This window comes from Dermacentor andersoni, chromosome 3, assembly GCF_023375885.2.
Source record: "Dermacentor andersoni chromosome 3, qqDerAnde1_hic_scaffold, whole genome shotgun sequence".
NCBI classification, from domain to species: domain Eukaryota; kingdom Metazoa; phylum Arthropoda; class Arachnida; order Ixodida; family Ixodidae; genus Dermacentor; species Dermacentor andersoni.
The window spans coordinates 81023498-81095586 of NC_092816.1; the positions used below are offsets into that span (position 1 = coordinate 81023498).

The following is a 72089-nucleotide window of genomic DNA, read 5'->3' on the forward strand; positions in this document are numbered from 1 at the left end:
GGATTTGAAATTCTTCTAGGTTATTCTCACTCACAATATCATCGTGGGTACTACTGGTACTGCATAAAACTCTATAGAACTCCTCAGCCACTTGAACTATCTCATCCATATTAGTAATGATATTGCCGGCTTTGGTTTCTTAACGCAAACATCTGATTCTTGCCTATTCCTAGTTTCTTCTTCACTGCTTTTAGGCTTCCTCCGTTCCTGAGAGCATGTTCAATTCTATGCATATTATAGTTCCGTATGTCAGCTGTCTTACGCTTGTTGATTAAGTTAGAAAGTTCTGCCAGTTGTATTCTAACTGTAGGGTTAGATCCTTTCATACATTGGCCTTTCTTGATCAGATCTTTCGTCTCCTGCGATAGCGTACTGGTTTCATGTCTAACGGAGTTGCCACCGACTTCTATTGCACACTCCTTAATGATGCCCATAAGATTGTCGTTCATTGCTTCAACACTATGGTCCTCTTCCTGGGTTAAAGCCGAATACCTGTTCTGTAGCTTGATCCGGAGTTCCTCTAGTTTCCCCTTTACCGATAACTCATTGATTGGCTTCTTATGTACCAGTTTCTTCCGTTCCCTCCTCAAGTCTAGGCTAATTCGAGTTCTTTCCATCCTATGGTAACTGCAGCGCAACTTGCCGAGCACGTCCACAGCTCGTATGATGCCAGGGTTAGCGCATGGTATGAACTCAATTTCATTTCTAGTCTCGCCATTCGGGCTCCTCCACGTCCACTTTCGGCTATCCCGCTTGCGGAAGAAGGTATTCATTATCCGCATATTATTCAGTTCTGCAAACTCTACTAATAGCTCTCCCCTGCTATTCCTAGAACCTATGCCATATTCCTCCACTGACTTGTCTCCAGCCTGCTTCTTGCCTACCCTGGCATTGAAGTCGCCCATCAGTATAATGTATTTTGTTTTGACTTTACCCATCGCCGATTCCACGTCTTCATAGAAGCTTTTGACTTCCTGGTTATCTTGAGTGGATATAGGGGCGCTGATCTGTACGACCTTCAATTTGTACCTCATATTAAGTTTCACAACAAGACCTGCCACCCTCTTGTTAATGCTATAGAATTCCTGTATATTACCAGCTATATCCTTATTAATCAGGAATCCGACTCCTAGTTCTCGTCTCTGCGCTAAGCCCCGGCAACACAGGACGTGCCTGATTTTTAGCACTGTATATGCTTCTTTTGTCCTCCTAACCTCACTGAGCCCTATTATATCCCATTTACTACCCTCTAATTCCTCCAATAACACTGCTAGACTCGCCTCACTAGATAACGTTCTAACGTTAAACGTTGCCAGGTTCAGATTCCAATGGCGGCCTCTCCGGAGCCAGGGATTCTTAGTACCCTCTGCTGCGTCACAGGTCTGACCGCCGCCGTGGTCAGTTGCTTCGCGACTGCTGGGGATTGAGGGCCGGGGTTTGATTGTTGTATTCAGATAGGAGGTTGTGGCCAAGCACTGCACCAGGGTGGCCGATCCTGCTCTGGCGAGGGAGTGCGTTACCGGTTCTGGGCTCCGGGATCAGGCCGCACTCCTGGCCTGTTTATGCAATTTTATCCACCCGCCTATATTTTTCTTTTTTTTATGCGATAGAAAATTGAGTGGCACAGGGATTCGAACTACGGTCCTCTTGTACGCGAGGCGGAAACTCTACCTCTTCGCCACCGCAGGAGCTGTACGTCTCATTTAACCTACAGTGGTGCCTTCTTCTATCAGTCAGGGTCGACCAGTCTGATCTCTGTGTAGCCGCACAGATGGCACTCAACTGGAGAGACCTGGTAGTTTACGATCTGCACATGAGTGGCCATCAATAATAATTTTTAGTGATAGACTAGAACAAAAGAGATAAAAAAGGAAATAAGGAAAAGAAGGAAGAGAACAGCGGATTTGAACTCGTGACCCTTGGATGTTGCCCAGAGAAATAGCTCAGCCGGTTGGTCCGTCAGGCCCCAGGTTACATTGAAGCGGCATAGCTCCTGTCCAGAGCCTCGTACTTACGTAGTAAGAGACAGATGTTGTCCGCGATGGAAGGCATACTTTCTTGGAAAAAAATGTCTGCCCGTCGATGAGAGGGAACTCGAGTGGCTCTAGAGATTAAGAAAAGCTTAAGCAGGTGCGAGCCGAGCGTGGCACGCTTAGCGTGGGAAGCTAGCCCGAGTAACTATACCAAGGACTGCTGCTCACGAGAGCGAAATGCCTTTGTCTCATACTAATAACCCTAATATGACTACTTTCAATGAGAGAGCGGCCCAGAGGACTGTACTACGAGTGCTATGACTGATAATTTTCTATATATATATATATATATATATGTATATATATATATATATATATATTTAATTTATGGGATCGAGTGCGAGCGCTGTTCATTTGTTTCTGCGTGTAGTAGTTAAGAGAGCGAGTATAAGTGAGGGGAAAAAAGAAAGGAAAAGGAAAATACTGAAGCGTAATTGCAGCGCCGTGGTTCTAAAGCACACCCGCGTTACAGGAACGGAAGGAGATATAAACGTGCGTGGCCATGGTACGCATACGAAAAACGGCCGTAATAAATTTTGACTGGAGAAAACGTTACGTTATCAACAGATAACATGGCAATCAGCACTCGAATACAGCCAGAGAAATTACTGAGACATGAAAAATTCCCTTGAACTAAGTGTGGTTTCCGAGAGAAATGCTTCTGAATATTGAACATTTTAAAAGATGAGGGAATATAGGATAATCTCCGCGCTTACCGAGAGGATGGCGTCCGCACGAGACTACACCAGGCACCTTACTGAGACATGGAGCTCCGTGGCCGGTTCGAAGCTCCCCTCTCAGCCTGCCGGGCACAGATCACGTGCGTTCCGATCGCCCAAAGTTGCGCGGATATCGTTTAGTTCAAATCGAGCGGATGCTAGCGGCTCTAGAGATTAGAAAAAGCTTAAACAGGTGCGAGCCGAGCGCAGCACGCTTAGCGTGGGAAGCTAGCCCGAGTAACTATCCCAAGGACTGCTGCTCACAAGAGCGAAATGCCTTTGTCTAATTATAATAACCCTAATATCACTACTTTCGGAGAGAGAACGGTCCAGAGGGCTGTACTACGAGTGCTATGACTGGTAATATCATATATATATATATATATATATATATATATATATATCATTTATGCTATGCTATGACAGATAAATATAATAAAAGTGATCGTATAGTGGTTGGTACCTTGCGTTGTGACAAATATTGCTACTGCCTAAAGTGTCCAGCAATATCGTGCTTGCAAAAGGGCTAACATGTATGAAAGCTTTGAACTTTATATTCAGGCAAGACTAGCAGACCCCCTTGTGTACAGACTGTTGCTGCGATACCAGCGTAATAAATTGTTCAATAAGACTTTTTTTTTTCATTTGCGTTGGCATTGCTTGAAAAATTGTCTTGACATTATTAACATGAGCAGTCCTTTAGGCACACCTGTCTAGTTAAAGAGTACAGTGGATCAGTCATGCTTCGTTGATTCAATTCTGCTTTTGCAAGATGGATTCATGGCGAGGTTTTTGCATTGTCCAGAAGAGACAAGAAGAATATTACTGCTGTAGTTTCAAAACATATTCGCACCGGTCCATTTATAACAAAGCTAGAACAGTATATAGCCGGGACATTGTTGTGTATGTCATTCAAAGCGTTCAATAAAAAAGACTCATAAATGTACTGAAGCTGCGGATATATATATAAGCTTCGGCATTTACTTGTGCTCTATCCCACCTTTGCCATAAGAGCCACTGGTCACACTGCAATGAAAACAACAAAGGCTGTGATTTTTCTTTTCCTTGCAATTTCGTTCACCTTGCTGTAAGTACTCTTTGAAATCAATAAGCCTCTACGCATTCTAGTTGTTTGTGAAAGCGGAACTAAGCTCTATGTGAACTAGCACGTACGACTTTGTAAAGATTCATTTGCAAAGTTGCTCTATGGCGGAGCTTTTACTGAGGTTGGAAGTGCTCCGACGCATTCGGTGAGCTGGTAATGCCAGCGATCGTTATTGGTATCACAGGCTAAAGCTGTCCCGTCACTTTTTAAAATCAGTATATTAGGCTAAGTTTTCATTTAGAGGACACGTGATATAAATGTTGTAAGTAGGCACAAGGTGCCTCCGCAAGGCTGGCCAAAATTTCGATAGGAGGACCTATCTTTGTCAAACGAGGCTTCGTCATCCACGGCATGCAGTTATGACAGGTTGATGAAGTGATGTCATGTGTGGCTGTTGCCGGGAGAGACTGAAACCAACATCAGCGGTTTAGTTTGAAGGCTTTAGATGTGGTTTCTGAAACGATGGGACCAGAGCGAGAATGCGGGAAGGCGGCAGAGAAACATTAGAGAAAGAGAAGGACATCAGACGATGGGTTGTTGAGGGAGAGAGAGGTTAGGGAGCTTTCAGAGTTGTCCAGTAAAAGAGAATAGCGCTAACTAGGACGACCGAAAAACGTGTGAGGGACACACACGCTGTGTGTGTCCCTGTCACTTGTTGTGGTCGCCCTGGTTTGTGCTATTCTCTTTTACTGGACATGTAAGAACTCTCTCCTAAAGAAGTTTTACGGAAATTCAGAGGTGTCGTGGGTGGCGTGTGTTTGTAGATTTAGAAGAGCCGGTCGGCCGGTCAGTGTGCGAGTAACAAAAGGACATGAGTTGAAAGAATGACTTGAGTAGCGTAGCAGAATTCCAGTGATGTTTAAGGTGTTAAGACGGAGACACGGACGGGATCGGACAGCTGCCCCTGGCACCTCCCGCTTTTCTGTTGTCACCCTCCTCTTTGTTCTTCCATTATTTTCCTCCTGGTATTTAGTTTTTTTACTTGCTTTTTCTTTCATTGACCCACACAGGCGCATTCCAATGTCCCAGTTGCCAGGATACCTTTTTCGGCACCTCATCCCCACAGGGTCACGCCACTTCTTTATGTCGCCACGATGACTCCTACGCCACACTGCTGCGGCTAACGTCCCTTGAAAGACCAAGCCACTGCATTCCAACTACCATATCTATAGGCCCCATACTCCGTGTCCCCGTCTTAACATGTTTAAAATTACCCAACGCATTGCAACTACGCTACTCAAGTCAGTCTTTCAACTCATGTATTTTTGTCTTCGCACACTGACCGACTGACCGGCTCTTCTAAAACAACAAACGCACGCCGCCTACTACATCTCTCAATGTTCTCTAACCTCTGGTTTCCCCAACACCCCACCGTGCTATGTCCTTCTCTTTCTCATTCTTTTCCTGCCGCCTCCCCACTCTCCCTCTCTTGTCCCGTCGTTTCAGAAACCAGGCCTAGAGCCATCAAACGACATCGCTCATTTCTTTTTTCAGTCTCTCCCTTTACAGCCAGCCACCACGGACAACGACCGCACGTGAAGTCCCTCCACTAACCCGTTAAAGCTAACCTGCCGTTGATGGCGAGTACGCATTTGACCTATATAGGTCCTGCTATTGATACGTTGGCAAGTCTTATTAGGCACCTTGTCCCTGTTTATAACATTTGTACCACGTGTGCTGCTACATCTGTCAGCCCCCGCCCCCCTTCTTTACTTTGGAGCCTTAGTATTTCTTAACTTTTTGCGCCGTCCGCACCTTCTACATTTACGGGTCAATCCAAGAGATGATGCAGTCTACTGCTTTCATTAGCATACGCCACTTGGTACGTGCGTCCAGAGATGTCGTCATGCTGCTCTAAATGTGTCATCGTCTTAACGCCGTCATTTACACTCCACCATCATCCCGTCATTGCCGTTGAACAGCCGTCGTCATTCCACCTCAGGCTATCGTCGTCAAACAGTCCTTGTCCACCCATTCTCATCATGTAGTTGTCATTGACAGTCGTCGTCATACACTCGTCGTCATCTTATTGTCTTCATAGCACATAAATCATTCCATCGACATCTTTTCTTCTGCGTCGTTTTATTTTAATTATGCTGTCATCAATCAATAGTGAATATGACGCAGCCATGATGTTAAGCCTCCTAGGAGACATTGTCGCTCAAATGATATCGAGAAAAAGTGTCATTCATAGGCGCTTGAGGCTTTTTGATGAGAGACACATTTATTTACAGAAAGGTAGCGATGTCAGCCTGAGCTATACCTTTTCTGGCCTGCTACCCTACAGTGGGGGAAAGGGACGGGAGGAAAAGGGATGATGAATGAAGATGATGTGAGAGGTGGTGTGTATATACAAGTTCACAACGTTGTGGCATCGCTCAGTGGCTTGTAGAAAGGCTATAACGGCCCTTGCAATCTAGGCTGCTGAGTTTGCGGTATGCCAAGGACCCAAAACGAACTCGTCGGATAGTGGCCTCTGTTCGACCTTTGCAAGGAATCAGAACAGTTGCTGTCATTCTTGCGTGCACGCGGGACAAACGGAAACTGTGTGATCAAGTGTTTCTGGCACCTAATGGTATTCACAATTTGGACTACTATCAGTGAAACCTACGAGGTGTCTATGACGCTTGGTGAGTGCGACACTAATGCTAATCCTGTGCACCACCCTTGTTTGGCTTCTTTTGAGCTTCTGAGGTATTTGTAATTGCCTTTCTGGGTCTGGCTTTCTTTTTGCCTTGGACGAAGCTAATGTGGTCAATAACGCTGTAGATGAACGAGCTACTTCACTAAATAGTATTATAGCGTTAGGATAGATGTTCAATCGCTCTTGGTATCTTACAGGCTTCAAAGCTGGCGTTTTAGTTGGGGCATCAGGTGCATGATTCAAATGCTCGCTCACACTTGTGAAACTGTAGCATGTGTGAGAGAAGGCGTTTATTTCTTCTAATTTTTTATCGTTTGAAATGTACAAGTAATAATTACCGACGAACGCGTGACTTTTAATAAGCACCAAAGAGTCGGCTATCCGAAGAGTTGAATATCTACAGAAAAGTAAATGTTTCACATAATTTTAAATGTATCTTCAGTAGAAAAGATTCTGAGGTAATATTTAATTTCCGTAAAGGCATTTAGCAAGTTTACATATTTTAGCTATATAATGTGTTACTTTCACTTAGAAATAACTCTATCGTTTTTTACTTCCAAATTATGGCCTATATGTCAATAAAAGTTGTAGTGTTTGCGAGAAGCGTCACCGGTGCCAACGACGTTGTAATCTAATTCTCAGAGCCCTCAAAATGCAGCAGGTGTACATAAATTTTATTTCGGTTGTCATACCAGATGTCACATCGTAAACATGCTTGTGTCTCATAATACCCATATCAACCAGTTTTACAGCCCGGGTACCTCATAACCGTTCTGTCCAGTCTTGTACTGCAGATAAGTCAGTACGAAAAATAGCGGAAAAATGGGAAACTTGGCACGGCATGAGCTAACTGGCAACATGTGCGTCCGGCTGCTAAGGAAAATATTTTCCGTCATAGAATTTCAAAATTTTTTGCGTTCAAATTTAGCTTTATATAGGTCAAACCTGAGCTATTTGGCAGGTTGACCATTACTGCAGAAAAGACTCACTAGCGTGCAAGCTGCGCTGCGTGATACAGGTAAATATGTAAAGCCTATACTATCTTATTTGCGGCGCGTGGCTAGTTTAGTTTGTTGTTAACGTGCTTTAACTTGTAGCTCCTTAGAGAGCGAATAATAAACGAATTCATTACCATGCCCTTTGTGGAAATATTGAAAACCATAATGCAGGCATTGGATAATACTAGACATTTTGCAACAATTGTGCCTTCTAAATCAAGCAGGTTGCCTTAACATATTGGTTCATTTGGATTGTTTGACGAAATGGCACTAACAATAAAGTTTATGGCATTTGTCTTTAAGTAAACCACTGGCCATACTGCTCTATAAATTTAAATGCGCTTTCTGACATCACTGCTTGATATTTATGCGCTTGATTCGAAGGCCCGGTTACCACCAGTGAGTACGGAATGAATAACTTCTTTCGTACACAGTGAATGAGTTCGTATATTCTCTGTATTTTACAGAAGTCAATGCTCATCTCAAGCTCAATGTGGACAACTTGTAAGTTATCCTCAAGTTTCGTAGGAGCGATTTGCCTGTACCACGCCATCCGTGATTTAAGTCAGCGACCGTCCTTTGGATATTATAAAATGTGCTTGAACTTTTATCATTATTGTTATATGAGCGTAGATAATTTGGAACAATCAATAACTAAAATATTTTTGCTGTAGCGATATAGCAGCGCGGCGGCTTTAGCAGCCCTGCAGTACATAATCTTAGATGCGCAAGAACTCAAAAATGAGAGATAGCAGCGAGAGGAACGAGAGGAAAGGAAAGACGAGCGCTACTCGCCGAAGAAGTTATTCTGGCGCTGCGAGAGTGTCATAACGAGGTTCCACTTTGCCCAGTATTACTCTCCTTCTTATTGGTTATGCGAAAAGTGTTTTACTTTGAATTCAAATCATCTTTTACAGCCATAGCAATTATAAATGGAAACTAAAGGCAGATTTCCGCTGTCATCGTAATCTTCAGCTTGGGCTTCCGTATCACGTCAATGTGCGATAAGATAATAGACAGCTTTAGTTAAACGTACGTAGAGGCTTCACGTACGCAAACGTGAAAGGCCTATGTACCTTACGTGCACGCCATCTGAAACGCTTTTAGCTACACGTACGCGACTCACGCCAAGAGGGACCCCGTAGCTCCATCTATCGGGAAATTTGAACACGGCGGTAGCCAATTCAATCCTGTCGCCGTGTTTCGATGCGAGCCGTCTGCGCGCGCGCGGCCCGCTATCGCTTGTTCGTGATCTTGCGGAACTCCCGCGCAAAGCTGTCTACGTGCGCAAGAAACGCACGCAAAGAATTGAATCTTACGTACGTCCGTGAGACGCGCGCGCGCCCGCTAAGTTCTACGCATGCGCACTGCTCACACGTAAAAGCTCTACGTACGCAAAGCCTCTACGTACGTGTAACTAAAACTGCCTAATGCCTTGCGCGCCGTATTTATTTAATTATTTAAATACTTTCAGGGCCCAAAAACACTACATGAAGGATTGTGGTAGAATGACAAGACGTGCATCTAACAACATGCTAAGGGGGAGAGCAAAGTATGCATAGGCGAACCAAGAATTATGACGGTGTGATGCGCACCGTCTTCTATAGCGGTCATTGTTAGTGGTCATATGATGAAGAGCGCGATAGAGAAGGAGAGTGCAGGCCCCCTTTTATACCCCGGAAGTAGCTGGGCATGGTTGTCCACGTGGCTGAACGCATGCGCGGTCCTTGCGCCATATTTTAGAGGTAATCTGCGGTAGTTGTCAACGTTACGGGCGAGACGAGATGACTGGCACCTTTATGTGTTGCGTCTTCCATGCACCCTCTCTCGGACGTGACATAATAACAAATTTAGAAGGCGCGGTGAAGCTATAGCGGCACAAACTTTTTTCTTCCCGCTGCTGTCGCTCTTAAGACCAGCGTTATGACAGCCACTGATTGCGGTCAACCATGGATATCTCATCATTTTATGTTGAATGATTGACCCCTCCCCTCTATAATGCTTGTATGCCTCGAGGGTACAATAAATAAATAAATAAATAAATAAATAAATAAATAAATAAATAAATAAATAAATAAATAAATAAATTTTGCCTGTGGGCTCCTGACACTATATATGCTTTGTGATTTAACCAGTAAGCGCATAATTATCGCAATTTATACGGCTGATGATCCTACGATCATAATGTGTTCGAACATTACTGCGTAAAATGAAAGCCGTAATATTAAGAGACAGGAAGAGAGTGGTATGAATCAGACAGCAAACGGGGATAGCCGAAATTATAGTTGATAATAAAGTAAAATAATATGGAGCTGAGCTGACAATATTTAATATGAATATGTTTTCGAAACTATATTGTCAGCTTGAGGAAAAATGAGTGAGTCGTGAAATTTAACAAGGTTTAAAAAAAAAATATGTCCCACTAATTTTCATGGGATGCTGATGAGTGAAATGAGCACATAATTAGATAAGAAGTGTTTTCTAACTGCTTCTTCAGGTAGAGTCACCTTCCTCATCTTCCAATCTTCATTGAGAGCACCATCTTCCACTAGCTGCTGAAAGATTTTTGTCACTATAATGGAAGTATAAAAACTGGTGTTTTTTAAGCATTTGGGAATAACTCAATCGCCACCAGCGGGTAAAGGACCTATTAACGTACTGAATAGATTTTACATGCCAGTAAGATGAATAATAATGGGATACATTAGAAGGAAGTCACGTTACTGCCCAGCTCGCTCTGGCGTAATCAAATTTGGCAAGTAATTGGCTATGAAAGCTCCATTAAGAACTTTTGCGCACAGGTTCAAAGAGACCACAATTGCCATACTCTCAACAAGGCTTATGAAATAACTAACTTTTTTTTTAAAAACTTATCATGTTCCTAATAAAAGGCTGAGTTAATTATTCTCATGTTTAATAGTACTGTGTTGTTGTATGTGAATTATGCTCAATAGTTGTGCTTACTAGTCCTTGCTAATGTATAATCACTGTTGCTTACCCACTTCTATTCAGGCCCCTCACAATAGCTCTCCTTTCAGCCTTGAGTTATGGGACCTCCTTCGGTATATACAACCCAATATGTACTACCTTTGTAAATAATAAACGTTCTTTTGATTTTGATTTTGAAAGCGAAAGTATGAATTTAAAGCTGTGCACGTACTCTCTGGAGTTGATGCAGTAAGCTTTTAGTAACAATAAAATGTTAAGTAAAAAGGTAGAGGCAACTCAAAGCAAACCTCATATGTATAACTCTAGTAAGAACACATTAGGGGGAGAGTAGACTTTGCAATCGCTGGGGGGGGGGGGGGGGGTGCTGTGCCCCCCCTATCTGAAAATTTTGGGAGGGGACTTGCGCTCGGTACCACAAGTAATTGGCGCCCATGGTCTAGGCATCGATTATCTTACTGTGCGTTGTAGTTTGTGTTATGTGAAATAAAGGTGACCTCTTCATCTGTGAAACGTGCTTTAGATTTATCCATTCAACTCAGGGTCGCTTCTTCACAAATTCACGTGTCGTAGAACTAAAACGTGTTCAAGTTATGCTTACACTTATTTCCGGCAAATTTATTGACATTTTCCTGATAGCTTCGTTGTGGCCTTGTCATTAAGACTGCAATCGAAACCTGTGCCCACTGTGTCAGCCACGAAAGCGCTGCTCCGCGAATAGTTCGTGCCCATGGCTTGTCCATGCTGCTTTCCTCGTCAGTTCCTGTCGCAACGTAGTATTCAAGTGGTATAATACCGACAGGGCAAGGCACCTGATAACAAATGTCAATTTAGTTAAAATTTATGTTAAAACTTTGGGAAACTTTGTTTGCAAACGCCTGATCGGAGAATTTCTCCCGTCCCAACAAAAAGAAACAAAACAGTTTATGTGACAGACGATAATTCCGGATTACATTAATTCTTCTTGATAGGACGTCCGGCACACCCATTATTATAGTCTACCGAAACCACATCCAATCTGCCTAGCGTCCTATATGTGGAACGCTGCTGTTGCTGCCATCATGGTCGACGAAGTTTTAGATTCAGAGCACAGTTATATACGGTTGTATGCCTGTTTTGTCCCTTATGAGAGGGTACTCTGAATGCCGGCTAAAATCACTAATATTTGGGACAGCTTTGGCAACATTTTTCGTAGCGACGTGGCAGCAAATCCACAATGTTGCAGCTGACTTTACACAGAAGCGTCTAGCTAGACATTTACAAAAGTTTGCACAGACAGAAGTTATGACGTATTGAATACAGGGAGGTAACTTCAACCTTTTCTATATCAACCGCGAGGAGTAATTGCGAATAAAATTGTTTGACATGTAGTACACTGGGAAAAACACGGGGAAGGCGAGATATGCAAATTCCAAACGATGAGCAAAACTAGAACGAGGTAAAAGCGGGGGCCAACGTTTCGACAAGTGGAGCTGCCTTATTCAAGGTGACATATGCTTTCCTCGGCACAATATAAATAAGTAGGGTTCTTCTACAGGGGCGAGCGGTAAGGTAGGTTGATGCTGCAATGACCGAACGTTTGTTGGCAGAGAGGGTGTAGAATTTAGAATAAAAGAGCGCTGGTGTACAAGACCGGTGACACGGCCATGTGTCAGCCGACGAGTCAACGGCAGTTTGTACAGCACCCTTCCCTTACCTGCTTCGCTCGTGGTCGTGTCTGGTGGGCTATATTGTCTCTTAAAGAGATAAAAAACAGTGCAGATGAAAACAGTGCTTCTGCAAAAAAAGGTACGGAAATGGAAATTATATGAAAGAAAAACATAGCAAGAGAGGGAGCAGGAAAAAACTACTAAAATTGAAATTTAGCATAGCGAATAGATTCTAAAGCTCCCTATGAAACGTTCATGCCTATTGGTTGCAACGTATTGATCGCCACGTGGGCAATAGCGCCAATAATTTGTTGTGGTCGAAGCATCTTCAGACGGCCTTGAGACACCAAATTCACCAAATTTCGATCAGTGCAGACGAAGTTCTGGATTCAAAGGTGCCACATTGCTGGAGGGAGGCTATTTTGACGTCCGTTTATGAGCAGAAGCGCTCTAACCTGAAGCACAACGAATGCTGTCGAAATGGCCCCGGCCATTAGAATTTTTTTCCGTCCACATTCCATGGAACGCAACAGGAAATCCAAAATGCACCGCTCCATCATGTTTGTTTACAGTGCAGTTTTTGGCTCAGCCCATTCCTTCAGAAAGTGTAAGCTGTTCCGGATTGCATGAAAAATTTTCGAAGCTCCTGAACTCCGATCTTATTTCACTGCTAGCACAAAAACATTGTTTTTAGTTTTACGTCAGCGATCATCACTATCAGCCTATTTTATTTTCCCATTCTTCCTGTCTTTCTCTAACTTGCGCAGTCAAATTTCCCAATTGCATAACCCACTTAATTGCCTGCTGTCCTCGACTTCACTTCCCTTCTCAGTTGACACCGATTCTGCAACTCTAACGGTGCAACGGTTATCTACCCTAAGCATTACACGGCCTGTCCAACATAATGTCAACTAAAATATCGGCTGTACCCGTTTGTTCTCTGATCCACACTGCTCCCTTCCTGTCTTTCATTGTTGCGGCTAACATTTTTCGTTACATTGCTCTTTGCGTGGTATTTAACTTTTTCCGAGCTTCTTTGTTAACATCCCAGTTTCTGGCTCATATGTTAGGACGGGCAAAATGCAATAGTTGTACAGTTTTCTTTGCAACGGCAGTGGTAAGCTCCCAGTCAGTATTTGGCAATGCCTGCCGTATGCACCCCGACCCACCTTTATCATTTTGTAAATTTTTTCTCACGATCAGGGTCTCCTGTCAATAATTGACCTACATAAACGTACTCATTCACAGACACTAGAGGCTGACTGGCAATCCCGAATTCTTGTTCGCTTGCCATGTTATTGAACACTATCTTTGTCTTCTGCATATTCATCTTCAACTCCATTCTTACGCTTTCTCGGTTAAAGTCATCAGTCATTTGTTGTAAGCGCCCCCAGGGCTGCTGAACAGGACACAAGCCATCTGCAAAAAATGTTGCTGAGATATTCGCTCGTGATCCACACTACTAAGCGTTCCCAGTATAATAACTTGAATACTTCTTAGCATTGTGCATTCTAGCCTGACCTCTTTCTTAATAGGCAACTTTCGTCTTTTCTTGTGGACAACGAAAGTAGCTGTGCAATCTTTGCAGATCTCGCGCGAGATATTAAGGTATGCCTAATGCACTCCTTGATTGCGCAATGTCTCTAAGACTGTTGGTATCTCTGCTAAATCAAATGCCTTTCTATATATTATAAAACTCACGTGGAGAAGTTGATTGTACGCGCCAGATAGGTCAGCCCGATATTGATGTCACCTAGCCACAGTAGGTTGAAATTCTATGGATAGCTGCGTGAGTAGACGGAATCTACCTTCGGTGCAGTTTACATAACGATTCGCTAGAGGCAGAGTATAGGGAGGTGGTGGAGACGCCAAATATGCGCAGCATGGGCGTTGAAGAGAAACGCTGGTGGTGACAAAGATTTGCTGATCAAAAAAGTTTTCACGAGCATGATTAGAAATAGCTCGTCCAAAATTTGTGTGAACGACGTGCATAATGTAATCATCTCCATCCACAGTACTAGTACTCGTTCCGGCCTCAAAAATTTATGGACAGATGCCACTGCTCTCAGAGTCTGTGTGGAGCGCATAATCTTGTACTAATTTTCCATCACAACTGCTACATGATGGGTCAGTAATCCATGCGCTCGACTCCGAAATTCGTATTGCTTCGCTAGTATGAGTAAGAATCGCAGTAGAAGCGGTTGTGGGGAAGTTTATTGTATGGACACTCTAGGCGAATTTTTTCCGTCGGCGTCACCGTGATGTTCCGCATATACTCTAAAGGTGATAGCACCGTCGCCGCGTTCCGTATGTTGCATGTGCGAGTGAAAGCTTGTAAGGGTCAGTCGATGACCGCGGCTCAAGCTCGTGGGCGCGAACGAGGAAATAGGAGAGGAAGCGCGCAGTCGTCCGCCATGCGCGAAACACCAGGGGGAAGGCAGGAACGGGAGGGAGGGCATTCTACACAGGTTTCTGTGATTTCTTGTTTCCTAATCTTCACGTGCTCAAACTCCTCATCAAGAAGCTACTCTCGCGATGTGGACACAGATTACCGCGTCAGACCGCTAAGCCTCCGTGTGAGGCCTTGGTAGGATGGGCCAGCTACCCTTTTTCCACACGCGTCGATGGCCTAGGCAAGTGACACTGTAGTACAACGCCTGACTCCTGGAACCATGACCACCAGTCTAAACCGGATGAACTGCAGCAAAGGTTACGAGTCAGGCCAGGTAACCTGTTGCTTCAAGGCAGCAGGTTACTTGCTGCCTTGAATTCATCAGGAAGCACGTCGCCACAACATGCCAGGCTGTATTCGCCTCACCCAAGGTGTTCCTTGTGCCCGAGTACTCTAATCCTGGCTAGATTATCGAATGCTTCAAAGGGCATGCGTAGCAGCCTGGAAAAGCAATACGGGCTTGTTCACCAAACAAGACGATTTGTTCATTAAGTAGCACGGCACTGTGTTGCTGTATTATTAAAGTTTGTGTTATAGACACTACAGTGACTGCGGCACCACTCGTTATGCAGATGCTTATTTCCGTACTACCGTCGCTCATACATATAAACTGCCGACTTCAGCACACAAATTCGCAATCATCAGTACTATTATTGAAGGTCATGGAACAATTTCTATAAAGTATTTGTTGTTTTCCATGTAGCCTCAGTTTTAGCGAGAAAATTTCTTAGTGCGTGCATGCATTTTTCAACGCCTTCAATTTATAATATTTGTTAAGTATGAGGAGTTTTTCTCTTCTAGAGCAAAGAGAGCTGTCTGGGAAATTTTTTTAATGAGACAGCATAAGTGCCCCGTATTGCAGTAAATCTGGTGTCGGCGTGTTTAAAATAGGTTTATTTGAAAAAAAGACAATACGAACACTAGACACCGGCCCCGGCGGCCGCGGCCGAGAAAGCCATCCCGAATTACGCATATTTTATACAGCACTGAAGGTTTTGTTCTGTGACTAAAGTTGCTCATACCTAGTTTGTCGTTCTTTGCGAAGTTATTCTTCATAATTTTGAGAATAGCAGCGCACAAGTAAACCTCATGAAACAAAACACAAATGGTTCATGTCTTTTATGCTAACTATTCTGAGACTGAAATAGCACAAATGCGAATGATAACTTATCACAGAAGATCGGCCCGCACAAGAGACCACATTTCTACCAGGAAGCTAGCCTTCGTGCGCATATTTTGCCGCCAGCCTTTTCTGGTAAACTCTACGGTTACGTTTAAGCTGCCGTTGCCTGGAAGCGTGAGAACCAGTCACGCATGTTTGAATGCCATCGCGTTCCACTCTTAGATGTGAAACTTACGCGTCCTCGAAATTTTTTTTCACTGTATAATTGCAGCACAAGGAGTAAACGGTTTAGGACATTTTTCAAAAGCGATTATTCATTCATTTGTACTTGATCGCGAACTCCATATAACTTATGCGAAGAAATAGCTTATTTGATGGGGGAGAGGGGAGAGGACAAGAGCACTTCTGTTAAAGTGGTGCTTCCTTTCAAAAGCACTGTAGTCATGCTTAAGAACGTACCAAGAAATGGAAGCTAGTGCGTTGCTGCGTGTAAATTTCTTTCTCCTGATTATGCGTTGGCATTTAATATGTATCACGAGGCAGTATCGCCTATTACCTCCATATAAACGTCGCTCTTGAAATGATAGTGTTTATGGCGATGAAATATGTGCCAAATTTTCTTGGGTTTGCCAAGACTTTTATTGTTTTAACGGGAGGCAAAATATTACACAGAATGCCCAAATGCTTTTGGCAGCTAACATATTCTATAACGGGAACAATGATCATAGCATACCAACAGCCACCGAGCACGAGATTGCATGAATGACCAGTTTATTTCATCATCAGTTCAGCATACATATCCAGTGGTACTGCGCGAAGGGGTGGCGAAAAGGCAAATGAATGCCTGATAATGCGCCAATCCCCGCCCAGACCACGATATTGCACAACACTCAGCGTGTCACTCTGTATTACATCAATGTAGTAAAAAAGGAAAAAAAAAAGAAAAGAACAACAACATTATTGCAGTACACTCAGTCTGTAATACATAATACATAAATATGATACTACATAATGACACATAATGTAACACTAATATATCATGTAATGTAATGATCAATTATAGTTTCTTTGTTGCGATGTTAATGCCTCACGATTTGATTGGCCTAAATGTCTTGGTAAAGAATTCAAACTATTACACTTTTATTGTCCGTTTTCCACTTCTTTTTTGCAGTGTGGTGTCACCAATCAAGGTTTAGAGTTCGGCTGTCCTAACGGGTGCCAATGTGTAACTCATGACTGGGGCACTGGCCGCAATGGCAGCAGCGGAAAGTGCTTTCCTAAACTACCATGAATTCTTCGACAAGAACGTAATAAATAAAGTGGCACGGGAAATCAGAATCGACAATATCACTTCCATTTCATTTTGAAACTGAATTATTCACAGTCCTCTACAGTGTTGATGTTGCGCGTAAGTACGTACTTCTGCAGCTGGGTGATTATGAACATTTATTATGTAAGCATGAAGCGTGATAAAGTGTGAAGCGTCTGGAGTGTGGGAAGCCGGCTACGTGGTAGAGGTACAGAGAGGATGAGAGGGCTTAGGGCAAGTATTTTTATGTATACCTAGTGTACATGAAGGGGGCCTGGTCCGGAATGCCGTCAGTAGCAGTTCACTATTAGAAGACGCAAGACGTGCATCGAGTGAGCCCCTGAACAACATTTTGCAATGTGGTGCAGGCGGCTTAAATCCTGGTACCAGGATCGGGCAGGAGTGGCCGCGGATGGTCCTACGTGCATCGCTTGACTATATTTCTGGCTTTGTGCAAGTTGTTTTTTTTTATTATTATTTTGCTGTAAACGTCACTACGGCCGTCTTGCCGCCATTTTCGCTGCTACTGCTGCCCTTTACAGTGTTTACAGTGTGTAGATTTCTTGAAGATGACGGCTGTTTTAAATAGTGAGACTTGCAATAAATGTGACTCTGAAGGGGAAGATTTCATTACATGCGCTGAATCTCATCAATGCTATCACGTTGGAGAATACTTTGGAATAAGTGAACAGACCCAGAAAAAGGCAAGCGAGGAAGCTAAGGAAACTAAAAAATGTCAGACCTGTCGCATGCCGCCAGCCTGTAAGACCCATACCACTTATCAGTCGGTCTTGTCTAAAAACCGGAGCAGACATCTGACAGAAATGAACGAGAGGCTAGCTGATCTGGTCGTTGAGGTTGAAGACCTTTCGGCATCAAAAGTGTGACCAGCATTGAGCAATTCGTTCAGGAGGAGGAGGAGAAACATTTATTAAAAAGATAGGACAAGCAGGTGTCGTTCTGCTTGTGCGGGAGGCGCCCTTAGTCCAGGGCTCCTGCGGCTCTTGCTGTCTCCCGGGCCCGCCGCACCAGTTGCTGCTGGTTACGAGGGTCCGAACTAGTCAGCACGGCCTCCCACTGTTCGGGTGTGGGGTTGGGTATTTGCGGGGCCGCCTTCACGTTGGGGCACGCCCATGTGGTGTGATATAGCAAGTCGGTCAGCATATGTCGGGTACGCAAGACAAGCTTCTAAATATCAGTGAAACCCACGGCATAGAAATTGGAAGCTTTCGCTAAACAATAGAAGTTGTCGAAAGAAATCACGACAAGCAAGAAATCAGGCTAAACCAGGAGCTAAACGACCTTCAGGAATACAGCCACCACCTTAACTTAAAAATTCATGGCGTTCCTGCCACTAAAAAAGATATCCAGTCGAAAATTAATGGCCTGCGAAGAAGCTCGATCTGCCTTCCCTGTGCCGCTGTGTCGTTGTGCGCATGCACAGATTGCCACCCCGCCAGACAAACGCCCCGGTTATATTGATAAGATTTGCTCAGCTATCTGTGAAAGCTGCGTGGATTGCGAGATGTGTCGACCTTAGGAGAGAAAATTACGGCATTCAGATTTTCAATAACCTCACTGCCTTGAACGAGAAACTCCTTTGGATGGCAAAGACCGAAGCCAGTGAGCATAGTAACAAAGCTGTGTAGTGGTCCTATGGAAGGATCTCTGTGAGAATTTCATGTAAAGAAGACTTCCAGAAGATTGTGTGAAACCCTTCCTAAGTGACATTTTCATTATATATTTTTGTTGTGAACAATTCCATCTATTAGAACGCCGAATCTTTTATTGAATTAACAGATAGCGCTGATTTACATTCTGAACTCCTTTTTTTATATCACCTCAACGCGCAGAGTATGCAGAATAAGGGTCAGGAAATCAAAAGTGAATTGGTACATTTATGCTTTCCCTATGACATTATATGTTTTACAGAAACTTAGTTTTCCTCTAGCGCTCACGTACACAACCTTGAAGTATACTACACTGCATCTGTCTTTTGCAGTGTAAAACGCAGCGGCGGTGTGTCGCTGTATATAAAATAAAGCCTTGCTTATGAAACTTGGTCTGATGGGTGCACATTATGCAGCGATTGTGAAGTAGTTAGTGTGACGCACCGCAACATTGCAATGATACTTGCATACAGAACCCTTGACGGCAATACTGATGCATTCCTAAATATGTAAAAACCCTTCATCAACGTGACAATAATAATCGTTTAGAACGGTTCTTCGTAACCCAAAGATAAATATTTCTAAAAATAACCCCTCTCATTGAAGACTGTTGGAAATAATGCTTTTGTGTGACTGTGAAAATGTTATAAGCGCTCACACTAGGATAAGTGAGACATCAGAAACACTTATAGATGTCTCTATTACAAATTTGTTGCCTGATACTTCTTCTACTGGAGTATTTTCTTCTGGTGCAAGTAATCATCTACCGTTATTTCCGTTATTTTCGGCTATTCAATATGTCTAAGCGACACGACCCACTAAGCTATATGCAAAGAGATATTAACAATGCAAAGGTCCACCATTTTCATTCATTAATGCTTGACTGCAACTGGCATGACGTATGCAAAGAAACTAACCCCTCGAAAGCATGCAGCTTGCTTTTGGAAATATATTGCTTTCAATTACAAGATCGCGTCTCCTTATGCTATAGCAAAAGAACACAAGAACGCCGCAGTGAAACTGAAGTGAATATAGATGAAAAATAAACTGTTCGAACATTTTTGTACAAGAAAGAACCAGGAGACCTTTCAGAATATAAAAAAGCTGAGAAAGAAATAGAACATGCAAATAAAGAAGGCAAAAACATATTTTTATGCCTACAAGTTTTCCAAAATGATTGATAACTCGAGATTACTTTGGCATCCAGTTATTGATTTTATAAGTAGGAAGAAATGAACCATCCCCGTAGAGTTGCATATAAGTGATGTTCACTACAGTGGCAAGTCACTTGCAGATAAGTTTAACTTGCATTTCTTGGATGCTGGTTCAATAAGCATTATGACAGTCAGCGCCAGTGTCGTGTTCTCATTTTACTGCACCCTTGACTGTCTTGAGCTGCTAATTTCCGACACATTCACTTATACTTGCAATCAGATTTTTCTGGAGATATTTTTCTAGATGATATTAAAATACCACGCGTAACAGTACATTTTAAACAAAACAATAAAAATGAATATAAGTAATTACCGCGCAATATTCATACTGCCTTTTTTATGAAGTTGTTGAATGCCTATTATATCAGAGACTATACACCGTTAGAAAAAAATAATGACATTCGTGAACAACAGTACCCGATTCCGGTCTGGTAGATCGATGAAGGCAGCACTACTGCACATCAGCGATAGCAGACTTCATAACGTTGAAGAAAAACATTACACCGCGTGCATCTTTCTGAACTTACGCAAAGCGTTTTCCATGTAACGCAATATGTTGACGTATCGTTCTCTGAGTGTGTACAAATGTCGGCGCATAACGTTGCCTACGAGTTGCTAATACCCGCTTTTTTGATCAAGATACGTTGGGCCGTGGCGTTATGGCGGCGTTGAACAGTACAGTCATAACACTGGCATAACATCATTGCAAACTCCCGAAGACATAACCTTAATGTTGCCTAATGTACCTTTACCGATCAAGCAACGTATGTTCGTGATATTCAAGCAATACTAATAAGAAATTGCGGAACATATATAGCAAAACATAACAGCAGTGGTGTCAGCATGACACACACTTAAGGAAGGTTACACACTTTGGGTCCTATCTTGTCTAACAAAAATTATTATCTGCCTTGCTTGCGTACCCTTTCTCGAGAACTAATCGCTCACTAGTTCCCTGTGGAGAATGTTTGTCACGCTGATAACGCACGTGCCGTTCGTGACATGGAAGTACCGGGCTTGCAGCGTTAAAGAAAGGAAATGTGGGCAAGGAAGGTAAGGATTATTGTTGTGGGACAAGATAAGACCCAAGGGTATAAACTTTTGAAGAGAGGAGCTGGCAGCACAACAAACTCTTACATTTATATTTCCTTGAAAGGTTATGTATTGTAATAGTTTTCACTTTGCTATTTCGTGTTATATATGCATGAAAATGTGAAACATGAAGCTGTGAAAAGCAGCATTCTTTTGCATAGATCTTTTGCGATCTACAGTACCAACTCGCCCTAATCCAGAAAGCTTAAAGTGGTTCACTTGTTGGTTTGCCTGATTGTTGTCTTGCTGTTGTACATAGCACAGCATAGAAGTGCTGACTAAAAATACAAGTGCAACATGCAAAAGCTGCATTGTGGCTCATAACAACACTGTTTCAATATGAATACAAAAGCAAAACATGAGCATGCACGTGCAGTGCAGATGTTCTCATATACAGGTAACAAAAAATGTCATTTTGTCACCGCAGGTAAAGTTTGAATCTTCCACCAAAGTTCATTTTCCTTATACCTCTCATTTAAGCTTAGGCAATTTATTTCTATTGTTTCGACTTAGGGCTCCGAAATAATAGTGTATCGGTAGCTCCATGTGCTGCCAATAAATTGCACAGTAGCCATCGTCAGCTAGTGAGAACAAACGCTAGTATGTAGGAATATATTGTGGAGTGGAAACATGCAGTGATTCAATGTGCACCTGTGCATATGCATTGGTCCACCGTATAAAATAGTGAATATGCCCTAGATAAACATGCTTATATTATCAAACCATGCATTTACTCAACATCAGCTTACATCATATTAGCAAATAATGACACCTAAATAAGTGTAACATTGCTTAGAAATACAATGTCAACAGCACTGGTAACACATTTAAAGAAAATATATCTTCCACTAAACATCAAGGTTTAGTATAGCATGTAAATACACTCTATTAACAGTTTAAACCAGAACACAATATATGTTGCCTTGCCATTTAGGTAAGACTTCGACGTTTCTTGATTTTTGTCATGTTCTCGTATTTCGATGGCAGAGCACAAACTATGCTTCTTAATAACAGCTCAAATACTATCCTACTTCACTTTGTAATGCATAAAGATATTGCACAGTACAACTCAGGTTGCATACTACGTCCTCCCAAGCATTTGATCAGTATTCTTGCCTAAGCTTGCAGACATGACAGCAAGCCTGAAGTAGTCACCAAAGCACAGGGGTAGAGCAACAACAGGATGTCATCCAAGCACTGACAGCCAGCCAGCACTTTCGCAGAAGATTGCCAGAAGCACAAGTTATGCATATATGCCTGCTTCGATGGCTTCACTTTGACCCAGAGACCTCTCTAGTTTCCGAGCCTGTAATGATGTAACCTGCAGAGACGTGACGAATTACATCAAAGTATAAAGTACCACGAGAAAAACTGAAGTAAGCCACGTTCCCTGTAAAACAGGCTATAAAATTTTATAAACTTGATCTTGGCATAAGAGTGAAACATAAAAACTAGTGACGTTATACAGGAGCATGATGTAAAAAAAAACATCAAAGGGTCAGTTCATGCCAACTGTCCTAACCGTGGCGCGCTCGACCAGCATGAATTTCCATCAGAAATTGATAAAAATGTTCTTTACATAAGAATTACTTGCCAGTATTTTGAAACATATTGTTACACGAAGGACGAGTCAGTAGGACGGGCAGCTATTTACAGATTATATTTACAACAGCGGTCGCAGCGCTGACCGGTTAGATTCGCAGCGCGAGCCGAGTTCGTTCTTCCTCCTCTTTTCACGAGTAATGGCGCCCACGCACCTCGCTCAAACAATCAAATACCACACGTGTGTAGCATAATCCCCCGGCGGCTGAAGCGACGTCACTGACCGTCTAAATGTCATCACGGGAAGGGGGATTACTGCTTCATTTGTGTAATGTGCACAATATCACTGGACTGGGAAGCAGATGGGGCATCAGGGGCGATCTCGCAGGTGACGGGAGTCACAGCACGAAGCACTCGGTATGGGCCTGTGTAACGAGACAGCAGTTTTTCTCACAGGCCGACCTGACGCGACGAAGACCATAGAAGCACCAAAGAACCAGGCGGGAAGTGCACGTCTCAGTGTCGTCGGTCGTACAAACGCCTTTGACTCTCTTGGGATTTTAGAAGGTGGTCACGGGCAATTTCCCTTGCGTAGGCACAGTGGGTGGTGGTGTAAAGTGCATATTGACTGGTCGGTGCCGCCAGAACAGGGAGGGTTGGTTCGAGGGGCAGTGCTGGTTCTCGGCCGAACAGAAAGAAAGATGGGGAATAACCAGCTGTGTCATGGCGCGACGAATTCTAAGCAAATTTGATACATGGTTGAGCGAGGTCCCAGTCAGTGCGGTCTGAAGAGGCATATTTCGCGAGCATGTCCGTGAGAGTGCGAGTGAGACGCTCCATCAGGCCATTTTGTTTGTGAATGGTATGATGTGGATAGCTAGTGCCTCGTGGCACAGGACTGCAGGATGTGCGCGATAACTTTTGATAGGAACGTCTGGCCAAGGTCTGTGAGAAGCAGTCGCGGAGCTCCATGTAATAAAATCACGTCGCGTTGAAGAAAATCGGCGACATCTCTGGCGCAGCTTGTAGGAAGCGCTCGGGTAATAGCGCAGCGCGTGGCGTTATCCGTGGCCACAGCAATGCGCCTGTTCACGGAGGAAGAAAGCAGAAAAAGGCCAAGTAATTCCAAACCAACCCGAAATAATGGTTCCGCGGGAATGTCGAGTGCTTGAAGGTACGCAGCAGGGAGCGTCGGTGGTGTCTTGCGTCACTGGCATTTCTCACGCGCAGCTACGTATCTTCGAACGGAGCGCGCAAGCCCTGGCCAAGAGATGCGTCAGTGGATCCGATCGTAGGTACGTGACACACCCAGGTGACCGGCCCGTGTGGAAGTTGTGAAGTTCGTGGAGAACAGCCGAGCGAAGGTGTTTAAGGATCACAAGGAGTAATGCAGGGCCGAGTAATGCAGGGGTGAACGTTGTGGTGGTAGAGTACGCCATCTTGAAGTGTGAATAAGCGAAGGGAACTCTCGGCAAGTGATGATTCCAGGCGGTCAATGATGATACGCAAGGGCGGGTCACGGTCCTGCTCGTCGCCTACTTAGATCAGTGGAAAAACAGAGAGAACACAGGCATCGGTGTCAGTATCAGACGTCGAGGTCGCGTCTTGGACTGGGTAGCGAGAGAGGCAATTTGAATCCCGGTGTTGGCGTCCCGACTTGTAAGTCACTGTCTAGGAATAATCTTGAAGTCGGAGGGCCCAACGACCGAGCCGACCAGTAGGATCCTTGAGCGACGAAAGCCAACAGAGTGCATGATGGTCTCTGATTACTGAGAAGGGCTTGCCATATTAATAAGGACGAAACTTGGAAACAGCCCATACGACAGCAAGGCATTCACGCTCGATAGTTGAATAGTTGCTCTCTGCACTTGTCAGGAGCCGACTAGCGTAGGCTATAACGCGGTCGTCTCGGTGTTGGCGTTGCTATAAGACTGTGCCGTTCCCATAACCACTGGCATCGGTTCGGACCTCTGTAGGTGCGGACGGGTCAAAGTGGACCAAGACCAGTGAACTAGTGAACTCGTGATAAAGCGTGAAAACGCGACAGCCTGGGGGGAACCCGATGTAAAAGACACGTCTTTCTTCAGAAGTTCGGTGATTGGTCGCGATTTCTGCGAAATCTTTCACAAACCGTCGGAAATAAGAACAGCGCCCCACAATAATCCGGCCATCTTTGACAGACAGAGGTACCGGAAAAGCCGTTACTGCTCGAACATTCTCCGGGCCGGGTTCTAATGCGAAAGCGTCGACGAGATGGCCTAGCACTGTAATCTGTCGCCGCCCGAAGTGGCACTTCGATGAATTTAATTGGATCCCAGGCTTGCGGAAGACGACAAGAATAGCTACGACGCGCTCAAGGTGCGTCTCAAATGTAGCAGAAAATACAACGACGTCGTCGAGGTAACAAAGGCAAATTGACCATTTGAAACCTTGAAGCAGAGTCGATCATCCGTTCGAACGTGGCGGGAGCATTGCATAAACCGAACGACATAACCTTGAATTGGCAGGTGCCATCTGGAGGGACGAAAGCGGTCCTTTCTTGGTCTTGCTCATCGACAGAAACCTGCCAATAACCAGATCGAAGGTTGATGGACGAAAAGTATTTGGCACCGTGAAGTCAAGAGCGTGGTCGATTCGTGGTAAAGGGTAAACGTCCTTCGTAGTAATTCGGTTCACCCGAATTACCCGAAACACCCCGTGTTATCTTTCTTTTTGACGAGCACGACTGGCGATGCCCAAGGACTCGATGACGCCTCAACAATGCCTCTGGCGAGCACCTTGTTTGCTTCCTTCTGGAAACGTTGCCGCTCTGCCGTGGACACACGATATGGTTGGCCGTGAATAAGAACAGCATCACCAGTGTTTATCCGATGCTTAACAAGGGACGTCTGACCAAGTGGTCGATTGTCAGTGCCAAATATGTCGCGATAGGAAAACAAAAGGCATTAGAGGGCGGCTGCTTGGTCAGATGCGAGGTCCGGAGCGACCAAGGGACGTAATGGGCCGTCGAGGTTCCAGGCATCCTGCGCGTAATCAGGAGGACCTGGAGGCGCGTCCGCTGCAAAAGCAGTGGCGTGGTCTTCTGTCACTGACCGTAGCGTGGCCACCGCTATGCCTTCAGGTAGCACTTGTTTCGTCAAGCCAAATTGGTAACAGGGAGATACATCCCATTAGCGGCAAGGGTTATGACAGAGCATGGCACAGAGATGTCGCGTGCCAACAGGACATCACGAATGGGTGCGACGACATAGTCGTCATCAGGCATGGTTGCCGTTGAGGCCAATTCGACAAAGTTTAGGGCATTTCTAGGTAAGCGAACAAACGCTGTAGTGCAGAGAGTGTTAGGTAGTTCGGGGCGAACGTCTTAACGCAGAGGAAGCTCGAGGCACAGCATACCAGCTGAGGGCAGAATGTGTCGTCAGAAAGTCGAGCCCGAAGGTAAGGTCATGAGGGCACGGTGAGCAGGACAGGAACTTGGCCGCCAGCAATTCCTCTGCGAACAGTGCACTTACCCCTGGCGGCAACAGTGGCGCCATTGGCGACTCCCACGGCTCGAGTGATGGCAGGCGTACGAACATTTTTGAGGTGACAACGATCGCAAGGAGGAGCGGCCGTCATGCGCATCAGAAATAGGGTACAGACGGCGAGGTGAACAACGGCGAGCGTCGGCGTATGGGCGAGAAGCCCGGGATGAGCACCAGTACGGCGGCATCCAGGTGGTGTGGCAGTGGCGGGATACATGACCAACGTGGTGGCAGCGGAAGCAGATCGGTTTGCCGTCTGAAGTTTGCAATTCAGCAGGATTACGTGGTCTAGGAACAAAATACCGGTCATTACAGGTTGTGTACATGAAGATAGGTCCCGAATCAGGTCGGGAGGCAGAGCAGGCGGTAGGGATGCCAAGCTTTGGAATTTCTTGCCTCGAAATTGCTTGAATAGCAGGAATAGTGGGGGCCGCTTGGTCAAAGGTACCGTCAGGGGGTCGTGAATGAAGGGAGGCCGGACTCGCCGCTTCAATCTCACGGCGAACGATACGTGTGACGTTCTCTTGAAATAGTTGTGTGGCGGTTAAGAGCGGAACAAACGGACGTGGCAGGGGTGTTTGGAAGGCGCGAAAACTATGGGACGACGCGGTGGCATTTGGCTACCTCGAAGCGGCGGCACTCTTTGACGATGGCGTCGATGGTAGAAACGTTATTATAGACGAGCAAATTGAAGGCGTCGTCCACGATGCCATTTAGGATATGGCCCGCTTTGTCAACCTCGGTCTTGTGCTCGTCGACTTTCAGGCACAAGCGCGAGCACTGCCTGTATGTAGGAGACATACCATTTGGTCGATGACTGAAATACGGGTGGCAAGCTCTTGTCGCGCAGCCTGTTGATGACCTGACGGGTTGCCAAATAGGTCGCAAAGTCGCTCTTTGAAGATGTCCCAGCTGGAGAGCTCGATCTCATGGGTGCAAAACCAGACACGCGGTGTCCCATCCAGATAAATGATCACATGGGCAAGCATGATGGTAGGGTCCCAGTGGTGGCTCTGGCTAACGCGCTCATACATGCTGAGCCAGTCGTCAAAGTCAACGTCATTTTGGTCGGAGAATGTCCCAGGATCACGGAGACTAGGAACCGTAACGTATATTGTGGTTGGCACGGGAGGTTTACGTAGTGACGTGGTGGTTCCATCGGAAGCCATGGCTGAGAAAACGACGGTGCGGCCGTTTCGGAGCTCCGTGGCGAGGACGGAGAACGTTCAACCTCCACCACAATGTTATGAGAAGGACGAGTCAGTAAGACGAGCAACAATTTACAGGTTATATTTACAGCAGTGATTGCAGCGCTGACCGGTTAGATTCGCAGCCCAAGACCAGTTCATTCTTCCTCCTCTTTTCTCGAGTGATGGCGCCCATGCGCCTTGTTCAAACAATCAAATACTACACGCGTGTAGCCATATTGTGACCGGCAATTTTCGTGCCTCTAAGGGGCATTTACACTTCACGAAACAGAAAAACATGGTGCGAAACAGAAGTTTGCCGAAAATCAACCGTGGCGGACATTCTTTCAAACCTTGCGTTTTTGCGTTGTGTGAACATGGTGATTTCCTTATAGAACAGTTTTACAAAACACTTTTATGTACTTTCACCCTTACCACCCAGGCGTAGGTGCGCGACTTATAGTTTTATTACGAAATTTTGCACAAGAAGCAGTCCTAGCAGAAAACGTGGAATTATTTTTATAGAACTATCTCTAACACCTACTATCTTCTTAAATTTAATTTTCGCCGATGCGCTTCGCACAGACTGTAACATCCTAGCCTGACTTTGCCACAAATGCTATTTTAGCTTATGTTTTGACGTTGACAGCACAGTAAGGTCGTCCATAAAAAAATACGCAGGAAAGTGGATATAATGGAGAAGTATAACTTTTTCCACTGAAATTTTAAGCTATGAAATTTGCGCGTTGAGTGAAAAAACAATTTTTGGATTTGAGTCCCACAATTGTAATATTTTCAGTCTCACTCCGGCTTCACCTCATAGCATGCTAGTGGAACACACAATCGAACTGGAATCATTCTGTAAAAAAAATGGGTGGTGTATTCGCTGCACATAATTTTCGTTTCTTTTCTCTTTAACTGTATTCTTTGTATATAATATGGGCTGATCATTTTTAAGTTCTACTTAATTTTTAAATATCACCTGTGGCAGATAGCATAATTCTACGTATTGAGCTGCATTATTTCGAGAAGTCGATATTACTAGCATGAGAAATCGAACCACATATAAGGCTAATTAACAAATCACTAATTAACTCCTTAATGTGTTACTTTACAAATCGTTGCCGTTGAGCCTGCAAGACGTATCTTTTCAAAACGAATTTCTAGGATGACACCAAGGGTCGTATAACGTAAAACTATTCCAATATGTTTTTATTCCAATTTCCTGACGTCAAATTTGCGTAACCGCCGACGCAAGCATCGGGCAGTCGCCCGCACGGTTGTCTGAACAAACCAATCAAACGCTCTCCTCGTTCAAAGGAGGTCACTTTTGTTTGCTTGAAAAACGAATAACATTGCCTGCACCGAGCGGCTTGTCTTATCTAATTGGCTGGCAAGACGCGAGAAGCATGCTCAAGTGGAAAGGGAATCGATGGGGCCGAGCCACTGCACTGAATATCGATAACCGGATGAAGAGGGTGGTACCGGCGTCTGCGATTGGTCCGCCTTTCTCTTACTTATCTTGCGGTGGCTCATCGACAATCGCGGCGGCATGCATCGGAAGTTTAAGAATGACGCTAAAACGGAACCTCAGCAAAGAAGAGTTGGCAGAACGAGGTCATAAACGTGCCGAAAGTCTTCGAAAATGTTACACGGCCGTGCAAAAAGTTTTATTGCACGCAAATAAACCCATGCTCTGCATTAGGGGCGAGTAGCCAGTGCCGGAGCGATCGGTGGCAGCCATCTTTTATTCCTTTCGGAACGGGGCAGCCCGCGGCTATTCAGAAGAAAATTCAGTTTTGTTCGGCATATTAATGGATCTTTATGGCGTACACGTCACATTGGCGCGGTGAGTTTTTGCAGTTTTGGGACGTCGCGTGAGAGGCAGGTGAAGTGGGTGCAGCCCGAAAACTTTTGACGAATAGCCGAGGGCTAATGGCAAAAAGGCGTCGAATCCGAAACAACTATTCTTGTTTTCTGTCAAATTATGCATAATGAGTGTGTTCACGTCATATCAGATGGGGAGCTATCGCGGTTTTCGTGACGTCGCGTGACAGACAGGTGAAGTGGGGGTGGTCCAAAAAAGTTTTTGACCAATCGCGGTGGGCTGATTGCAGAATTGGAATAGAAAAGTTTGGAATAGTTTTACGTTATAGCGCCCCAATTTCCAGACGTTTCCCAAATGTGGGACAAAATACGTGGCCGTTCCGGTTCCTTTTCTGCATCAATGCATAAAAGAGCGCTTTCTTATTGAAGTATTTGGAGAAGCAGTTCTTTATTGCAGCGAGTTTAATGGCACATATCTCGAATCTAGCGTTATTCTGGAAATTCACTCCAAGTGTGTACGCCTTTTAAACTCACCGGTTCCAATTTTTAAATCACAATATGTGCTCTAAAATAACTAATTAAGAAGCTAATTAGGGAAATATTTTAATTGGTTCAATATCTGTTCTGATTTCCCAAGTAAGTAATGTCCCCCTCTCTGACTAATCCCACAGAAGGACTAGAATTACGTTGTCCGCCACAGCCTTTCTTTTTCAACATTCCATAAAGATTTAAAAAGGAGCACTCCAGATATGGATGTGATAACACACTCACAAATATATCCATATTGCGGACATCAGTGCCACACTGCCCCTAATAATAAACAGCTGTACTTATTGGTTCCTTCAGGTTTGATATCAGAAAGGTCATGTGTGGCGTGCCCTCACAAAAAGTCGGTCGACTACTGTCTATCTGACCACAAGCAGCTAGAATAAAAGTGGAGACATATCACGGAACTAGCGAACTATGCTCGCTAAACGTGCCTATCAACAATATTGGTTTGACGGCGACTGAACCTGTGTCTTAAAGTGGTGCTCCTAGTTAACGCGCATGAGGGCGGTTTGTGGCCCCCTCTTACCAATTCACTCGTAGGTGGCCGCATATGTATACTTTCAGGAGCACGGGAGTGCCCAACGAGGATCTGTTTTAAGTAACCACACATTCAGGATTTAAATTCTTACAAACTTGTTGTGAACAGCGCTTTTATTCCTCTCCACACACCACACTGTGTGCACCAGAATGGTCCGTTATTGCTTCGCAGTATGCCATGAGGTGTAGACGAAGCGCGAACGAAAATATTGGAATGGTGGGACTCAAACTCAACTTTTTTCTCAGTGAAAACGCAAATCACTTCGAATAAAATTTTTTGTCGAAAGTAGCTACGCTTGTCCATTATATCCGCTTTTCTGCATATTTTTTCATGGAACACCTTAGTGAAATTGAATTATGGGGTTTTACTTGCCAGAACTATCATTTGATTATGATGCACGCTGTACTGGGGGACTCCGGATTAATTTGAACTACCAGTGGTTCTTCAACGTCCGCCCACATCTGAGTAGAAGGGTGTTTTTTCACTTAGCCCCCATCTAAATGCAAGCAATGTGGCAGAGATATCGTCCTGCGGCCTGGTGCTGGAACACTTTAGTGTTACCGACATTAAGTCACAGACCAAAATAGCACCTTTGCGAAAATACTACCCTAGAACGTAGCAGTTGTTAGAGAAACTTCTACAAGAATAACTGCAGGTTTCCGTCCTTGCCCATTTTGTGAAAGATTTCGCAATCGCCCTATAATTCGAATATATTTACCTCGGTGTTAACGGCTGAAGAAAATAAAAGTGTTTTATGAAAATGTTTTTTATGAAAACACAATTTTCGGGGAAGGCAAATATGAAAAGTTGGAAAGAATGCAGGAAACTCAATTCTTGGTAAATCTTCTTTCGCACCTAGTTTTCCACCGCATTATGAAATTGAAATAGCCCTTACGGGCGCAAAATTTTGTTCTGCTCGACATATTTGGGCTAAATACTATGAAATTAATGCGTATACACGTGGACCCTTGTATTTTTTTCAAAAAGATGGATATCAGCTTAGGGCCACCTTTGGGAAAGTTGCACGCAAAACTAAATTTAAGTAAAAGCTAACATTTGGAGCCAGAAGTTTTGACACAGGACCAAGGAATGCACAATAAAGAAAGCCCACAATTTCTACTTCCTTCCAACGTCACAGTTGCTTGTTACGTCCCACTCAGCCTCAGAAAAGAAAAAAAGAAATGATGTCCCCAAATTTATGCAGGCTCACACCATGAAAGCTACAGCTGTGAAGTGGATGCTCTACCACTATACCAAAACCACATTTCATTCGTTATGAAGAGAAGTTCCGAGGAGTATGTGATATATACGTACGCAAATATAAACTACTCAGTCAAAACTCTATGTAGAAAAATGGCGTTAAAAGAGGAGAAAGGGAGAAATCACGAACAATGGCCTATCTATGTCTCATGTATATTCGAGAAAGGACTGTAGCATTGTGTGGTCTCGACCATTCTTATTCGGTGTCATCCGCTTTTTAAAGTCCTAGTATGCAGATTCAGATGTTTCCACACAATATCTTTGTAGCCACTGAACTCCCAAAAGATTCGTTTTGTAATCAGTCAAGTGCCTGAGTGGCACGTCGAGCATGTAACTGGTGCTGGAGGGGCTGCAGCATCGTAGTTATGCGAGCCCTGAGCTTCGTGGAATTTCATTAGGTAGTTTTCTAGTTCCTCACTCTACTAGTACAAGGTGTCATGATGTAAGCATTCATTGAAAAGATGCCATTTGGCCGGCACATACTTTACCAGCGTATAGCCGTTGGGCGCCTTATTAGTGTGAAGCAGTGAACAAAAAAGACCACACATTTAGGTGAGTTACCTTCACATTAAGATAATGAAGGAATACGCATAAAGTTATGAACTCGTACTGATTTGATGTCGGTTAACTTGACTTTTTGCTTTCGAACACACTGCAGTGTGCCTACAAGGAACCATATATTGCTATGAGAAAGAAACAGGCTTATTCGAAAGCAAAAGCATGCTACTGTGGTGAATTCAGCCCCGACAGTGTCCACTCAGGCAAGCAGCGGTTACAAAGGCTTGAGAAAACAAGAAATTCAAAAGACAGCTCTACTGCTTCTCTTTGTGTGAAGCTGTTTTACTTTGCCAGTAGCGACCAACAGCCAGTAGCAACGTGAACAAAGATAGGTAACTCGTAAAAGCGCGAAGTGCGCGAAACTGCCTACAAAATTATTAGTATTGCAAAAATAGACGGAAAAACAGAAATAAACAGGGGTCATGAATTAAGTGTGTCGTACCTTTCTCCTGAGATAGAGAGAGAGAGCGATAGAGAGAGAGAGGACGCCGGCGAGGAATATCGGTTGCGCTATTGGTGGAAGCACTATGAAGAAGGACGCGGTACGGGGAAGTGCTCCCCTGATTAAATTACTGGCTTGCAAGCGTTCAGTTTTCATACATCTCTACCATTATTAAATACTTTTGAAAAGCTCTTGCGGTAGGGTGCTCTATGAGAGATAATCCACCATTTCTGGTGCAGAGTAAACATTTCCTTTGAGAGCCTTTAACCTATACGGCCTTTTTTTGGCATACCTTCATTCAATTGAACCTTATAAATGGGAGGCATGAGTTGCAAATCAATCGGTATGAGGTTATACCTACACGAAATGACGTGAACATTAGGCGGAAATTTTTCTGGTCGACGAAACAGAAACCGGGGCGCACACTAGCAGGTAAATTTAAAGAATAAGTGAAAAGCTGTGAAATTGAGCTCACTACAGCAACTCTGTAAGTACGAACCATTATGTCTGTCAGAGCTGACAATTCGGTTCAATAGTGAAAGCGTACCGTAAGGTGTTAGGAATTTGCAACAAATGTTGGTTTCAGAAAATAAAGCAGGTTTAAGAAATGTATGCGCTGCAGGCGTCTCTAATTTCTCCTGAATATAACTAGCTTCGGAATTTTTTTCTCAAGTTCAAGTTTATTGTTATTGTTATTGCATATACATGAAACGGGCTTACACATTATATACAGCATTAGGAGGTCCCAGAGTAAGAAACTGCCAGGGGGACCTCCTATCATTAGTGGGTACATAAGAGTATTAGAGCAGCAAGTAGAGGGCGAGCAAACAAACAAAACAAAGAATGAAAAAAGACGCGTCAAGAAATACAATTCGTAGGGAACAAGTTATAACAAATAGAAAGCAATTAGATATTTATTAAAAACAGCGTTATACAATACTATCACAATAAATAATCATAAGCAGGAGTACCCAGTAATGTAAAACAAAAGAATTTGGCTCTTCTGCATATTACAAACAACGAAAAATATAAAGTGTTCTACAGAAATATGAAGCCTAAAGATACAATAATATAATTAATGTAAAGAAAATGTAATAATTATGAAAATGCATTTATGACAAATGAAACGATGGTTCTGCTAGCAGTATTTTTTCATAATGTGTTTAAGAAACTGCAATGAAAGACATCATTTAATATTAACAGGAATGCTATTCCAAAGGAAAATACCATAAAAGCGAAGTGGGAATTTTCCATAATTGGACGTTATTTTAGGTAACAGAAGATTACTGCGTTCTGGAAACCTTGTATTATTTTTGTTCATGGGGTTATCAAAAGGAAGGCTCTCCAATCATATTGCACCATGAAAGAGACAAAAAGTAATGAGTGACAGAATAAGTGACTTGTGATAGAACAGCTGTTGAATGGGTAAAACGCTAAGATGTTGATAGATAGGTAAAGAATGGTAACGGAATCAGCTAAACGTCATCAATTTTATTGCCTCATTTTGAAGACGTTCAAGTGGTTTGAGGTGAATGACATATGTATTACCCCATGAAGATAAACAGTATGATAAATGACTATTAATATAAGCATGATAGAACGATTTAATAACATGAGGTTGGAAGAATGCACGTGTTTAATTGATAATGCCGAAGCCAAATGGAACCTTCTTTTATTAGCAAGTTGGCATGGTTATTGAACTTGCGGTGTTAGTCGAGAGTAATACCCAGGAATTTAACAGTATCAGATGTAGGTATAACATAAGTATTTAGCAAGACATTTATGGAAAGAGAAATCGCTTTGTGAGTTATGGAATAGTACAAACGTTGATCTTAAAGGATTGCTTTGAAGTTGATTATCTGTGCACCAGGAATACGCATTGTTAAGATCAGTGTTAAGTGTGTCTTTATGCGCGGTAAGCGATTTCTGCCATGAGTAAGTGGTCGTGTCATCAGTATATAACAAGCAGTTACAAGAGTTGAATACATTACGTGGATTATTTATAAATAATAAGAACCACAATGGACCAAGTACAGAGCCTTGAGGAAAGCCGCAGTAGAATAGAACCACTTTAGTAGAAGAGAACTGGCCATCAATATACACTATTTGAGGCCTGTTAGACAAGTAGCTACGAATGAGATTTAAAGGTAGGCCAGTAATACCGAAAGATTCGAGCTTATACAGAAGAATATAATGGTCTAGAGTTTTCCAAATGCTTTAGTTAGATTGATGAATATGGCTCTTGCAACAAACCCTTCGTCAATAAATAGTGTAATGTTATCCGTGAAGTTAATTATTGAAGTTAATTAATAACCTTGCCTAAAACCAAACTGGAATGGAGAAAGTAGGTTACATTTATTTAGATAGTGCATTAGACGAGTGTAAATAAGTTTTTTCGTGGCCTTACTAAAAACAGCAAAATGCAAATTGGGCGGCCGGTATTAATGTTTTCATGAGAACCCTTGGTCTTGGACTTGGTCAGCGTCTGCATGACTACATCCGTGACTTCCTGAGGGGAAGGCAGGCCTCGCTACGAGTCGGGTCCCTGCAGTCGGAGCCAGTCGTACTGGGCCACAGGTGTTCCCCATAGGGCTCGGTGATATTCCCTACCCTGTTCAACCTGGCCATGGTAGGACTGTCCAGGCAACTGACTCGAATCGAGAACCCGCAACATGCCATCTATGCAGATGACGTGATAATGTGGGCGACAAAGGGGAGCAAAAGACAAATCGAGCACATTTTACAAAATGCGATCCGAACCACTGAGGCGTACCTCAAACCAACAGGCCTGTGGTGCTCGCCGAGAAAGTATGAGCTGCTGCTATATAAACCCAAGAGACGAGAGTCCAAACCGAAGGGATGGGACACAGGCGGCGACCCATGCGTCCGCCTGTACACCGTTGAAAGCAACACGATTCCATTGGTCGGTCACATCAAGATGTTGGGCATGACAATAGAGGCGAACGGCTCGAAAACCATTGCAGTCGCTAAGCTCACAACGAAGGCCGAGAACGCCACGCGCCCACTGAGACAAGTGGCCAACCGGCATCACGGGCTCAAGGAGAACAACCTGCTTAGACTTGCACAGGCCTTCGTAATCAGTTACTTCTTGTACATCACGACCATGCATAATTGGTCGAAAGTGGAGAGAGACAACCTTCAAACACTCCCGCGTAAGGTCGCCAAGAGAGCCATGTGTCTACCCATGCACACGAGCACCGAGGTACTGAATGCGCCAGGCATGTACAAGACGCTGAGCGAGATTGCGGAGGCACATGAACGGGCACACATCACCAGGCTGTACGACACACCTGAGGGCAGGTGGCTCTTTCTTACGAAAAATCGGCATCACGCCTAGGGTGATCGAGGGTAACAGCCACGGGCTAACATCCGACCAGAGGAAAGAGATCGGGGCAGCGCGTCTGCCCAGAAATATGAACCAAGAGCACAACATCGAAAGAAGACTTGCTCGAGCCAAAGCACTCATCCGACAGGCAGCCGCCTCCGGGAAAGCATGCTGCTTTACGGACGCAGCCAAATATCCTGACAGACGAGCCTATGTAGCAGCGGTGGTCAACAAAGATGGCACGGTCATCAATGCGTGCGCCGTCCGCACTGATATTCCTGAGGTGGCCGAGTAGGCAGCCATCAGCCTTGCAGTCCAAGAAGACGAAAAAATCTTGGTATAATGCGACTCCAAGACGGCAATTCTGTCCTTCGGAACAGCGGGCATAACGCCGACCATCGGCAGAATACTTGGCACTCCTCAGCTCACCCCAGACTACATCAATTGGTTTCCAGCACACATGGGACCCTTGGAGGGGCCGCTGCCTAACCTCAACGAGATGGCACATGAAGCCGCACGAGATCTAACTCACCGTGCAAGACCGGACTCCCTCTCAGCAGGATGGGTGAGCGAGCGCGACTCCCTCGTCACTTACAACGATTACACCCAGTATTGCTGTGCGACCGTGACGCCGCCACATGGCGAAGCCACTGAATCGTTTTTGGTCTTATGTTTATGTTGCTGTCTGTATAAATACTTGACCTTACGGCGTCGGTGATCCACAGGGCCGGTATCAGGAAAACGAGGAAACCTTTCGCCCTGCAAATGTGTGAAGGCAGTCAAGTGATACCTCCCGTCTGGGGGCATCTTCTGGGAAAGAATGTGATGTCTTCCGCGCCTGCAAATATGTGCAAGCGCTCAAGCTGAGCGTCCAGGATCCGCAGTGACTGCTTTCCGTCTGAAAAAAAAATTTGCCATCTTGTGCCTAAAAATAGTATCGCGAGCCGGGGACCCCGACCATACTTGTGGTCCACTTTTATGGCAGACGGTCCCAGGGGACGCGGTCGCTCTACTCAGTGTCGTCTGCCTCTCAATAGGCCCGCGAGGACTCAATAGGCACGTCTCAACACCGTAAGGATGTCGCACTGCACGATCTTACAAAATAATGCACGTAAATCTTCAGGGCAGGCGATGACTTTGGCATTTAGAGTGCAGGGTAATGCTATTTTTTTTTACTTCACAACAAAAGACGCACAACAGTACAATATACTAAGCAAACACGCGACAAATAGCTATCCCGCGAAAGAGCTTGTCTCATCATATATGGGTGCAACACTGGGGAACAAAAGTTTGCAAGAAAATACGCACCGAAGTTTCAGGTACACAACACTTGATTTGACGAAACAGTAGAAAACCCTCGGGCCGCCATATTCTGGACGGTGTTGGAGGTGAGATTGCCGACTAACTGCGGTGGTAAGCGCAAGTCTTGCTTTGAAATTTATGTCGCCATGCATCTGGTTCCGCAATCCTTCAACACGTTTCTAGGCAACGCATTTGAATGGAAGAACGGCGCCCGTGGTAGCAGAAGCCCAAGCGTTGTACTTCCCACGCGCATCCATACCATTGACAGCAGGCGCCACAAAGCCACTAATCGTTACCACGCACCAAACAAACATGAATGGTCCGGCAACAATGTGGGTCAATTCCTTACTAAAAAGGCACTGTGTGTACAGCCCCGGCGATAGGGAGGCGCGACTTCAATGGGCGTTGGGTTGCAGATGCTAGCAGAATCACATGCCGCTGCCTCCTAGTTTTTTCCCTTCATCCGTGCCTTCTCGACCCGATACCAGGCGTAAGACACGCTTTCTATCCAGATCATATCACGTTATGGACAAGGGCCTCAAACACTGGAACACAAGAAACACGCCTACAGGAAGCAGCAGACACCATAGAGAGCTACTTGCACAAATGCGGCCTCCGCTGTGCTCCCGAGAAGTCGGAATACCTCGTCCTCAAGTCAAGAACAAGAGGCAGACCTCTCGGCTACGATAATCCCTCTCCCAACGTCGCCCTTAATGGAACGCCCATTCCAAAAGTGGAAACCCTACGAGTTCTAGGGCTACACATACATAAAAACAGGTCTGGGGCGGCCACCCTCCCGCGACTACAGCGAACGCTATCACCGCTCACGCATCTCGTCAGGATAGTTGCAAGCAATACAAGCGGACTTGAAGAACACGACACGCTACGCGTGATGCAAGCACTCCTCACCAGTCGAATAACATACGGCACGCCCTACCTCGCGCTGAAGAATGCAGAGGTTGAAAAAAATTAACATTAAAATACACAAAGCCATTAAAATCGCCCTGGGCCAACCATCTACGGCTTCGACTACGAGACTTCTCAAGACGGGCGTACACAACACCTGGCAAGAACTAGCTGAAGCTCATAAAGCTAGTCAATTAGAACGACTGAAGCTCACGCTCACCGAACGATCAGTGCTGCAATGGCTCAGCTCTAGTTGGACTTTGAGTTGCTGAGAATTAGGCTGCGTTATGCACAGAATTATTCAACGCGTCCGCCTGTGCATTTCAAAAGGACAGTGCCGTGTCCAATACCAGTGGCGTTTGTGTGAACTTCATTAGATGTGTCGGGGTCAAAGTGCCGTAAAATGCTAAGTTGAGAGAAGACCAAGCAGAGGGAACACAGTGTCACATTTTAGGGACCAGGAAGGCATGTCACAGGCTCTCACCCTGAGCAGTTTAACTGGTGCAGTGGTGATCGTGGCTGAGTTGCGAACCAATAGTCGTAATTATGTACAACTCCGAAGAAACGTCGTAGTTTCCGTGATGTCGTAGGAAAGAGACTACACGAAGTAATGTTCGTAGTTTTATCGGTGTCACGCACGCTCAGGCAAGCATTAACAGATCTTAGTCAATGACCACGAACTCGCAGTCACAACGTGAGCGAGCGCTACGTACCATGTCTCGGAAATTGGAGATTCCACGACCGCCAACACTAGACGTACGGCAACAAAATACGCGGTAAGGCACCATCCATTTCGACTTGCCGCGGAGATATTACCTCCAAAATCGATATGGCGCTTAACGTGCGCACAGATGCGCGCAAGGAGAAGGCAGATAGGCGCGTGTTGAGAGATAGGCGTGTGAGGCAGATCGCTTTCTCGATGGTTGTTGTCCCTCGCATTCTTTATTGGCGCCCTAGGACGATGGTCTCTATCCTCCTCTGTTCCAGAAAGTCGCAACGCGTTCCTTTCTTTTCTATGCTAACAATTTATTTATTTCAGTTGGTGTATCCCCATTCACGCATCCTTAGATCCCCTTAAGGAAATGAAACATTGAGCGCAGCACTTTGAGCCGTTAGCCGCCACCGGCGCATCGTATGTCGTCGCTGTGCGTTTCTCTGTGCATCCCTAAACTATATTTCTTATGCTTAGCTCCGGACCGACGCCGATGGCGCATGGCTGCTTCTTTTTCTGCACTACAGCTATTTCAGCCACTATGAATTCAAGTACGAGAATAAGAAATAGGCTGAATAATGGCTTGTCCGCCGCTATAGCTGCTCCGGTGTATTGCACGCAGCAGCACATTACGTGACCTATGAGATGACAAATCCTTCAATTCAACGAGTCTGAAACTCATTCGCACGCCTGGTGGTCGTCATCACATGCAAGTACATTGCCATGTTCTGTCTTCACCTAAAACGCAGTTGCAAATATTTTTGTCAGAAGATTACCGTGGTCGTTGGCGAAAAATTGCACTCACTGTGACCTGGTGCCTAATGTGGCATCCTTTTTTATCTTAAAAGATGAGTGATTGGTACTTGAGATCATCGCTATGGTGTCGGCACATGCTCCTTCGGGTGGGTATCACATTGTTTTTACCATTATTGCTCGATCACAAATAGAAATTCATGTGGCACATAATCCCAAGGCGGTATATTATGTATAAATTACGTCGTTCTAATAACTACGGCATCGAACGTGGTAGCTTTGCTAACCTCTGCACTGCACATTGGAAGAAAAACTGCCAGGACCGATAGAGATGGCAGCTTCTTGATGGCCCCTTCTGGCCGTTGTTTGGGCCACTCTGAAGGCTTAAGGATGGATGCTTCACTAGGATGGGCGCTCCAACGGGAAGAATTTCTTTGTCCTTTTTTCTCTGTTGACAAAAATCCTTAGTGTTCTTGGAAGCTGCACATACGTTTTGGAGTAACGAAAGCCTAGCTATGTTCCTTTGAAGTCAAGATGAACTAGCATGACTATCATTACCATGGTCAAAGCATCAGTTAGTGGCTTTTCAAAAAAGCTATGTTCTTCAGGCTTTTAGATGAGTGAAAGGTTGCTTTTGCTGATATGTTTTTATTCATTGGGCTTTGGTTCCCTGGCCAGCTTCTGGCGTCCCCATTATTTTTCCGTACCATGGGAACGTAAGAGTAACCTCAAAGCATACAAAAGATTCAGTGCCCTTCCACTCTGCGAAGGACGGCCACCGAAGCGGTGTATGGGGGCCCCTTAATGGCGAAATGCACCTCCGCCCCGGGTCCTCCCGTCACTGCACTATATTCGGGGTCGGCATATGTATTGGGAGTGCTTAACGCATGCTTCATATTCGTCGCGGGTTGGCCCGGTATTGCACTATCTTCGGGATCTGTCCACGTATGGGGCAGATACTTAATGTCTGCTTCACCTCCACCGCTGGTCGGCCCGGTATTGCACTATCTTCGGTATCGGCTTCCGTATGGGGAGTGCTTAACGCCTGCTTTACCTTCGCTAAGGTTGTCCCGACGCTGCACTATCTTCGGAATCGTCCCACGTAATGACGTTTGATTGTAATAAGGTCGCGCCAATCACGGTGCGTACTCTTCGGCACGAACGAAAATGGCGTCTGACGCGGACGCCGGACGAGAAGGCTCGAGTTTTGTGTTCATGATCATGGGGGAACTAGCCCTTAACAGACTCGCTTTAAAAGTGGGAGAGGGCAACGAGGGAGAATTCGTTGCCTACTTCAAAGCAGCGGCGAAGCAGCGGCAATTCGGCGCCACTGTAGCGCCGGCATCTCTCATAAGGTCGGTGGCAGTTAGGCGTAGGCTGCAGCGGCAGCCCCCCATCCTCCCGCCACCTCTAGATCTGTATTCTGAGTCTCTCTGTGTTAGTATTTTCCTGTAAAATCCTATAGACAGCTCATAACATCGACAAATGATTAAGGCTTTAATAAAAAAAGTTCTGCCCTTTCCCGCTTGTGGACTTCCCGCTTTGCTCTAGACGACGGTTCTTTTTCTGTAAAGCAGACTCCTTTGAGTCCTGGCATATGAGGAGGAGTTAGGATGATATCCTTAAAAAGAAAAGTCGAACGGAACGACAAAGCACTTCGAGAAAGTGACTGCACGACACCTTTTGCGCAGAATAATTCTTCACTTCGTGACTAGGTGACTAAGTGAACAGTGGAAGAACCACGAGCTGGCATGTAAGACGCATTTGGTCAAGTGTGCCAGGCCACCAATGTCGCCCTTACGTGTTCGCAACACAACAACGTTGAAGATGGGAAGCTGGATAGAATGTGTGAGCACGACTGAACGAGGATGTAGAAAGAAACAGACACAAAGAGACAGCGCTCCAACAATGAACGCGCGCCGTGACAGTTCTCACGGATTCGTCGACCGCACCACGAAATACCTAGGGCAGCCTCAGGCAGGGAGCACAGAATAATCCTTCAGTATCCACGAGCCAGGTACAGATCGTCAGTGAATAGCGCTGTCATTGTGTTTCTGTTTCTTATTACTTCATCGTTCCGTCGCACTTTCACCATATAGCATGGATTCCAACCAAGTAACCCATCAACGCGTTTTAACCAAGGCAATCTAGGGCTGATTACGGTAGGAGTCTTCCCCCTATTTTGCAAACAACGACCGGTTTGCTGCGTAATAATGACGTGCAGTTAAGTTCCCTGCCAGTGTTTCGTTGCTGAGTCAGACTGCCATGGTGTCGGTGCTTCACTTCTCTAATTGAGGACGAGGATCTTTTTGACGACAGGTCCCGTGAAAGGAAACTATAAAACGATGTCGGATTTTCTTTTTCTTCCACAAACGCATATCGTGAGGAAGGCTGAGATCGAAACCGGCAAAAGAAATGTACGGACATGTCAGCTGGAAGAGAGTTTTAGTCAAAGAAAAGGCCATGTTTACGTCCCTTTTATAAGACCTAAGAGCAGCAACTAGTGGAAAATATTTGACTGTGAACGTCTACTAAATACTTACAACGTGAAACATATAGGTATATTTTAATTATGTACACGCAACTCCGCCGTTCTACGGCCCATGGAGCACTACACCGGAGCAGGCAACATAAGCAACGTTAACCCATTAATAATTTCCGCCGACGTCCACATAACGCAGATGTATCTTATTCACATTCTTACCTGTCACAATGGCCAGATATGAAGTTTGCTTCACAGAAGACAGCAGCAGGTGGAACAGGCAGACAAAAATTAATTCAATTTGGCTCTGTCTGGAAGTGCTTGAGAACACGTTAATTGGGTATATACTTTCTCAAGCTACTCGTTTATAGCATGACCTAAACTGGAACGGTAAACATAGAAAAACGGCAGATATTGAATGGAGTTGTAGCTCAGTGCACTTCACTACAGTTTAACTGACTCAAGGTTATCTAGTATGTGGTACAGTATGGTCCGGTCACCTTTAAAAGCCTAGAAAACAAAGACAAACAGAAGGAACGCGCACTACCCCATCTACGTTTCTTTTTCTGTTGCTTACCATCTAAGGTAATCGTGAACCAACTTGACTAGCATCACACGTTTCTACAGTTCTGTCGATGGTAATTCACTCAACTTTTTATTTACCCTCCTCGCACCTTTTATAATCATCTGTAGGCTATATGAAACCATATGTAATTTTTGACAGCAGCCACCGTAAGTCTAAGGATATAAGCCTACCGTTACGGTTTTGCCCCGCGATGTTTTATAACGTGCCCGAAGTGGACACTCGTTACGTCTTCACAGGGAGGAAAATAACGCATACGAGACGCATAGAAATCAGCTGCATGCATCAAAGAGAATATTGGTTAATTTGTTAGCCACCTTGTAGGTCGACCATCAATGTTTCTGAAACACGAAAACATCCACATCAGCAGACCTATGAAAATCAACGAGGCGACCATATACTCCTTGTAAAGTGGTCCTAGTTTTCACGTAGGCGAAGCAGCTTTGAAAGTGCGTTTGATGAGTTCGAAGTCTAAGCAGCACGTGGGTGTTTGCGACGCCAACTGACTGGCAATACTGGTGAACTCACGACCATATTAAAAACTCCACCATACTCAGGCTTTGCAGACGATCGGAAAACAATTATTGTTCCAAAGGTGGTCATCAAAGTGTGTTCCGAAGGAGCATTTTCCTATTAATAGATCGATTCGTTTGTCGACGAACGATGACGCTCTATTTTAGCAGGCTGTATTTAGTGTGCACGAGCATTTCTAAACACAAATATTTCTTTGTGAATTGCGCCGAATGACTGCGTAGCACGTAAGCGGTACGGAAAAGGAATGAGAAATATAGAGGGCATTATCGCGTATAAACGTAAAAGCGCCAACGAGAGGGGAACTAGATCTAAATAACAGTTGCACCAAGAACTGCGTAGACAACATAATTAAGATTGTGTGGACAGTAACAAAAGACATCGATTGACGCTCGCCAATACACTATGGTCTGATCCTAAATGACTAAAGAGACTCGAACAACGAATGTCGCTTCAAGTCAAAGTTTCGACAAGGCAGCCACTGCAGTGGCTGCGCTGACAAAGATGATGCTAATCTTTGAAGCGATGGCTTAAATTGTTTGACTGCTCCTCATCAATTTGAGTTTCCATGTTCCCTTAAACTTCTGTCTTGTTCAAATGTTGAATGCTACCTTTACTGGAAAAGAGTACTTCAAAACTAGCCGACTCTGTGATGCCTTGTGAAAAGGGCAATGTAACTGTAGCCTACAAGACTGTCCTGGCAGCCGTGTTAAAGCCACCTGCAGAAAGATCGAAAAATTAGCAAGAAGGAATTAATGCTGCTTCAACGAGTCCTGGTGATGTACCCACTCGCGGATCAGTGCATGAAAGAGCAGCCTAAATGCTTAATTTCATTATTAATACAAACTGCATTCTTTGGCTGCTCAGGCCGTTTTGGGTCTGTCTGTCTGTCTGTCTGTCTGTCTGTCTGTCTGTCTGTCTGTCTGTCTGTCTGTCTGTCTGTCTGTCTGTCTGTCTGTCTGCCTGTCTAATATATGTTCTTACGCCAACCCAGTGGCCATTGTCTACCTGCTTGACCACGGGCCATTGGGTATGTGCGCGGGTTTGCTCTATTGCCGTCATTCAAGCTTCAACATACTACTGTCGTCATGGGATCGTCGTACCGCCTTCTACTCCGACCCAGTGGCTCAAATCCTCTAATAGCGTGAGTTACTACGTATGACTCTGTGGTCGTCATGTCATCGTGGTTGTTGTATCGCTATCATTTCAGCTTCGACATCTGATACTCAAGGAGTCATTGTCACAATATCGTAGCTATACAGTCATTATGCGTTCGAAGTAATACCACCATAGTTATGTCGTCACGGTTGTTCAATCATCGTTATTCCAGCTTTGTTATATCTCTCGTTGTGCTGTTGTCGTTGTCCCTTCTACTCCAACCAAATGGTCGAAGCTTGGGTCACAAGGTATGTGTTCGAGACTGGGATGCCGTCGTGGTCTTTGGATTGCACTCTCGTCGTCAACCCATTCTTCGCATGCCATTGCTGTTCCATCGTTGTCACTGCATAATCATCATGCAGTAGTTGCCAAATATTCATTGTTATACCGTTGTCCGGATAAAGTCGCGCTCGTTCCATCTGCATTCTGTAATTTCGACAATCGCGTCTCGTCATGCCACCGTCAATACGCTGTCGTTTCATCATCGTGATAATTCAATATCGTCATCCCATTGTTGTCATGAATTATGAATTATGGGGTTTTACGTGCCAAAACCACTTTCTGATTATGAGGCACGTCGTAGTGCAGGACTCCGGAAATTTCGACCGCCTGGGGTTCTTGAACGTGCACCTAAATCTAAGTACACGGGTGTTTTCGAATTTCGCCCCCATCGAAATGCGGCCGCCGTGGCCGCATACTATCGTCGATACAATGATGTTATTCCTTTTTCTTCATATTATCTTAATCATACTGTCGAGATCACAAAGATAAATTCACCGTGCCTCATGTGCACACCACAATGCAGGAGGCGTCACTAGACGGGGCTTTCACATAGCACTATCACAGCACAAATAGGCTGCTAGCCGGGTCCCTCTTTTACGTACGAAAGTGCACTTGCGTCACTCCCTGCTTCATATGCTACGTTGGAGCTACCACGCCGTGGGTGCTTGCACAACAGTAATCTTTAACGAGAAGCGTATGTGGATAGCGCTACGCCCTGCGCATTACATGTAGGCGCACAAGCGCCTTATCATCAATTATGTTGTTCGGACGATTGTTTCGAGATTGTTGTTTATTCTAACATATGCGGATGTGTATGTTTATGATTGATTCCAAAGATTGTATGCACTGTTCGCTTCACTTTGCTGAGTGCTTGTAGCCTCTGGCTTGAGGGTATTGGCCATTGCATTTGGGGATATGATCCATGGATGACGATCATTTTCGGTCGACGTTACGCCACATAGAAATCCCGGGATTCTAGCCATAGGCATATTCGATGTCAAAAACATCGAGCCAAAAATATTTTGGGATGCTGAATTCATGGCTCCCACAGGAGAGCCTTTCTCACTGATTCTGTGGCCGACCGTTGAATTAGGTTTCGATCATTTAACAGTGCTTTCATGTGGGAAGCAATAACATTACCAACCTAAATATTTTCTGATCAATGTTCCTGTATACCTGTTGTCATGTTCTTCCCCCCTCCCAGCACCGACCTGACCGGATTCCGTCATGCACTCAATTTGAAAACTTACTTGAGTTCTTGCATCACTATTTGTAATGTGGGTATGTGCCTCGCGTAAATTTTTTTCAGACCCTAACAGGCTTTTCTTGTAACACGCGAGCTGAGTAAATATTAATAAAGAGTGAAAAATGGGTGACTTGGTATGGAAGCATGGCTAAATTCCGAGCGCGTGCTGGAACATAAGCTAGGGCACAATAAGAGACAGGAGATGGGGCTACTCGCATCTGAAAGCTTATTCAACAGGTTAAAGAGTTTATAAGCCCTACATGTCTTCAAACGTCATCACACGTCGTAAAAAAAGAACAAAAATATCAGTCAAGCTTATATAGCGCATTATCACACTAAAATATCTTTTCTAGATTTATCTTAACACGCCGCAGTTTTTTGGCGTGCTACCAGCGATTATTAGTGATCGGTTTCAGTTTCTTTTCATTGTTTTTCCTTTCAAATAAAGTTTCAGTGGCGAGTTTCACCGTGTCCTGTGTTTTCTTGTGCCTTAGACTGGGTCCCAGACTGGGTCCCAGACTGGGTCCCAGACTGGGTCCCAGTCTCTGAATTTAGCCAGCAATAAACGTTAGCACTAACAGTTGTCATGATGGCAAATAAAAGGAAGATGAGAAAATTATTTTCCTGTGAGGCTTTTCTCTCCTTTTTGGGATGCCGAAAAACTACAATTGTTTTGATAGACATTCTATATTTTTGCGGTCTAAAATGATCGTTCTCATAAACCTTTTTTTTTATTCCAGCGTTGTCTTCAGTATGCAAATGGGAGATCTTCTGGGTGCGTGAATAGCATTTATTGTAAATGTTCAAAGGACATCGACCGATCAGCCGTTTGGCCCAAATGGAGTATTTGCGTACCAAGAGGACGCATTGGAAACGTCTGATATTGAAACTGTTTCAAAATAATCTAATGAATAGACGTGGTATCGCTGCATAATCGCAAATTATTTGCTTATATCAGACAGCTACCAATGCCACTCACACAATTTATGAGAGCACTTTGAGGTAATAATGTTAAGACGGTCTTCATTTTAGATGTGCGCAAAATAAGGCCCGCGACGCCGCCGCCATGCACAGATTTTCTCATATATTCCACTCTTCTTTGCCCTTTGACACACTGCTTCCTTCCTCGACGAACACTCCCACTGAATATGCTCAAGACGTGTTCGCCCAGGCTCGCACGGCACGCAAGATTGCCGGCTCTCGGCTTACTGAGTCTCAGGCCGCGCAGAAGATCCGGTACGACAGCCGACATTGTGACGTGATTTCATCTTGGATCCCTTGTCTTCCTATGGACACCATGTCGCCACATCGGCTTGTCTGAAAAGCTGATGCCGCGATACACAGGCCAAGATGTGGCGTCAGCTTGGTGATGTCAACTGCGAGATCACTCCGCTGGACTCACGTGTCCTTACGGACGTTGTGCATGTGTCCCGGCTGAAATCTTACTTCGGCACAAGTTCACCTCCCTTATAGCGACGAGACTGGGACTTGAGGGGGGGGGGGGGGGGGGTAACGTTACAGCGCAACCAAGAGTGGCGCAAGTCAGAAAAGGACAATTTGATGTGTAGAGGTGGGATTGCTCTCTCCAACCATCTTGTTTATGAAGGATTGTCTTCATTGTAAATATTAGACATGCATATTGATGTGTGACTTCGGCAGCATAAATATATATATATATTGTCACGTGGTAGTGACGTTAAAGAACACAGTAGCAGTACTGTGAAGGACAAAACTAGCTTTTATTAGGCGAACCTGTGCCCACAAAACAGGCTACACTTAAAGCACAACGATAGCGGCGAACACAGTCGGCGATCGTCGAAAATTTGATCTGCGGGTCAAGCGCGTCGGCTTTTATAGAGCAGTCGTCGAATGTTCCAGACTAATCGTTAGGACCCGCGTGCCTTCCACAAAGTTCTACACCATTCGTGTCACGCGATGAAATCAGATAACACAAGGTTCGGCGACAACAGAAAGCCGGGTAGAAGCATCGATAACTTTCCAGAAACTTCGGATACATGCAGGCGCGTTCCGCGCTGCGCGATTACAGTTGTTAAGCGGTGAAACGTGGTCGCCCGATAAAGATAAGTACACGTGTCAATACCCCCCTCTTAAAAAGCATCGACCCGATGCTGCAAACAAACGAAGGTAATAAACAAAAGCACTCGTAGCAAAGAAAAGAACAAAAATGACGAAGTTCGTAAGCGTCCGTAAAAGGGTTTAAGGCGCACCACGTCGACCACTTCAGATCGTGCGCGGCGCCGCTGTGAATGCGAAATGCCGTCTGGCACGACCTCCAGAGCGCCAATACGTCGGATGACCTTGTAGGGTCCGAAATAGCGTCGGAGTAGTTTCTCACTGAGTCCTCGTCGGCGTATCGGGGTCCAGGCCCAAACACGCTCGCCAGGCTGGTACTCGACGAAGCGTCGTCGGAGGTTGTAGTGTCGGCTGTCGGTCCTCTGCTGGCTCTTGATTCGCAGGCGGGCGAGCTGTCGGGCTTCTTCGGCACGCTGCAGATAGCTGGCGACGTCAACATTCTCTTCGTCAGTTACGTGCGGCAGCATGGCGTCAAGCGTCGTCGTCGGGTTCCTGCCGTAAACCAGCTTAAACGGCGTGATCTGTGTTGTTTCTTGCACCGCCGTGTTGTACGCAAAGGTTACGTACGGCAGGACCGCATCCCACGTCATGTGTTCGACGTCGACGTACATTGCTAGCATGTCGGCGAGGGTCTTGTTCAGGCGCTCCGTGAGACCATTCGTCTGCGGATGGTAGGCAGTTGTCCTCCTGTGGTTTGTCTGGCTGTACTGCAGAATGGATTGGGTGAGCTCTGCTGTAAAAGCCGTTCCTCTGTCGGTGATGAGGACTTCTGGGGCACCATGTCGCAGCAGGATGTTCTGGACGAAAAATTTCGCCACTTCGGCTGCGCTGCCTTTCGGTAGAGCTTTAGTTTCAGCAAAACGGGTGAGATAGTCCGTCGCCACGACGATCCACTTATTCCCGGATGTTGATATTGGAAACGGCCCCAACAAATCCATCCCAATCTGCTGGAATGGTCGGCGAGGAGGTTCAATCGGCTGTAGTAATCCTGCTGGCCTTGTCGGTGGTGTCTTGCGTCGTTGACAGTCTCGGCATGTCTTGACGTAACGGGCGACGTCGGCGGTCAGACGCGGCCAATAATACCTTTCCTGTATTCTCGACAGCGTCCGGGAGAATCCGAGGTGCCCAGCGGTTGGATCGTCGTGTAGGGCGTGCAATATTTCTGGACGCAGCGCTGACGGTACAACAAGAAGGTAGCTGGCGCGGACTGGTGAGAAGCTCTTCTTCACGAGCAGGTTGTTTTGTAGCGTGAACGAAGACAACCCGCGCTTAAATGCCCTAGGGACAACGTCGGTGTTCCCTTCCAAATACTCGACGAGACCTTTTAGCTCCGGGTCGGCTCGTTGCTGTTTACTGAAGTCTTCCGTGCTTACTATGCCAAGGAAGGCGTCGTCGTCCTCGTCGTCTTGCGGCGGGGGATCAATGGGGGCGCGCGATAAGCAGTCGGCGTCGGAGTGTTTTCTTCCGGACTTGTATATTACCGTGACGTCATATTCTTGTAGTCTGAGGCTCCACCGCGCCAGCCGTCCTGAAGGGTCCTTTAGGTTAGCTAGCCAACACAATGCGTGATGGTCACTGACGACTTTGAATGGCCTGCCATAGAGGTAAGGACGGAATTTAGCTGTAGCCCAAATGATGGCGAGGCATTCCTTTTCAGTCGTAGAATAGTTGCTTTCCGCTTTTGACAGCGACCGGCTAGCATACGATATCACTCTTTCAAGTCCTTCTTTCCTCTGGACTAGGACGGCACCGAGGCCTAGGCTACTGGCGTCAGTGTGGATTTCGGTATCGGCGTCCTCGTCGAAGTGTGCAAGTACCGGCGGCGACTGCATGCGTCGTTTGAGTTCTTGAAATGCCTTGGCCTGCGGCGCATCCCACTTGAACGCGACATCACGTTTGGTTAGATGTGTTAGCGGCTCCGCGATGCGTCAAAAGTCCTTGACAAAGCGCCTATAGTAGGCACACATGCCAAGGAATCTGCGCACTGCCTTCTTGTCGGTTGGCTGCGGGAACTTTGCGATGGCAGCTGTCTTCTGTGGGTCGGGGTGTGCTCCTGATTTGCTGATCAGGTGGCCTAGGAACAAAAGCTCATCGTAAGCGAAACGGCACTTTTCTGGCTTCAGAGTGAGCCCTGATGACTTGATGGCTTCTAACACTGTCGCAAGCCGCCTAAGGTGATCGTCGAAATTTCCGGCGAAGACAACGACGTCATCCAGGTAAACAAGGCACGTCTGCCACTTCAGTCCGGCTAACACCGTGTCCATGACGCGCTGAAACGTTGCAGGCGCCGAGCACAGTCCGAATGGCATGACCTTGAACTCGTAGAGGCCGTCTGGCGTGATGAAGGCAGTCTTTTCGCGGTCTCTCTCGTCGACTTCTATTTGCCAGTAGCCAGACTTGAGGTCCATCGACGAGAAGTATTTAGCGTTGCAGAGCCGATCCAATGCGTCGTCTATCCGTGGAAGGGGGTACACATCCTTCTTCGTGATCTTGTTTAGTCGACGATAATCGACGCAGAAGCGTAGGGTTCCGTCCTTTTTCTTTACCAGTACTACAGGAGAGGCCCACGGGCTTTTCGACGGCTGGATGATGTCGTCGCGCAGCATTTCGTCGACTTGTTGCCTAATAGCTTCACGTTCTCGCGTCGAAACTCGGTAAGGGCTCTGGCGGAGTGGTCGAGCGCTCTCTTCGGTTATTATGCGATGCTTTGCAACTGGAGTTTGTCGAATCCTCGATGACGTCGAAAAGCAGTCTTTGTATCGCCGGAGAAGACTTCTGATCTGTTGCTGCTTACTCAGAGGAAGACTTGGATTCACGTCGAAGTCTGGTTCGGGGACAATGCTCATCGGGGTAGATGCGGCTGAATCCGAGAGGACAAAGGCATTGCTGGTTTCCACAATTTCCTCGATGTATGCGATTGTCGTGCCCTTGTTGATGTGCTTGAACTCTTGGCTGAAGTTGGTTAGCATTACTTCCGCTTGCCCTCCGTGGAGTCGAGCGATCCCTCTTGCGACGAAAATTTCACGGCCGAGCAGTAGATGTTGGTCGCCCTCGATGACGCCTTCTACGTCAGCGGTTGTTTCAGTGCCGACGGAAATAATAATGCTGGAGCGCGGCGGGATGCTCACTTGATCTTCGAGCACACTCAAGGCGTGGTGACTACGACAGCTCTCCGGCGGTATCGCTTGATCTTGCGACAGCGTTATCGATTTCGACTTCAGGTCGATGACTGCGCCATGTTGATTCAGGAAGTCCATGCCGAGAATGACGTCTCGTGAACACTGTTGGAGGACAACGAAGGTGGCAGGGTAAGTCCGGTCATGAACGGTAATTCTTGCCGTGCAGATCCCAGTCGGCGTAATCAGGTGTCCTCCAGCGGTCCGAATTTGAGGGCCTTCCCATGCAGTCTTAACTTTCCTCAACTGGGCGGCGATGGGTCCACTCATAACGGAGTAATCGGCTCCTGTGTCTACTAAAGCGGTGACTGCGTGGCCGTCGAGAAGCACGTCGAGGTCTGTGGTTCTCTGTCTTGCGTTACAGTTAGGTCTTGGCGACGGATCACGGCTGCGTGGTGTTGAACTGAAGTTGGAACGTCGCGTCGTCAAGTCGTCTTTCATCGGTGTAGTCCTCGCTTCCCGATTTCGTCGGGACGACGGCGTGGCGTTATGTCGTCGAGGTAGTTTCGTCGGTGTCTTCGTCGGCGGCGGAGGATCTTCGTCAGTTCGACGAACAGCAACCGCACCTCCATCGGTTGCTGCTTTTAGTTTTCCGGATATGGGCTCGCTGACCGGCCCCGGGCTGGGCCAGTGTATGGTCGGCGCTGCGGCGACAGGTAGCGGCCTGGTGATGGCGAACGCGATGGTCGTCGAGAGCTCCACTGAGTAGCGGCGAGGTAGTCCGCGATATCGCGAGGGCGTTCACCTTGCTGCGGGCGCGGAGCGTTGACGGCGAAACCTCGCAGTCCCATCTCCCGGTATGGGCATCGGCGATACACATGGCCGGCTTCTCCGCAGTGATAGCAGAGCGGGCGGTGGTCGGGGGCTCGCCAAATGTCCGTCTTCCTCGCGTAGGTGCGCTGGGCGACGGGTGGGCGTGTTGGCGGCGGCGGCGGGGGCGGACGACGGAATTGCGTCGTTGCAGGGCCTTGGCCTGGTCGCGGAGGGGGACCTTGACGGCGTGCGACGGCGGCGTATGTCATCGCTTCTGGCTGGGGCTGCGGTAATTGTGGTTACAGCTCGGGAACTCCAAGCGATCGGTGCACCTCTTCTTTCACGATGTCGGCGATCGAAGCCACTTGAGGCTGCTACGAAAGCAGGACCTTGCGCAGTTCTTCGCGCACAATGGCCCTGATGGTCTCCTGAAGGTCGCCGTAATCGAGTCCTTGGATGGCGTGCTGCGGCGTGAGCCCCTGGCGGTTATATTGCCGGGTGCGCATCTCCAGAGTTTTCTCGATCGTCGATGCCTCTGCAGAAAACTCAGCTATGGTCTTCGGCGGGTTACGAATGAGTCCTGCGAAAAGTTCTTGCTTGACGCCCCGCATTAGGAAGCGGACTTTTTTCTCCTCTGACATTTCCGGGTCGGCGTGCCGGAAAAGACGGGCCATCTCCTCCGTGAAGATCGCGATCGTCTCGTTTGGCAGCTGCACTCTGGTTTCTAGTAGTGCTTGGGCTCGCTCTTTTCGCACGACGCTTGTAAACGTTTGCAAGAAGCTGCTTCGGAAAAGGTCCCACGTCGTTATGGTGGCTTCTCGATTCTCGAACCAGGTCCTGGCGGCGTCTTCCAGTGCGAAATAGACATGCCGCAGCTTGTCGTCGCGGTTCCAACTGTTAAACGTAGCGACCCTCTCATACGTCTCGAGCCAGGTATATATATATATATATATATATATATATATATATATATATAGTCACGTGGTGGTGACCCTGAAGAACACAGTAGCAATACTGTGAAAGGCAAAACTAACTTTTATTGGGCGAGCCTGTGCCCACAAAAATAGGCTACACTTATAGCACAACGATAGCGGCGAACACGGTCGGCGATCGTCGAAAATCTGATCAACGGGTCAAGCGCGTCGGCTTTTATACATCAATTGTCGAATGTTCCAGACTAATCGTTGGGACCCGCGTGCCTTCCACAAAGTTCTACACCATTAAATTAAATTATGGGGTTTTACGTGCCAAAACCACTTTCTGATTATGAGGTACGCCGTAGTGGAGGACTCCGGAAATTGCGACCCCCTGGGGTTCTTTAACGTGCACCTAAATCTAAGTACACGGGTGTTTTCGCATTTCGCCCCCATCGAAATGCGGCCGCCGTGGCCGGGATTCGATCCCGCGACCTCGTGCTCAGCAGCCCAACACCATAGCCACTGAGCAACCACGGCGGGTTTCTACACCATTCGCGTTAGGTAATGAAATCAGATAACGTAAGGTTCGGCGACAACAGACAGCGGATAGAAGCGTCGATAACTTTCCAGAAACTTCGGATACATGCAGGCGCGTCCCGCGCTGTGCGATAACATTTGTTAGGCGGCGAAACGTAGTCGCCCGGTAAAGATAAGTACACGTGTGAATATCGTCTTCACCCGCGAGAAAATTGTACTGTTGAAAAACGAGCAGTAGGCACTGCTTCGAAAAAGACGCCCAAGACAAGTATGGTTGAAGCCGAACGTCTGGATTGGTGTATTGTCTGACTGAGCTGCGTGACATCTCGCTGCGAGTTGTGTGACTCTAAGAGCTGCAATAATTACTACAGAACACCTCCGACAATATATATATATATATATATATATATATATATATATATATATATATATATATATATATATATATATATATATATATTAAAATACCACGGTCGAGACGACGCTTTATTCCAAGCAGGAAAAATGGCGTCGATGCAAAAGCGAACACGAGCCGATGATTGATGATGACTTTGTACAGATGACGATGAAGTCCGCATAAATTCTTATAACTACTTTCCCCCGTTGACGGAAGCGGCCAGCCTGGCCGCACATTAGAGAGTGCAACGGAGATGAAAGGGCTTCATGTGGCAAAGGTGCACGATCTCTGTTCCGCGGCAGCGTCGGTCAGTTGGGGCATCAACAGGTGTAACGCGATAGTTCACCGGCGAGGTCTGCTCTATGACTTTGTAGGGGCCAATTTATCAAGACTCAAGCTTCTCACATAAACATTGTGCTCGTGCAGGTGTCTATAGGAGCACATCGTCACCAGGGCGGTAGGAAACGACGCGGTGAGAAGCATCGTACCGATGTTTGCGATCGTCTTGGCTGGCTTCAGTGTTCATACAGGCGCGACGATGACATTGGGCAAGACGAGACACAAACTGCTCGTAAATGAATGGTGAAGCATTGACGGTGCTAGAGAAGAAAGAAACGTCGAGTGATGAGGTTGGGTGGTGGCCGTATACTAAGAAAAACGGAGAGTATCCGGTGGTCCATTGAACAGACATGTCGTATGCAAATATTACAAATGGTAGAATCGCATCCCAGTTACGATGGTCAGGTTGAATATACATGGATAGCATGTCGCACAGCGTGCGATGAAATCGCTCTGTTAGGCCGGTGGTTTGAGGGTGGTAGCTAAGCGTTGCCTTGTGCATGGTGTTGGACGCTTGCAGAACACTCTAAGAAAAAAGAGAGTAAAAAGTGAGTCACAGCAACTTGAGTCTCTTTTTTCTTCCGAAGACCCGCTTTTGCGCGAGTAGAGTCACAAAACAAGAGTCAACATTTGGGCATGGGTTGTTTGACTCTCAATAGCACGCGAAGAGTCGTCGGGGAAGATCGCGGCTCCTCTGATATTCGAGATGAATCTGGCTAGAGAAACATTAAAATGCAGGAGAAGAAATACCAGATAACGTCTTCTGTCTTAGGCAGGCCCTCGGGTTCCTGTCCTGGTTGTAATGCGGCATATCATTCTTTCACCCTTGTCATGTTCTGCAATTACTTCGAACTCTATATATTGATGTTCCTTGACCTTGTTGGTTGACACCTCACACGCTTAAGCGATAGCTGGTTTCCTATGTTAAGGAACACCTGGATTTGTCACACTGGATTCTGACCATAAGTAAATCTAAAAAAAAAAGTATTGGTTTCTGAAGAGAGCACAGCAACGAGATAACACGTTCAGTAAGCGCACTCAACAGTGTCAATTGTAAATGTAATTCCGCGACGTAAAATTAAAATTTGAAGATTTAAGTTCCAAAATCAAGATCTTGTTATGAGGCGCACGGTAATGGAAAGCGGCAGATTTATTTTCAGCAGCTCGGGTTATTAACCGTGTACGGAATGCGCGGTATACGTGTGTTTTCGCAGTCTGGCCCCGTTGGAATGCGTCTGCCGCGGTTGTGATTGAACCCGTCACCTCGAGCTCAGCAGCGCAACACGAAAGCCACTGGGCTACCGCAGTGCGTTGCGTTCGGCGACTAGAAACAAACATTAGCGTACGCAGCACTGCTTTTCAACCCCCAGAAATATAAAAACTAAGATATAGCAGTTTCACTCCAATGCTGCATGAACGACTGCACGAACACCTGCACGAACCAAGGTTCGTAGTTTTATCGGCTGAATAAACTGCAGTAAACATTCGCTTACTCCTTAAATTAGCAAGCACGGGGTCACGCGCGCAAGTGCAAACATGAGCAGATCTCACTCAATGACCGCGAACACTCGCTTTCACAGCGTCGGCGCGGTGAAGGGCGCAAACAGAGCGGACCAAACGCTTCTGCTGCTTCTTCCTTCAAAGCGTCTGCGAAACTTGAAATGGCGCTATCTGAGCGCCCCCCAGCTTTGCATCTATCGGAAGTTATCTCCAAGACAGAGCGAGGCTGACGCAGGACCGGGCTAGAGCAAAGGCCAGAGGAGAAGCGGGCTAAACTAGCGCCTCCCTCCCCCGGCTTGCGCCCGTTTTATCACTTGACCTCCTATAGATAGTTGACTTGGGGCGCCCATCCAGCCCGGCTCACCCTCGAACACTTCCTGTAAAGCGCACAGCCAATGGCGCGCGACAGGATCTTATCGTACTTTATACGTAAGCTCACGGCAACACCGACAGATATATTTCGACAGTTGTGTCCATATAATCGCTATCGCAAAATTCTCAATAAACATAAAATTTTACTACGGACCAACAACGCTGCTTCTCCACGTCGTGATACAGCGGTGAACGATATTTCTGGAAAATGTGTGGCTAAATCTCCGCCAAATGACTACGCTCGGATTTGGTGATAGCGGAACACGGTCGCAAGAAATTGTGGATGAAATACCGGAGTTCTGGCAGCTTCAGGTGCACTAGATTATTCAGTAACATCAACAGCTTTATAGTTCCACCTGACATCAGAGCAAACTGCACTCGACAGAGATCAAGGGCTGCCGCACCGTTATTGCTAAGCAAATTAATCACAATTACGCCGCGTCTTCACACTTCGAGCACGCTCCGACAGCCCAACGAAAGATATTTCAAACGTAACCACACTCGGACGAGCAAATTTTGTTTCTGCGAAGTGAACGTAGCGGGTATTTCAAGACGCGTGAAAAATTCATGGCTGTTTCATTCGTGAACATTACTTAAGTGACGTAAAATTATCAGTGAGCATAACAGTTTTTATTTCAACGTGAGGAAAGAAAACCGAAACTAGCGCAACTGTTTTGCTCAGTTGTGCCGACACAAAATGATCCACAGCCGAAGCAGTCAATAGCATGACGCCATTTTGCAGTTGCGCTGCATCACGCGCGAGTACGTTGTCGTTGAGTGGTTCTGAAATCGCTGCGTTAGGGGCGACTGCAACCAGGCGTTGCGGCAAGTTACGGTGGGAACTTCTGTCCGTGCTGTGTGATTCCGACGAGGAGGACCGCCGCCAACAGGGGCATGTTGCCAATTTCGTTTTTGCCGACATCGGGCAAGTGCAGCTTGCCAGGCAGTCACAAGCACCCGAAGTGTTGTGGTTTGCACTGCGTCTTTCCTTGTGATATGAGAGATCGCAACGCACAGAGACGGTCAGATGCATACGAAAGACTACCAGCGGGGAGTGGCCTGTGCCTTATTTCTCTTAACGCCTCAGGTAAGCATATCAGCTCTTTTTCCGTGTTTACAAACGGCGCGTACTCGGCCCTTCCGGTATGGCTACATTTTGCGCCGTGTTTCTCTTGGCCGTTCACAGACGTTCCTTAGGCATGCGTGCGCGTATGTATGCGAAAATACTAGTGGCAGGCGGAAGCCTCAGGAGAGCATATGATATTGTAGCAAAGCTGTACTGCCAGGGGAAACACCATTCTTAACGACTCTAGTAGCGAAAGTTTTGTCGCATCGAAAAATCCATAGAATAGCAAGTACTGCGCAGCTTGAAGTGGAGATGCAATAGTAGCACCAGTGTGACTTTCGCTGGCGAAAACAGGTCGTCGTAAACATTGAAGACAGCTTGTGTATTCTGAAGATTTACTAGCGCTTTAGGTATGTTACCGCTAATAATAAAAGCGCTACAATGCTATATTGAGCGTCAGGCGACGTGGTAGCACAGATACTTTCGTAGCGGTAAGGCGGCTGCATGCACAAGCGCACATACAGAACCCTTTCAAAGCGCTGAAACAGAACAAATTTATTGCGCATTGGGCTGCAAGTCGGAAACACATTAGTTCACAATCTAAGCCGATCTATAATGTTATTATTTTTTATGTAATCTTTATTTTCACAGTTGCAAATATCTAAAAGCATGAATTTACTGCAACCTTTATATAGTAAATCCTACTAGGCTTACAAAACCTGGCTGTGTTATGTGGAGAACTTGTAGTATTGCTACAGGATGTTCTATTTTGAGTCCGGTATTTTATGAAAAAAGGGTCTTTTTAGTTGTAGTCTTATGTTAGTGCATATATTTGGCAAGCAGAAATGAGTTCATTGCAAAGTTGTACCTCCCAGTGAGCTGCATATGAACCCAAGTTTATCCTGTCTTGGCTATTGTAATGTCCATATAACAATTTTAAGTATATAAAGGTGTAGTTGGCTTAGTCGCTGTAGCGTATTTTGTAAAGGTACAAGGCTATCAATATTTTACTGTTTTCATACAGAAATACCTTTTTTCTTGTACCAGGAAACGCTCACAGCATTGAATGAAATGAAGTGTGGTGTATTTTTCTACTAATTTAATAAAGACAATTTCGTCTGCCGTGTATCAGAGATTAGTTTACTTTCTTTTACTAAACAATGCGTTATCTCATCTGCTACTGCTGTTGTTCTGTGTATTTTTGTAATTTTGAAATGTACTTTATTTTAGGTATTCAAGAAATGGGCAACAGCCAGAAGTCGCCATCTTATCCAGCACGTTATGGGTGAGACAGATCGTAGCAGGCACTTTCGCATATCTCATTAGCATATGATGCTATTTGTTGTAATTTTTGTGTCTACTTTCCTTGCCTTTATTCATTTTAGCGTTATTCTGCAAAGGATAATACTTTTAAATCGAGATAGAGTAATTGTGCAAAGGCGAGACATGGCTGGAGTAGACGGCACACATAAGCCTCCTTTGTCCCTATCTCAATTTTGTGCAGTTACTCTGTCGTTCTCTGCCAACAAGCCCAAGTTCTTCATCAGCTACATTTACTAATTCTCGATTATTACAATTCCATTGATACAGCATTAAAAGTACAGAGGTACACAGGAAGACAGAGACTTGAAATGATGAAGAGCCATAGAACAAGGAGCATCGCTGGAGCCAATGTTTCAACAAAGAGAAGGCGACCAGTTTTCTTGTCAAAACGTCGGCTCCAGTAAAATTTCTTGTTCTGTCACTATTTACGATTAAAATACAGCATTATTGCTCTTGGTGAAGTATTATGCATAATGGCATAAAAATTAGCTGGGTGAAATGTCAGGAATGTGAAATTTCTTGTGTATTCTAATGCTACAGCGAAAGCTAGAAAAACAAGATGTAGAGAACCAGATTGCTATTTTTCACTACCCAGTTTGGCCAGCTTCATTCAGGCCTTGGACTTTGTTGCATTAACGACCACTGGAATTCGTTAACTGAATTAGTTTCGTGATTTACTTACCTTTAGAGATCTTGAGCTTGTTTTAACCCTTTGTTGCATGGTGTCCACTGTAGTGGACAAATTTCTGCGATTTTTAGAGCAAGTTCAGTGTACGCCAGGTGCTCCTGTGCATGCTGGTCACTACAGTGGACAAAAAAGGTGCGTTTTCGATGCGCTAGATGGCGCCACCATACTGCGGCTGCCTCGAAATTTTGCTACGAAGATGGCTGCCCCCTGCTCAAGCGGGTAAGTGACGTTTGTCTTCACTTTTTGGCTTACCATTCGCACATTTCCCTAATTTGCGATGTATAATTATGCGGAAACAAGAAAAGAGATACTGTTAGGTACGCGCCATTGATATTACGACTGAGTAAAACATAGGTCAGTTTTCCGAACAACTTCTTTCAAATGTCCACTGAGGTGGACACCATGCATGGCGGGAAAACGACATGCCCATGTGAGGCTTTTCGTAAGGGTTTACTGCTGCTGCTCAGATTTGAGTGCATTATTTATTATGTTCTATATAGTTTTTAACGCAGCTTTACTTTGTTCTCATTAGGAGGATTCCGGCTTCAAAGAAGAAATTAACCGATGCGGAAATCGATAAACTATTGGATGTCCCGTTGCCACGGGACCAGGTGAATGCGCTACTTGGAGAAGACTTGCCATCTGGTAGTGACGATGATCGCCTTGACAGTGAAGACGATAGCCAGAACGAAGTAGAAGTGGACAGATGGAGTGATATAACCGATAGCAGTGCGAGTGAGGAGGAAGACTTTGACAGCGATGCTGAAGGCGAGGGCGCACCAAAACAGCGTCGCATTCAGAAGGAAAAGCCGAAGGTATGGCGTTGGGATAAGAGAGATATTCCTCATTGCACCGAAGTGCACAACGAGCTGAAGCCTAAGGCTGCAGCTGCTGAAGGCAAAACTGCACTGAAAATGTTCAAGCTCATGTATGGTGAGGATCTCATTGAGCTGCTAACATTTGAATCTAACAGGCACAGAATATCTAATCGTCCAAAAATGAAGGTGATAACAAAGAATGAAATGGAGGTTTTTTTGGGCATATGCATGTACATGTCAATAGTCGACATCTCCTTTAGGCGTTCGTACTGGTCCTCAAACACTAGGCAGGACATGGTTGCTGACGCAATGACGGTGAACAGATGGGAGGAAATATTATCAGTTCTTCACCTCAACGATGCTGCTTTAGAAAAGAAGAGTTGAATGATCGACCAACTGAATGCTTCATTCAAGAATTTGGCTGAACCAGAGTCTTGCCAGGCAATAGATGAGCAGATCATCCCCTTCAAAGGAAGGCACTCGCTAAAGGTGTACATGGCAAACAAGCCAAAAAAATGGGGATACAAAGTCTGGGTAAGGGCCGGTCAGTCCGGGTATGTTCACGAAATAGAGTTTCACGGAGACAACCTGAAGTCCGACCCGCCTGACGCACCCCAGACTATTGGCTCGTCAGGACGCGTAGTGCTGCGCCTTGCCAGAGCTGTACCTCCAAGTACGTTCCTTTTTTTTGACAATTTCTTTGCGTCCCCAGAGCTCCTGGCACACCTAAAGGATAAGGGACTGCATGCGACATGCACCCTGCGCAGAAACAGGGCAGCTAAATGCCCGTTGATGCCTGAAAAAGAGCTGAGAAAACAAGGCAGGGGCTCGTTCGACTACAAAGTCGATAGAGAGCATGGCATCATTGTTTGTGAGTGGTACGATAACAGGCTTGTAATGGTGGCCTCAAATGTGCATGGCGTCAACCCACTTGTAAAAGTGAGGCGGTTTGACCGAAAACAAAAAAAAAACACGTTGAGGTCGAAAGCCCTGCACTAATCGCAAGGTACAATGAAAATATGGGCGGCGTCGACAAGTGTGACATGCTGCTTTCTATGTACCGGACCCACCTCAAGACAAAAAAATGGTACAAAAGAGTAATTTTTCACCTGACCGATTTGGCTGTCGTAAAAGCATGGCTGCTATACCGCTGTGTTGCAGCAGAGTGTAAGATGCAGCTGAGCCACTTCAAGTTATCGGTGGCGATAGCACTGATCAAGGCAGAATCAAGGACCACTGTTGATGAAACTGATTTTTCTAATGCACTAGCATGCTCAGCCGCAGCGAAACGAAGGCCGCCTGCGAAAGCAAGCTCGGTGTCCGCAGACGTGCGGTACGACAGCGTAAGCCACTTCCCCCGCCAGCAAACGTGTGCAGCACAAAGGTGCAAAATGAATGGCTGCAAGCGGAAGACAACATACCTCTGCGGGAAGTGCAAAGTGTTCTTGTGCATTGACGGCAAAAGTGACTGTTTTTTTTAATTTCATAATGAAGAGTAAAGTGCCCTTTTGTTATTGGAAGAACTTTGCCTGGTGGAAAAGGCAAACATAAACATTTTTACTTTCCCCTACCGGAGCTGGTATTCATGTTGTCCACTGTAGTGGACATTCTGTATCTTCCAAAATAAACATTTGAAAGAGATGAAAAAATTTTTCCCGTTTTTTCTGATGCAGAAAGACACGAAACAAGAAAAAAATCACAGTTCGCGCACGTAATTATTCCGCGTGCAACAAAGGGTTAATGCAGCTTAACATAATGCATGTAAAAATATACAATGATATTTTAAGAGGCTTGCGGTTGACTAGCAGATCACATGATGGTATCAGCTAAGGTTCCCACTGAGCTTCCATGCACAAATCGGATGCATTCTTTTTTGTCATTGCTTGGATTTTCATAAACCTAAGTACCATTTCTTCTTTGTCGACGTTCTAGTTGTGTTGTAGGACCGAACTGTTTACCTTTATTTGTATTCGTATCCATGTTACACAGACAGCTGAATTTTTTCTCGTAAATTGTGACGTGGTAGGACTAAGAACATTTGTGCAAATTTGCTGCAGGTACACTCTGGTGGCGCCCGCCCCTGCGTCCTACCACCACCGTATCCTGACTACGTCGATTAGGGAGTTCGAAGCCTTTGGTGGCTCCTGCCACTGCGTCCTACCATCACCGTGTCCCGACTACGTCCACAAGGGAGTTGGCAGCGTCAGTTATGATGCCAAGCAGGCTGGAAGCCGGCAGAAAGATTAAGGTAAGTACATGTAGTTAAGTGGCAACTTTTTGAGTGAAGTGGCTTGTAGCCACTCAGCAATGAAATTATTAACTTCGAAGCAGTTTAGACTCCCTGCTATCGGTGCAGGAATGGTCAAGTCCATGCATTTTGTCTTAGCCGCCAAGAGGCTATGTGGATTAGATGAAACGCGATGGAAATTTTGAAACTAGTGGAAGACCGCTTGTACAATTTTTTTCTTGCTTAACAGAAAAACTGCTTTGATAAAGCTTTAGCAATTTAAAAACAATACAATGTACTCTCATACATGGTATTGGGCATAAATTTACTAGGACTGCCTCAATAGTAACTATGCCAATAAACACACCAAAACTGACTTTTTTGCATGTTCATGCTCATCTGTGTACTGCTGCATAGTTTATCTTTCTGAAACCAGTTTTTGCATACAGCACAAGTCCTAAACACGTAGATTACAAATATTTGCAGCTTTTGCTGTAAGCCAGTTCTATGAAAATAAAGTTAATAGGCCATTTTGTCCATTTTTAATGACCCATAATAAACTGAGCAGTGGCTAATAAGCAGGTCAATTTTTGGTGTAAGGCCTCTCTTTATTTTCCTGATTTTGGCCCTCTTGATGAAGGAACCAATTTTTAGGCTATGACTTTTACGACGCATTGTTTGGTGCTTTACACAATATCTCACTTAGTGGTTGCGCCAGTAAAAAAACTTTTTAACTTAAGTATTTCTTGAAATTAAGATTTGTCCTATATTGAAGGGCCTCAAGTTTTTCAAAAAGAAATTTCAAGTGGTCGTGTGCCAGGTTCGGACAGCTCGCATGGAATAGCCTACTTACACAAATAGGGAGGGCTTTATGTTAAGATACTGTTATTAATCTACAAAAGACAAAATGAAACATTCCACCCTATGCGCAGCTCTTCACATTCATTTACACCTTTGCACATTTGTATACCTCGAGTCTGGCGACTTGTGTCTGTTTTCATTATCTGCTATGTGCAGATGGTACTTCAGTTTTGTCCTATGGTGAATAATATTTTGGTGCTTATAGATCTGGATCTGTGTTTTTCAGTTTGCCTCGAAATTTTACCCAAGCCATGACACACACTCGGGCCAGGCCTCTCGCAAACGACGTATAACCAGGCTCAAGGCATGAGTGTCGAGTGAGTCCGGCGATCAAGGCAACCTGCTGTGCAACCAGCGTGCAACCTTTGGTAGCCCCTCCACATGTTCCACCTATTTCACAGCTGTATCTGAGCTCCCATCTATCCAAAGAGGATCACCACCTGTGGTCACTTATCGAACCATGGATTAATGTTGGGGTGGAGTGATTTGAAGAGACATTCGATTTGTCTCTTCGAATTCTTAGCAAAAAGTTGTGTCATTAGACTTAATATGTGTCTCTAGTGCCTAGTTTTTAATGGTTCCTTTCTATTAGAGTTCTCACCATCGATTTCTGCTATTATAATGTAAGTCCGTCTTTATGCCAAGTTTTTCGTTGTTCTTTTGTAATTGTGTATGTAATTGATAGGTTCATAATTCTTGTTATACAGAAGGCTAAAATGCTAATTTACGGCATTTTTTATTCCTTTTGATAATCCACAGCACTGAAAACTGTTCAAGAAATGTAACCTAACATGGGCTCTGCTGCAGGATAAATTTAAAAGCAATATAGAGTACTTATTTCAAACACCCATTATTTTTGAAAAAGTCAGGAATATAGGAGCACAAAAAAGAAAATATTAAACTAGAGAAACATGAGTTCCCCTCATAAGTCTGATAATAATGTGACTTCCTTTCACTGCAAAGATACGAGTGCTACTCGCATACGAGGTTCGAGACACGAAAGCTATGATGCCATTGGCATTTCTCAGTGCCTATTTGCCACACTGACTAATGCCAAAGGCATCGTAGGTTTCATGCACACATTGGTTGTGTTACACTTTTGAGTATTGCATTGCTCAAACACAAAGGTTTACAGCAGTGCTTTAAATAGCAAATGCATTTCCTAATTTATTAGTGCAAGAGTAACAGTACAGCTCATGTAAAAATAATTTTACAGACTATATGTCCATGGATGCACGCTTCTGATGACATAGCAGTGACGTGGTCATGGGATGAATATCTATTTCAGATTTAAATATTAGCTTCCAGATCTGGGTTAGTCTCCTACACTGAGTATTCTAGGTCAGAGCCCATTTACTGGAGAAAGTGAATTAAACTAGGAATTATAAACATCAAAAGATCTTTTTTAGGACACTAATGTGACAACCAGCAAGGTTCTTCGTGCATTCATTTCCAAATTTGTGAGGATATATTTTATGAGTGGTTTCATTATTGCGAGAACAAATACTTGTTTATTGTCACACTAGAGTGGGCTGCCCCCATTTGTATACAACCGCTTTATAGGCTAAAAATTCAGGGTATCTCCCTATTTACTCGCATAATGATCACACTTTTTTTGTAAAAAAAAAATTGACTCAAATTCAGGGGTGCGATCATTCGGCGAGTTAAATTTCCTTCAAAAACAAAAACAAAATTGTCTGGCATTTGCTACGGGCTGACAACAGGTCAACAAACAGGTGACTGCCGCTGTATGTAGTGCGGGACACCAAAAGAATGGCGGCCGGCGGAGCAAGCCGAACGCGCCGAGCGCGATTTTTTTCTTCTCGTGAGTACATTACGTGCATTCAAAGCTTCTTCCGTATCAGTAACGAATAATATCGGCAAGTTTGCGGCAATAACATAGCCATGTCCGCTTTGAGGGGACAGACAGATGGGCGCGCTGAGCTGCCAGCGACATAGGAACACATGGCGGGAATGCTGCGGAAACTGCGGCGTTTGTCTTCACTACAATCCTAATACGGCACGTTTCCGCTAAGGGTGGGCGAATATCTTAGCTGTGTTACAAACTTCGGCGTATGAATACGGTACACTTGTAACGTATCAGTGTAAACGTGGCTGCTATCGTTGCCGCTCGCGATTTGTTGCGTGCCCACGAGTGCAGAGGAGAAGAATCAAAAGGTGCCTTTTTTGTTGTTTGTGTTGACCATAACCACTATAAAGCCTACACATAATAAAGGGATGTTTGGTTGTAGCTTTTTTGTCATGGATGTGCGGAGAGTGATGAAAGAAATGAAATGGGGCATCTGCTTAAGAATGTTTGGTGCATGCAGACCGCTTCGTTTGTGTTGATGAGTCTTTCGCATTGCATTCGGCAGATGGTAATCGCGATCATCATTAGCGAGAATCGGTACACGACATCACTGCGGCAAGTTCGGGGTGCGATCATTACAAGGGAAATAAAGAAATCTAATTTTGACGACAAAATTTAGGGGTGCGATCATTACGCGAGTAAATACGGTAATAGGTTGTTTTTGGTTTTGCGCACTCACTGTTAAGGGATGCAAATCGTGACAGACAACAGAATGCAATAGTGACTAAGGAATGCAAACAGGGCGTGGGGCTTTTTAGGCAGATGCGTGCTTGTGATATTTATAAAACTCCTCATGGTAGGCATGAAAGCATATTCTAACACTTTGGTAGAATACACTGACACCCGCTTATTAAGGGAAACTACTCCTCGAAACAACATTTTTTATATATTTGTACTAGAGATATGTATATACTGTCAATCATAAAGTGTTTTATCAGATATGAATTGTCATTGATTTTTGTGTAGCTGCTGTTTTTTAGTTATGTCCTACACAGTGGCAAAATATTTTTGTGGGCACTTTCTTGTATATAAAATTTTCACAAATAGCTTCATGCTGTATCTTATTTAGCTAGTTGTATACTGCAAAGTGGTGATACCTATCCAAACGGGTTGTACAATTACTGGAACTATGCAGAAAAATACTAGGCCACTTTAAATAATTTTACAGATTGCATTTTCAATTAGATATCAGCATTCTGCATGTCTTGAAGAATACGTCTGCCAAATTTCGTTAGTATAGGACAATTGTAAATGCACAAGCTTATTCTCATGCTATTGTGAGAAAAATTATTGAAGTATATTTAATAATTTTTTTTTCACTATAGCATGAGAAGTATGCAAGATTAGTAGGCAGGCCTGTCTGCCTGCCTACTAATCTTGCATACTTCTAGTAACTTTACATGCTGTTTGAATAGATATTGGCACTTTGCAGTCTACAAAGAGCTGTTAGCTATAGCACACTGCTTTTTGTGAAAATTTAGTACACAAGAAAGTGCCCGCAAAGATCACTGTACTTTCCCATTGTGTAGGCGATAACTCAAGCAGCAACTAAACAAATACTAATGACATAAATGAAACCTGCATGAGGAACTCTACAATTGCCTCTCTTTTTAATTTAGAGTAATTTTGAATCAGCAAAACGTGCCCGTTGGTATAGTGACCTACAACATAGCGACACAAAGTTGAAGGCAAGTCCTTTTGTCGAAGCGACTCTGGGCTGTCTTCCCAGGGGCTGCTGCTAAACACACTGAAATTTCCTGCATTTGCCAGAAGTGCAATACTAAAACGTTTGTGAATGTGCAATTAGTATTGGCAGTGACAGTGACAAGAACTTTATTAGAGGGTCCCGAGGAACTTGATTGGGGGGAACCGAAGGCTCCCCGATCAAGTTGGTGGCTCCGCCCACGACGGGACCGGGAGATGGTGATTCTCCGCGACGTCGCGGGCCCTCTGGACGGCCTGTAGTTGGTTTGGGAAATCCGAGCTCTTCAGCAAGGCGCCCCACTTGGACTTGTTATGAAAGTCGTAGCCCGCGTTGTACGGGCACAGCCAGAGCATATGGTCGAAGGAGCAGCACGCGCTTGACCGCATTTGGAGCACGATTGCGGAAAGTTCGGGTCTATCCAACTAAGCGCTCTCGGGGTGAAGGTAGGATCTAGTCTGTAAAAGCCTGAAAGTAACAGCCTGAGCCCTGTTCAGTTTCGGGCTAGGGGGAGGGAATTCTCTCCTACTGTGTCTGTATTGGCACACCAACAGAAAAAACAACAGTTCTGTGAAATGCAGAATCGACTATAGCTCTGTTCGACATTTGCATTTTGACTCCATATCTTTGTTGTGTGTATTGTACTGAGTGTTTCAGCAGTGACTGCCGCTAAAAATTGAACATAATTGCTTCATGACAATGCGACAATTTTCGCTAACAGAAATTTATAGCAGAGGCAGGCATTATAATTATAGTACTCAATAATGTCTAGTTTGTAAGAACTCAGACTAGCACCAGTTCTGAGATACACAACCCAAAAAAGCAATGATCAAATAGATTTCTCTTCCACACAAAATTGTCCCACAAGGCTTACAAAATCTTTTGTGGCAAAGTAATATCTGAAACAGCGAAGCATGTTCCACCAAGTATGGCGACAAATATTTCAGAGCTGTCAGTCTGAGGACTCCTACAATCTAACAATACCTTGAGCACTGACAAGCCTTAATAATGGGATGTCAGCCATTTTGCTGACAATAATAAAACTTCAATTATTATGATCTTGTTTAAGAAGACATTTGCAATAATGATGCAGTTCTAATCTCTGTCACTTTTGTAAATATTTTCCAATTATTTTTCAGACTGCAATTTTTGTTAATAGAGGTATTCATTGCAGAAAGAGCTGCTACATGGCATTTAATAATGAAGGTACTGGTCATTGTATACTTTCTGTCTTCAGCATTTGTTCTGTTGCACAGATGTTCTTTGAAATCTCAAATGATGTGCCCGTCTCCTTATGTTAGCAATAAACAGGGAAATCTATCAGTATGTTTTGTATAAAATACAGGTGATCAACCCGATAGTTAGGCTATTTGCTAATTATAAATTATAACGATAATAGTGCAGGACCATAATAACAGATTGATGCTGACTCACAACTGTGCCCAGCTACATCCATGCAGCCGTACCATACAATATGCATGGGTTCAGAAGAGCCGAATGCCCCAGAGAGAAAGCAACAGCAACTCATTGTTGTACAAGCAGATTATGCGCTAGGTGTAATTTATGCTCAGCAAATACATAAATCACTCATGTGTGGAGTCTTAACGTTGCAAGTTCGAAGATCTTGTAAGATTTTTAGTTTGTTTCCTTTGTGAGCATGAGTGACTTGGTTGCCTTTTCACATATTCTCAAAGCTGTTTCTTCATCGCTGGGAATCACGAAATTTAATTTACGTATAAAATTCCCAGTTATTAGTTTGGTAGGCTTCGAGCTTAATTCTCTTATCTTTTATATGTTTATCTACCAAGTAGTTTTATCGTTCATTGAAGCATGTCCACGCAATGCACAGTGGGCACCCAAGTTATAAATATCTGTTCTTGCTTTCTGCCCTGCTCTAACGTGGTATTGGTGCAATGGCCAGTCTGCACCTGCAGAAAATTAGCAAAGTGGCTAATGTGAAAGGTCAACAACATAATGAAGATACAAAGCAAAACTATAAGTTTGCAACTGTCCCCATAACCAGAGTTTCACTTATTATTTGAAAAAAAGAATTGACATCCTGGTATGGTGAGAGTTGCTTTGGGCACTAAGTGAACTGCGTAGAACCTGTGCTAGAGTAAACAATAAAGCAGAAAATGACGCCAGGTTCCAGTGGTAAGTTAAGCACAGATGTTTTGTTTCACGCACCAATAATGTGGCTTATCATCTGCTCCTGTTTTGTTTTATAGGAACGCATGCATTGGCAAGAGAATTTTTCGCGCCAATGTTACCTTTGCGGGACACCAGAGAAAGGTAGAAATCAAGAACAGGTATTCACACTTGTTTGCCAACAGTGTATTATCTGGATGTGTTTCACTCTACGAAAGACTACTGTGGTAGATAATCATAAAGACAAAAGAATTAAAAGAGGTCCGTCCGTGACCTCCAGTTTCTATAGAAACACTTCTTTCTGTATATGTGCCAAGCCGTAGGGAGGCTTTACATAACTCAGTCATGCTTGCTAAGTTAAAGATTGTAATAAGGAAAATCACACCTAATGTAATTTATTCATGTATGTGCTGAGGATAGATTACAGCTAGTGCATAATGTGCTCTTACAGGATGACTTGTGATGAGTAAAAGAAGCCTTGCTCACACCTTCCACTTTGTTTCTTTTGGATTTTTGTGCACTATGTGTATTGTTACAGCTGCCTGCATGCGGCTGGGTGTAGTTTGTTTATGTGTTCTGCTTCCTCCCTTGTCCTCATCATTCGTGCCCTATCTTTGCCGTAACCAAATACAGCTACCTGTGCTACTTATTTTGTCAACGTGTTTGCATTATGGAAAGTTTTGTATTAGTGGTTATTTCTACCTGTGAAATTGTCTTTGTCAGCTGTTATACTTAGTGTTGCAAAAGTTTGTTTTTCAACCTAAATAAATGATCAGTATAAGTGTTGCTGTAGTTATTTTTGTAGCATTGTCAGTTATTGAGTTTTTATACACTGTTGCATGTTGTATGACATAATAAAATTGATGCAGAACTTTTTATTGTGGTGTTTTTCAGATCAATTTTCATGTCACGCTAACATGCACAAATTGTGTGGGAAAAAGCGCCAACAAGAGTACCATAAGGTAAGACAGCTGTTTTTACTGTTAGATTGGATTATCGATTGCCAACCAGTTGTTTTCAGCCAGCATAGTATAATGCATAGATTATGTAACCGTATTTGGAATATTTTTTTACTGCACTTCATTATCAGGGTCTCCTTTGTACATAAGTGCAGCCTTATTTGTTATGGGTGGCTTACGTGCTTAGAATCTTAAGTCGTAAGTTAAGTCTTTTATAACAGTGAAATAGGTTTAACTTGTAAATCTTGACATATTATAAGAGATTTGTGCGGTGGTGAATGGAACTTCTACTTTAGTTACATAATATTTTGGGGTCTCATTGTGGTTCTGAGTGGCATTGCAGTGCCATGCATATGCAGCTGCAGGCTACATATTGTATATTGATTTACGACTGTTTTGCTTGGTTGGCTATTGATTCCAGTTAATTAGTAATGAGAACTGTCTTGCTTTCATACTGATTCTGTGCTGACTGATACATTTGAATTTTACAGAAAACAATAACAAAGATTGATGAAATATAAACTTTCTCTTGCTAACCTGTATGTGCTTTTTGGGAAGCTTACTATGGATTCTTTGTTATCCTATGTTGTCTTTTCACAGTAGTCTTCTTGAGAACTTGCCGTAGTCGTGTGTACTTAAAGCAAGAGTTGTTGACACAATTTGAAAAGTGACTCAACACTGTAATCCAAGAGTTAAACAACTTGCATGGATTAGTTATTTTAGTCTATTTGCAAGAATCCTGCGCCACGCAGTAAGGGCAACTTGACACCCACTGCTGGAGTTATCTGACTCATCTAGAATAGTTAACGAACTCCCTCAGCTTCAGAGTCTGGTAACCCTTTTGAGAGCGTATAGGTGACTACTACAACATAGTATGCATGACTATTGTGTGCGGAGTCACGTAAACACCTTGTATTGAGCACAGATAGTCTCGGGACTCTCTGCCAAAAGAGAGTTCGGGTGTCTCCCACAAAGTGTGTCGTATACGTGCCGAGTCCAGACTCTTCGAAATGAGTAAGGGATACTCTTTTCTTTTTCCTAGTGTGAGCTTGATTAAGAGTGCTTGAAATAAATGCCTTACCTCGGTCGCTCAAAAGAACGTGAGGCGCCCCGTGACGTAAGTAGATAGATAGCCTGCAAGAAGAAGGCCGCCACTTCGGAGGCAGCTCCCGAACGTATTGGGGCTGTTTCACCGTAGCGGGTCAAGTGGTCAACAGCAGTGACGATCCATCTGTTGCCGTTTAGAGTAGGTGGGAGTGGCCCGAAAAGGGTCAATGCCGACGAGAGAGAACGGTTGTGCTGGACAAGGAAGTGGTTGTAGCGTCCCGACCGGAACAATAGTAGGTCGCTTACGGTGTTGGCAAAGCGTGCTCGAGGCAACATATCTAGCTATGCTCGTGGAAAGACCTGGCCAAAATAATCGGCTGCTTATGCGCTCGTGTGTTTTGTGGTAGCCAAAGTGGCCTGGCGTAGGGTCATCGTGTGAGGCCTGCAGAACAGCAGGGCGAAGAGAGCGTGGTAGGACGGGAACCCATCGATGGCATTCCGGGCGAAAATGTACCGGTAGAGCCCGTCGTCTTCAAACTTGAACAGTTTGCGCTGTTTCCGTAGCCTGGCATTGGGTGGAGATGAAACACCACTAAGGCCCTTGATGATACTATGGCAATAAGAATCGTCGCACTGGTGAGTAGAAAGCACTGAAGGATGGTTTGATGGAGTCAAGGAAGAAATCGGTGTAATACACGATGCGTCCTCCGTGCAGCCAATTTGACTAGGGGATCTGACGTGCTCCGATGATGGTGGTAAAGGGTGGGCATCGTGAAAGAGCATCGGCATCTTGGTGCTTCCTTCCGGACTTGTATATGACATCAAAATTATATGCTTGTAATCGGAGTACCCTGCAGCCAAGGCGTCCAGACAAGTTTTTGATTGTCGACAACCAACATAGGGCATGGTGGTCGGTCACAACCGTGAAATGTCGACCGAAGAGATATGGACGAAATTTCTGAATGGACAACACAACAGCCAAACACTCTCCTTCGGTTATCGAGTACTTCTTTTCCGCGGAAGTGAGAACGCGGCTTGCATATGCAGCAACATTTTCGCAAAATTCGTGGTCGCGCTGCAGCAGTACGGCACCAATTCCTGGAGCACTAGCGTCGGTGTGCAGTAATGTGGGCGCCTTGTCATCAAAATGATAAAAAACACATGGGGATGTTAGTGCGCGCTTGAGTTCTTGGAACGCGGCTTCACACTGATCGTTCCAAACGAAGGAACGTGAACTAGCATGGAGGTTGTGGAGGGGCGAGGCAATGCAGGCGAAGTTCCGGATTTAACGTCGAAAGTATGAGGCAAGTCCTATGAAGCTGCGCAGTTCTTTTGCATGAAGTGGGCGTGGAAAGTTGAACACTGCGGAAGTTTTGTCCGGATCGGGCTGGATGCCACCTTTGCTAACGAGATGACCCAGGACTTTAATCGTTGTGCTAGCGAAACGGCACTTCCTCGTGTTTAGTTGAAGTCCGGCATTAGAAAGGCGCGTGAGCACTTCATCTAAGCGTTGCAGATGGTCAGTCAAAGTCGAGGAAAACACGACGATGTCGTCGAGGTAACATAGACAAGTTTTCTACTTGAGGCCGCAAAGAACAGTGTCGATCATTCTT

The 72089-nt window shown here is 45.0% G+C and overlaps 1 long non-coding RNA gene across 1 annotated transcript; it reads left to right on the forward strand.

Moving 5' to 3' along the window:
- Window positions 1-3723: 3723 nt before the first annotated feature.
- Window positions 3724-17007, forward strand: LOC126544265 (uncharacterized). Its single transcript, XR_007602109.3, has 3 exons — window positions 3724-3839; window positions 7967-8003; window positions 16841-17007. It is a non-coding gene; the product is annotated as an uncharacterized lncRNA (long non-coding RNA).
- Window positions 17008-72089: the final 55082 nt, after the last annotated feature.